General features: G+C 34.1%; 7 protein-coding genes and 1 long non-coding RNA gene across 11 annotated transcripts; 5 read left to right on the top strand and 3 right to left on the bottom strand.

Annotated features, from left to right (window-relative positions):
• Nucleotides 1–732: 732 nt before the first annotated feature.
• Nucleotides 733–8,102, bottom strand: LOC145576289 (uncharacterized). Of its 2 annotated transcripts, none has more exons than XM_081634069.1 (5): nt 7,959–8,102; nt 4,369–7,449; nt 2,359–3,304; nt 1,672–1,931; nt 733–1,516 (listed from the first exon to the last, which is right to left on the bottom strand). In XM_081634069.1, exons 2-3 carry the CDS (start codon nt 7,351–7,353, stop codon nt 3,260–3,262), a joined length of 3,030 nt encoding a protein of 1,009 aa, XP_081490195.1. In that variant the 5' UTR covers nt 7,354–7,449; nt 7,959–8,102; the 3' UTR covers nt 733–1,516; nt 1,672–1,931; nt 2,359–3,259. The 2 variants fall into 2 exon arrangements, with proteins under 2 accessions (XP_081490195.1, XP_081490194.1); XM_081634068.1 differs by having other exon boundaries at nt 4,369–7,410.
• Nucleotides 8,103–11,208: 3,106 nt separating this feature from the next.
• LOC145576288 (guanosine deaminase-like) lies at nt 11,209–13,760 on the top strand. The gene is made up of 4 exons (XM_081634067.1): nt 11,209–11,389; nt 12,047–12,237; nt 13,225–13,329; nt 13,442–13,760. Exons 1-4 carry the CDS (start codon nt 11,374–11,376, stop codon nt 13,625–13,627), a joined length of 498 nt encoding a protein of 165 aa, XP_081490193.1. The 5' UTR covers nt 11,209–11,373; the 3' UTR covers nt 13,628–13,760.
• A 961-nt stretch (nt 13,761–14,721) lies between these two features.
• On the top strand, nt 14,722–18,381 carry LOC145576287 (guanosine deaminase-like). Its single transcript, XM_081634066.1, has 4 exons — nt 14,722–14,860; nt 15,902–16,092; nt 17,795–17,899; nt 18,009–18,381. Exons 1-4 carry the CDS (start codon nt 14,845–14,847, stop codon nt 18,192–18,194), a joined length of 498 nt encoding a protein of 165 aa, XP_081490192.1. The 5' UTR covers nt 14,722–14,844; the 3' UTR covers nt 18,195–18,381.
• Nucleotides 18,382–31,281: 12,900 nt separating this feature from the next.
• On the top strand, nt 31,282–34,597 carry LOC145574580 (guanosine deaminase-like). The gene is made up of 5 exons (XM_081632406.1): nt 31,282–31,629; nt 32,584–32,643; nt 32,822–33,012; nt 34,030–34,134; nt 34,220–34,597. The coding sequence occupies exons 1-5, from the start codon at nt 31,608–31,610 to the stop codon at nt 34,406–34,408; spliced, it is 567 nt and encodes a 188-aa protein (XP_081488532.1). The 5' UTR covers nt 31,282–31,607; the 3' UTR covers nt 34,409–34,597.
• Nucleotides 34,598–44,393: 9,796 nt separating this feature from the next.
• On the bottom strand, nt 44,394–46,473 carry LOC145574578 (putative transcription factor At3g04930). 2 transcript variants are annotated; one of them, XM_081632405.1, is made up of 2 exons: nt 45,300–46,473; nt 44,394–45,002 (listed from the first exon to the last, which is right to left on the bottom strand). In XM_081632405.1, exons 1-2 carry the CDS (start codon nt 46,182–46,184, stop codon nt 44,694–44,696), a joined length of 1,194 nt encoding a protein of 397 aa, XP_081488531.1. In that variant the 5' UTR covers nt 46,185–46,473; the 3' UTR covers nt 44,394–44,693. The 2 variants fall into 2 exon arrangements, with proteins under 2 accessions (XP_081488531.1, XP_081488530.1); XM_081632404.1 differs by having other exon boundaries at nt 44,394–46,470.
• Nucleotides 46,474–51,255: 4,782 nt separating this feature from the next.
• Nucleotides 51,256–52,018, top strand: LOC145576286 (uncharacterized). Its single transcript, XR_014098349.1, has 2 exons — nt 51,256–51,355; nt 51,947–52,018. It is a non-coding gene; the product is annotated as an uncharacterized LOC145576286 (long non-coding RNA).
• Nucleotides 52,019–52,611: 593 nt separating this feature from the next.
• Nucleotides 52,612–53,457, top strand: LOC145574577 (uncharacterized). The gene has a single exon (XM_081632403.1). The coding sequence runs from the start codon at nt 52,770–52,772 to the stop codon at nt 53,355–53,357; it is 588 nt and encodes a 195-aa protein (XP_081488529.1). The 5' UTR covers nt 52,612–52,769; the 3' UTR covers nt 53,358–53,457.
• A 2,665-nt stretch (nt 53,458–56,122) lies between these two features.
• Nucleotides 56,123–71,316, bottom strand: LOC145574576 (5'-3' exoribonuclease 4-like). 2 transcript variants are annotated; one of them, XM_081632401.1, is made up of 22 exons: nt 70,872–71,316; nt 67,042–67,144; nt 66,876–66,952; nt 66,592–66,783; nt 66,311–66,430; nt 66,140–66,202; nt 65,912–66,049; nt 65,640–65,804; nt 65,344–65,421; nt 64,581–64,667; nt 63,968–64,060; nt 62,895–62,990; nt 61,488–61,558; nt 61,103–61,231; nt 60,937–61,013; nt 60,818–60,858; nt 60,611–60,685; nt 58,465–58,616; nt 58,281–58,385; nt 58,124–58,199; nt 57,818–57,900; nt 56,123–57,167 (listed from the first exon to the last, which is right to left on the bottom strand). In XM_081632401.1, exons 1-22 carry the CDS (start codon nt 71,076–71,078, stop codon nt 56,567–56,569), a joined length of 2,829 nt encoding a protein of 942 aa, XP_081488527.1. In that variant the 5' UTR covers nt 71,079–71,316; the 3' UTR covers nt 56,123–56,566. The 2 variants fall into 2 exon arrangements, with proteins under 2 accessions (XP_081488527.1, XP_081488528.1); XM_081632402.1 differs by having other exon boundaries at nt 66,164–66,202.
• Between the last annotated feature and the right edge of the window lie 222 nt (nt 71,317–71,538).

Genomic DNA, 71,538 nt, shown 5'->3' with positions numbered 1-71,538 from the left:
AATAAATTACCTCGCGAAGTAGATCCGGCGGAGTACACGGCCTGCCGCTATCACTGTCCATCATGTTGGCGGTGATGGCGACGGTGCAATGGTGGTGACGGGCGGTGGTGGTTGTGTTAGGAGAGAGAGGAAGAAAAGGGTAATGTTGGAAGTTTACATAAAAATGTGGGCGATTTCGATAAAAATGTGGGCGTTGTTTAGCAGTAGAGTTTTCGTTTAATTGGTTTTGGTGATGTCGAAATTGAAGTAGCTTGAAGATGAGTAGGAGGAAGAAGAAGATGTTGATAATGTCCAAATCGAAGTAGCTGAAGATGAGTGGGAAGAAGAAGAAGATGAAGGTGGGTGAGGAAGGAGAAAGATGATTAAGGTTAACGTCAGTTAAAAGCCCATCTAATGAAGCTTGTTGCAAATTATGCATATATTCCCGACTTACAATTTGAGAAGACTATAATACCCCAGATAAACGTAAAATGTTTATCAAGCAGATCAACTGAGTGTGGCTCAAAAATAATTTTAGCTCAACAAAAATAATGATTCGAGACCTAACAAACTATATATATTTTTTTTATGCAATTGAACTCAATAGACTTGGTCAAATACAAATCTGCTATAAAGGGTCGAGCTTTGTCTAAAAATTACCAATCCATATCACGTCCAACCATAGCATTGGTAATGGTTGGTTCTTTAAGATGCTAAACAGGGGAGAGGGAGAGGGGGAGGGGGATAATTTTATTGCAATTTTTAAAACATGATTATAGAACTACTACATAGAGGTTTTTTCTATAAATAAAAAGAAATATATACTTTGTACAAAGTAAATTAAAAATGTCTAGTTGTCAAGTATATCATATCTAATTCAATTAGGTACATCATGGATAAGCATTTCACATCCACGTACAGAAATATTAAGCGTCTTCAAGAATCATTAATGGTGATAGCAGAGTTTTCTTCATTCTCCTCCATACGTCCTGCTCCCCAAAAACGAGCAACAGTGACGTTCACAAATCTTTTATTAGACTAGAAAAACGGCCATATGATAAGCATGGATAAAATTCCAGTCAAAAGCCATCTAGATTAGCTTTCCAAATTTCAACAGAAGGATACATATTTTCAGCCAAAAAATGCTTATAATCAGAGGAAAACTCTCTCCAGTAGCTTCTACAGACTTACAAAAGAAAACGTATTGACCTTTGTGCGCTGACAAGATGGTATTCCATCTGCCTTCTTAATCAGGTAGCCCATCTTGTAGTTGGTACAAGTAATCATCTTCAAGACTGCTTCATCCTCACTTCAACTTGTGACGAAAAAGTCAAGTGTGCTAATGGTTGATGAACAATGCAGGCCTAAACCCAATAACCCATATCACCAAAACTCGAATGGCAGGATGATACCCATTCTTGCATTTTGCTTGTCAAAATAAACAAGAACTGCAGGATGTCACTAACACACTGATTCTGTACCAGTTTCATGTATAATTTAGATCTCTTGAAGGTTGATACAATATGAAGTACACATCCTGCATTAGACATGCAGAAAACAAATTGAATTGCTTAAATTGCTTACGAAACAGGAACAAGAGACTAATTAAAACAGGATGGATGGGTAAAGATCTGCAAAACTGCTGTCCAGATATTGTATTTGGAGTGAGAGAGAGAGATCTTGCTAAATTACCAGAAGGTTATAAGGAGAAGTTGCTCAAAAGTATCACATTTATGGACAGGAAGACTCCCAATGCAGCTACCCTTGCCAAGTCCGACTGTGAGAATTTATTTTTAGCTGATAATGATAATCATCTCTACATAGTAAGGGATCCCTGTCATTCTTTTCTGTGAATGCTGTCAGAAGATGTCCTGTGTTGCCTTTTGATTCTTAGTTCTTGTCCTCCATGCCAGAATAGTCTTTGGCAAGATCTGTCTAAAATTCTTTAAGCTCTGCGTGTAAACAGATCAATTTGATTATTTGAAACTTACATATTGTGACCAAGACTTACAAAAAATATTCTTTGGAAAAAAAAAAGCAGCAGCCTGAAGTAAAAGTAGGTGATCAGCGGAGATATGATAGCTATGATGTCCATTGATGTGATAACTACGGAACTATGATGTACATATAAAAACAGTAGACATAAAGGAGAATGGTTGAATCATTTAGGCTATCAGATGATTATTCTTAGCTTCACACACAAAGCAGTGAGGTAGTGGACTAACATAATAATGCAACGGTCAGGTAGAATATATTGTACAAACAATCTGTCACACAACCAGATTGACAAGTACGAGTAAAATAATTGTAACGAAAGATGATAAGAAAATTCTGCATATGGCAAGCTGTGGTTCAGTTGTAATAATATTTTATACTTACCTTGTTTGCTTCCAAGTCCTGTTTGGTGAAGAATTTCTGATCAACGTTGCTGACATCGATCAATGAATAAACTCATGAGAGCTATTTGGTCTTGTTTTTCAAACCACAGAAAGCAAAGCTAAGAGGGTTGTTCTTGCTCCTTCATTCCCAATCTTTCAATTCAGGATAACGCTCTATATTGTGCAATAGAGGATTTCACAAGTCCTTGTGAAGCAAGAAAACAGAGGAAAGAGAGTAGATCCCACTCTTACAGCAAGCAATGGATGCACTTGGGTGCGAGGCCAATAAGGACACTTGACGTCAAAGAAGTACTGCCAGCTGAAGTCAATGCTTCGTTGTTACTTAGGACAATGGTTTCCACACTAGAGACTAACAGTCGCTTGTACCCTTTTCTTAATACGTTCATAAGCTTACGGGCTTCTGGGATTTGAAGAGCATAGCTACATCTTACAATTTCCTCTGGTGAAGAAACAAGAGGTATGACAATCATACTTTCTATTGCTTCCAAGGCCTTTATTGAGCTCTAAAATTGGCACCATGTATATCAAGAAAAGGTATACCTCATTTACACTGAATCGAATTTACAAATCTTATATGCATCATCAGACAACAGTCAACTGCAGAACATGCAGCTCCATCTACATTGAGGATCAGCTTGGTGAAAGGTGTGAAGCTGCCATACAGCAATGTCAGATACATCCAATGGTTGATGGAGCAAACTAACAAGCGAAGAACTTTTAGAAGTTAGATATCCTTTGTAATAAAGCACACATCCTTCATACAGAGCCCACTTCCATAATATTGAAGACTCCAGTATATAGCAGCAGAAGACTGGAATTAACAAAATTGATCAAGCTTTCCTTTCGAGTATCATCGTGGTGTAATGAACAAGTAGCAGTAATTAGTTTCTTTGAACCATTTCCTCGGAAGGGAGCCACTTTAAACCCTGGGCAAGTCATTAGAATCAACAATAGTCACGAACTATACACCAAAAAGAAAAAGGAAAAACAAACATCTGAAAAATAAGGACCGGCGGTAAATATCATTAAGCTGCAACTCTACATGGACTAAAATTATCCACAAATACTGAATTACTAGATCTCAGACTGGCCATATTTTAGAAATTTTGCATCTTTGACCAAAGATGAAAGATCCAGATGGCCACACACATTTATTAGAGAGTTAAGTTTTTGAGTATCTGACATGGGCACTTTTGTTGATCAAAAGACTAAAGGTATGTAAGATATGCCATCAAAGGGTGCAACAGACAACTAGAGTTGTCTCTGCATTGTCAGATTTGTCACTCTAAATTGACAAGTCAGCTACTAAGCAAATTAGTAACAAGTTAAAATTCATCCTAGAAAAATGACCTTGAAAACAAATTTGTATGGTCAACTATAGAATTGTGGTACCTTGAAGTTCAAGAATATTTGGAGAAGTTGCCAAAAACCAACAATAAAGGGCTCATTTGGCAATATTATCAGTTGTGGTTTTATGATATTGAAAGTCACAAGATCTAAATAGAATTATGAAATAAAATAAGTTAACCTACAATAATCATATTGAATACAGAATCTGACAAAAAAGTTGATAAAGGACAAGCCCTAAGATTCACATTTGAAAAGAGCGACCTTAAAAAAACAGGAATATTTGTCGAAAAGACCTTTTATGTTACCCATTTTGTGAGAAAGGACCTTTAAAAAAAGGTGCAGAAAAGGACCTTTTATGTGTGTTTATACCGTGAAATGGGACCTTACATCAAAAACATATATGCCTCTGTGGTTCTGTACATAAGTGTCTTGCTTCTTAACATTAAGGTTCAGGCAATAACTTCAAAGATAAATAATTTAAAGTTGTACAAAATTTAGAAACTTAAGAAGTTTAATAAATCAAGCCACTTTAGAAATTGGAACCAGGAAAATAGCAACTTCATCAACATTCTTTAAGCACGCAACGAAAATTACAAATGCACCAAAAAAAGGTAAGAAAAGAGGGAGAGAAGAAACAAACCATCAGGCATGTGCTATGCGAAATTTGAAGAGCTTCCTCCCAGCGATTTAATTTGATGAGCCCCATGATAAGGTGGAAAAATACACTTGGCTCTGGAACTCCTCCATTCCTTGTCATGTCAGCAAACAACTTAAAACCTTCATCAACTTTGGATGCAAGACACAAATTCTCAATCAGTGAGGAATAAACATGAGCCACTGAATGAATGGGAGCAAATGACGATATCTCTTTACACAATTGTACTGCTACATCCAGTCTTCCTGCCTTACAAAAGCTATCAACTAGAATTTTGTAAACAGGAGCAATAGGCATGGGCTCATTATCACTTAAAACGTCTAGGAGACCTAGGGAGACAATAAATTCTTGGTTGAATCCCTCGATAACTTTCTGATAGCTTGCAACATGCATAGGCCAATATGTCTGCTTCATCTCCTCCAGAAGGTCGTGAGCCTTATCTAGAAGGCCAAAAGAGCAACAGTGATTTATCAAAACCCTATAGGTCACATAATTTGGAGCACATCCCTTCTCATGCATCAAGTTGAATAGCTCAAGGCATCTCTCAATTTTACCAGCTTTCCCAAATCCATCAATCATTGCAGTATAAGTCACAACATTCGGACTGCAACCCTTTACATCCATCATCTGCATAAGCTTATAAGCCTCATCAGTCTTTAGTAATTTACACAACCCATCAATCATCTCAGTGTAAATTACAACATTAGGGGCACAATCACTTTCCAGCATTTTCGATAAGATCGTTAAAGCAAGGTCCATCCTTTTATCTTTGAACAGCTTGTCAATAAAAGAGGCATAAGTGTATATGTCAGGACTGTATCCACGTTCAGACATTTTTGTTAATATCTCTTGCGCTTTATCAAGCTCCCCCACCTTGCAAAATCCATAAATCAAGGCATCATAGACAATGTTATTTGGTTCACAACCATCAGCAAACATTGCATCCACTAAGTTGTGAGCATCTTTTACCTTGTGTGCTTTGCACAACCCATCTACCAAGGCTCCATAAGTGAAAACATTAGGTGCATTAACATCAGAAGAATTTACCTTAAAATACATATCTACATCTGGTAAATTTTCTTGTCCTCTCATCCTAGCATATATTTGGCTAGCTTTGTCAATGTTTCCAGATTTGCAGTAACCATCTATTAAAGCAGTATAAGTCACAACATTTGGTACACATCCATCTGATAACATCATTACAAAAAGCTCATTGGCTTCACCTATCTTGCGTGCTTTAAGGTACGCATGAATTAATGTGGTGTAGGTCACCACATTAGGAGAACAACCATCTAAAACCATTTCGTTGAACCACTTACGTGCTTGGGCAATGAGACCAGCCTTACAGAACCCATCAATCAGAATAGTGTAAGTATATACATCAGGAGTAATACCTGATCTTTTCATTTCTTCAAATAGCAGAAAAGCCTTCTGAACCTGTGAATTATTGCAAAGGAATTCGATAACCTTTGAGTATGTACTGTTATCAGGCACAAAACCCTTACTCATCATTTCTTGAATAACATTATATGCTTTGTCAAACTTCCCAGCCTCACAAAGGCATCTGGAAAAGCTGCTTACATTAACCTTATTTAACACCAATCCCCGGTCAATCATTTCAGCATAAACTTGCTCTGCCAATTCTAAATCATATGAACTAGGTAGCTCCTTACAACAAATTCCACCAATTAATATGTTATATACCAGATAGCCGGGTTGGCAACCACAATTTGCCATATTCTCAAGCAACTTGTATGCATAAAAATAGTCACTTGAAGCGCAATGTGCATGAATAAGTGAATTAAATATTCTACGATTAGGGTAACATCCTTCAGCAATCATCATGCTTAATATTTTCTTACACCTACCCAGCTTCTTTTTCTTCAAACACCCACAAAGCAAAACCCTGTATGTTACTACATTGGGCAATGAAGAGCTGCATCTCATTTTGTTCAAAATATCCATGGCTTCATCAAAAAGAGAAGCTTCACATAAACCAGATATCATTGTTGTATAAAGTTTCGTGTCGGGGACAAAGTCTTCCTTCTCTACCAAGTCCAGGGCTTCACCGCACTTTCCAGCCTTGCACAGAGCATATGCAAAAGAATTCAACGTAGAGATATCCATTTTAAACCCAACATATGACATCTCTGAATGAAGTAGATGGGCAGTGTCTAACCTACCAGCTTCTACAAATACCTGAACAAGAGCATTATATGTTGACTTAGATGGTTTGTGACCAAAATCCTTCAGCCTCCCAAGCTCCTCCAAGGCCACATTCCACCTCCCATCACGGCAACACTTCCTGACCAGAACATTAAGCAAGTTTTCCAGAACCCCCCTATCTTCGTCCTGAATATCTTGAAGAAAATGCTTGGGTATCCTATCATTCTGATCACACCCCATTACATCCAACAATGCATCATAAACAGGAGTAGTATGACGATACCCAACTTGCTGACCAGCCCATAAGAAAAACTGAACACTCAGCTGAGGGTGATTAATAAGCTTCATCACATCAATTAATAAAGATTCGCTCAATTTGTCCCTAAACTTCCGAAGAAAGTTTTGGGTTTTGAACTCAAATACATTGCTACTCTCATTTATTGCACCTGAAATCAATAAAGCATCAGCTGAGAAATTACCCTGCTCTGCTACCAGCAATGAAGAATCCGAAGAACCCACAATGCAGTCACGCAATTGTGAGAATTCTTTGCTGGAAAGTGTATCTTCATGATAGTTGCTTGATTTAGAGAGAGCATCAGAATCAATCAATCCTCCAAGGGTATCTGTGGAAGAATGGTCACTGCTGCTCAAGAACTTGATGTGGGCGTATGAGAATCGAATGATACGAAATTGGCCGAAGATGAATGAATAAGGGTTTGAAGAAAACGTTGAAAGCAGCGGAAATGACTTGTTTAGAGTCAATCCCAACAATATTTTTCTCATTCTTCGGAGGATAAGGGGCATAGAGTCATGATCACCACAATTCTGCTCAACATTATTTGTTGGGTGTTTTGACTACACCTTAAAAATTCACACAACTGATAAATCAATGGGAAAGAACTGAAAAAATCAAAAAGAAATTAAATAATAAAATTCCAAAGCATATAGTAGGTTGCATCACTAAAGTAATGAACTTAGATTCTTCCTTGACGACCCGGCACCGGCATCGGCATCGGCATCGCCATCGGAACCCCATTAACAATGAATTAACCCTATATGCAAAACTCCAATCCAAGCCTACTTACATGTAAATTAGAATATCACCAACAATATTTCAAAGCATATAGTATTTCATAACTTTGAACTTGTTACATACTATTACATGTGTTCTTTTGATTACCAAACTTGTTATATCCTATATTCTCCATAATCACGAAGCTATGTTAATGTCAAGCAAATTATTCCCTTAAATGTACAAGAAACCATAAAAATGTGGCAAATTTGTGGGCATTTTGAAATTTGCAAGTTACCCAAATACAAACTATAAGCTTAAACTCAAAATCAAAACCCCAGTACACCCATTATTCCCAAAAATAAGCAAAGTTATTAAGAATTGAAGGGAATCTAACCTTGATTTGAAGGTCACTGGTTGAGATATACTGCAAGGTGGTGGTGGAGATGGTGGTGCCGCTAAGAAGTCGGAGGAACTGAGCGTGATGTTGGTGTTGGAGGAAGAAACGATGGCGGCGTTGGTGGGGAGAAACCGGGAGGGGTTTAGAGCATATTTTGAATTACTGTATGCTCACTCTTCTATCGAGTATTCCCCGTGTTTTAATAAGTGTTTGACCAATCGTCCACGTCGAGACACGATTTTAACTAAAATTTAATATATGTTAGCGAAATTATATGAAAATTGACATGCTATGAAAATATACATTGGCCCTGTTTGGGAGAAAGGTGAAAGCTGAAGCTGATTGAGTTAGCTGATTTTGACTAGCTGATTTTATTAACTGATTTGACTAACTTATTGTATTAACTGATTATATAAAAGTGTTTGGTAAATAGCTGATAGCTTAAAGGTGTTAGAGTATATGAAATGACCAATAAGCTAATTGTAGGGTAGGTAGTTTAGATAGGATTTTAAATTAAATGAGGTTATAAGTGTCATTTCACAATAATTAATGAATAAGCTAATTGAAAAAGCTCCTAAAATGAGCTTTTTCAAAAAGAGCTTATTTAGTGGAATAAGCTCTTTCAATAAGCTTACTACCAAACACTTGTATTAGCTTGTTTGACTAGTCAATCAGCTAAAGTTAGTCAAATAAGCTAATATACCCCCAATAAGCTTTCTTCCAAACATGGCCAATTATAATAAATCCAATAATATACGGAGTATTATACAATCTATATATATATATATTTATATAGGGGACTTTTTTCCCGAGTTTTAGAGAGTCACGTAAGATTTAATTTTTTTCAGCGCGTCATGTGTGATACTAAATTTTAGTGGTGGCCAATTAAATACGAGATTATTAATTTCTTTTAGAATAAAATAATTTAAATGACACGTATGCAAAATTGGCGAATGAGATTTTCCAGTTTAAATTAATTACGTAGTAAATATAAAATATTATCTTTTGATATCAGGAATTTTATCTAAATATATAACAAAATTTAACACATAAATATATGTATATAAAAAATTATTTTAAAAAATTCAAACAAACCGTGCATCACACGGGCTTCATCTAGTAACATTTATTTTTTATATATTAGTAAATTAATCAAGTCAAAATCACTATGTAAATAGTAAAAAAAGTAAAAATGTAACATTTATTAAAATACGGGGAGCAGTATGATTTTCAATGAGAAGGCATTGTATGACTTTTTGGTAAATTCTATCAATCTTTTTTTTTTTTGGTAAATACTCGTAAATCAACTATTTTATGTCGTAAGGGTGTTCGTTATTTGAATTAAAATAGAAATTCAATCCAATTCAAATTGAATTATTAATTCTAATAAGATCTGAACTTTAGATTGTATTGAATCGGATTGATCTTTTTGATCAAAAAACTGAAATATGAAAAATATATAAATAAGAATTTTTATTATTAATTATGTTAAACTATGTTTATAATTACATTAATTGTGTAAAACTATGTTTTCAATACTCATATTAATCATGTACAATTATATTTTCAAGAATTGAATTTATATAATTGTATATTTATTTTATAATTGCATTTAAGCTCGAAAAATTAGCAACTTATTTTAATTTAGATTTTCAGATCAAATCCAAATAACTGAATTTTAATTCGAATTGGATTTAATAATTGAAAATTAAAATTTATTTTGGATCGGATTAGATTTTGGCTAAATCCAAGCCGAAAACCAAACGCCATTATATGTAGTCATGATAACAATGGGGCTTGATTTTAATGAAAAAGTTGTTGATTCATGTGATAAATAAAGTTATTTATCTTAGTGATAAACTTGTTTAATTGCCTATCAAAAAAAAAAAAAAAAAAAAAAAAAAAACCTTGTATAATTGTATTTCTCGATTTTCAATTACGGTAAAAAGGTCAACATGAAATAATTCACACCATAAAATGGGTTGGGTTAGTCATTAGTGCTAAGACCTACTTTTTTTTTTTTTTTTTTTTTTTTTTTTTTTTTTTTTTTAAGAAGAAGAAGAATAGTGCTAAGACTTTTGAACTTCTTTTTTCTTTCCCTTTATACTAAAAGGTAGGAAAAATAAGTTTAGTGAAATAATGGAATAACATAAGTTTGATTGATTAAAAATAACAATCTGTCCAAAAAGGAAAAATATACTTTAATAATCCCAACTTTCGAATATTATGTAAGAATCCCAACTTTTACCTGTGTTTTATTTCTTCAATTCAGATTACCGGTTACCTATAATAAGGCTTTTTTTTTTTTTTTTTTTTGGAAACAAATTATGTGACACATGTCGCACTCTAATTGCTTCAATAATATAAAAATAAATTAATTTAAATTAAAAAACAAAAAAAAAAGGAAAAAAGAAAAAAACCAAAGACCACCAGCCACCCAACGCTGGTGGCCGCACTTCCTCAACCGACAAGACCCACACGAAAACCACCCACTTTCCGACCTACCGAAAACCCTCCTTGCACCGGAAAACCTCCTGTCACTCCTTTTAATTGCGTTTTCCGGCAATTAGAGGAGAGAGAAAGGGAGTGAGCAGCGTTTTTTAGGTGTTTTCGGGGGTGGGGGAGGTGATTTCGAGGGTTTACAGGTGGTTTCGGGGGTAAGGGGGAGGGGATGGGGACGGTTTTAGGGACGTGGGCTTTGGTTATTGGTGGTTTCGGGTTTTATGGGTAACGATTTCGGCGCAAGGGTTTGGCTATGGCTGGTTTAGGGGGTGGGGGGGAGGTAGAGAGAGCCAGTTTCGCGGGTTTATGGCGGTTTCTGGGGAGGTTTTGGGGGTTGGGGCTAGGGAGGCGGTGGTTCGGGGTTGGCTGTGAATGGAAGGGGCCACCGCCAGTGGTTGTGGGCTGCTGGTGGCTGGTTTTGATTTTTTTTTTTTTCTTTTATTTTTCAAATTTATTTTGTCTTTATTTTTTTCATTTTTTGAACCATTTACAACTTGATATGTCTCAAGTGACCTAGAATTTTAGGTCATTCATTTTTATTGACCGGTTTGGAATTGTAGAAAGAAAACAGAGGTGAAAGTTAGGGTTATTACAGAATAATTAAAAGTTGAAATTATTTAAAATAAATTAAACAAAGTTGGAAATATTAAAATGAATTTTTCCAAAAAAAAATAAAAAAAAATAGAGGTAACAAACATTGAAACATGTGTCAAGTATTTTTTTAATGCAAACATAAACACCAGGTTACAACACAAGTATTTTTAATCAATTATTATTCCCGCAAAAAAACAGGCTGTAAAAGATGTTTGGGACATATTTATCATTGCATTCAACACTTTCTCTATGTTTATGTTCCAATTTCTGAATACTCATTTGGGAATTCTGTTCATTGTTGATCTGCATTCAAATCATGGAGTATCCTAATGGTATGTCTCTAAATTTTTGCCCTTTTTATTTTCCTTTGTTTTCTTTCTTATTCTACTTATTTAAAATCCTGTTTTCCTGAAATTCAATGGGACCTAATTATTGATCAACTTTTTATTGAATTTTAGTGGGTACTGAATTATTTGTTCTGATGTTTTATGTTAATCATATTTAATTTGAATGATTTAGTAGTCATTTGCTTTTACCCGCTTTAATCAGTGATTGAGATAGCTGATTGCTTGCTTGTCCACTCAATCTAGAAATTATCCTGAGGTTCTCCCAACCTATGTGACATCTCTATTACCCGTGTTGGATCCTCGACACTCTAACATGACATTTTGACTTTTATTATAAAGCCAAAATCATGAAATATTTTCACAATATAGCCATTAGCCAAGTCAAATACTTAGGCACTTACCAGTCCAGCACGAGTACTTAACAATGGATTCAACCTAATGGTATCTTAATAAAAGTATGACATGTTTAATAATAGTCGGGCTAATCTAAATCTTGATAGTATTCACTATATGATTCTTGTGATCTTGTCAGTATGAATGTCAAAATTGAGTTGGAAATTTGTATGATGATATTTACCAAGTATAGTGCTAAATGTAAATTTTTTTTTTTTTTATTAAATCCAATTTGGACTGTCTATGCAGCTGTACAGGATAGAGATGAGAAATTCTTGACAAAAGCAATAGAGGAAGCTTACAAGGGGGTGGAATGTGGACATGGGCGCCCCTTTGGTGCTGTTATTGTTTGTAATGACGAAGTAGTGGTCAGCTGTCACAACATGGTGTCGAAATACAAAGACCCAACTGCACACGCAGAGACCACGGCTATAAGAGAGGTTAGATTACCAGCTCTGCTACACAATGGACCTCATTGCTTAGGACATTGACTAAAGCAAATTAGTGATATTTGTTTCTGACAGGTTTTATGGATTTGTATGATCAATGTGTGTCTATCTTCTGTGAATTCGTTCAACTGCATATCTTGTGCTACAATATATCCACTCAGTGTTTAAATAGAGTGGATAATTTAAAGGTTGTTGATTGCTACCATTTATCTTGAGTGTCATGACTGATGACTGAGGTTCATTTCAATAGGGCTAAGAAAATACAGCAGAGTACACGATTTGATGTTTGTGTTTACTGAATTCTGCTATGTGTTTTGTCCTCGTGAACTGTCCTGTGCTCCAACAAGCAAACATGCCTTTCAAATTGACTTCTAAACAAGTTTTGGCTTTATCACGTTTACTTGTTGCTCTTGTGCCATTTTTATCATTAGAAACTTCGTGAATTTAGTTAGTAATACAAGGGTTGATGTGCTGTATAATTCTGAAGCAGTAATCCTGTAATTGTATGCTAATTTATTGAAATTTGATCATGAATATATTATCGTTCATTAGATTTTCTACACATCTTAAGTTTCATGACGCGTGTGTTAGTAGAAGTTATACAGCATTTTGAACAACACTTTCAATCACTCAAGGCCTATTTTGAGGATTATAGTATATATATATGCATGTAACATTGTAACCTTACCAATTGTACAAATGAGAAAAAAGGGGAGACTAGATGTCCATTATATACCAGAACTTTGTTGAGTAATGCTCCAGAGACTGTACTGGAGTTAGTTTGAAATTCTGAGCCAAAAGTTTTGTTCAGTTCAAGCTTTCCGTGATACATGGACTTCGCGATCTTTAAGGATTATTGTGGTACTCTTCTCTGTGATAAGATTTGCAAGTTACAAACTTTGCAGTTTAAACTATAACATGTCAATAAATCATGATCATCAGATACTTCATTTTTTTTAATTGGATTGATTATTTCAGGCATGTAATAAGCTCGATCGAATTGAGCTGTCAGATTGTGAAATGTATGCATCTTGTGAGCCATGTTCAATGTGCTTTGGCGCTATACAGCTTTCGAGAATTAAGGTTTGTTTTAATGTCTATGAACATTACTTAATTCTGATGACTATGTCCATATTGCTGATCTTTATAGCCTGTCATATTCCAACAAACTTATTAAGTTATTATACTACAACAGAGGTTAATGTATGGTGCTAAAGCTGAAGCTGCCATAGCAATGGGCTATAAAGCTTCCATTTCTAATGCATTGAGGGGCACTGGAGTTTATCAAATGACGACTGACCTCGAGATCAAACAAGCTGATGGCAATCTAGCCATTATTGCTGAACAAGTATTTGAAAAATTTCCTAAATCCAGTGCTTAATAATTACAGCAGTCAGTCCATTTTCGAATTTGTAAAATGACTCCATTTCTCCACCAATGTGGGGATTAAGAACTTTTATTATCTTCAATGGAGATGTTCAAGAATTATACAAAAGGAGTCTTTAATGGCTTTATCTGAACTAATATAATCAACATCTTTATGTAAGCTTAGGCCTTTGTTTAGTTTACCACCACCACCACTTCCTCGTCCTATTACTACTACAACTACTAGTCTAATAGAGATGAACATAATTGAAATGGACAAAACTGAAAGGAGTTGAACTAAACTTGACTTAATTGAATAGAATTTAATAATGGAGCTAAATTGAACTTGATTGAGCTTAACAAAGTTGAATTGAAATGAAATTTTGAAATATACCATCCAAAAAACAAGGACTGATTGTTTTGAGAGTCTTGTTAATGACTCCCTCCGTCCCAAAATAACTGTTACATTCGACTTTTTATTACTGTATTTTTCTTGGTATGATTTTGACCATTAATATGTTCAATTGCTTACTAATAAAAACTACTCCCTTCGCATTATTAAAATCCAACTTTTATAACTTTTGTTAGTGTGATATTAAAGATAAATACTGTCTAAGATTTGCATCAATATACGTAAATGAAAATTTATAGAAGAAGTCTAAACAAACCTAATAATATCACATCTAACGATATTTTATTTCACTAAGTTAATTGTTACCAATAATTGAACATTTTCCCTCAATAATGCTAGAAATTGCTCAAATTTCACAAATATCATCCTTTTTTTTTTTTTTTTTTTTTTTTTTTTTTTTTTTTTACATTTTACCTTAGTAGAAGGAATTATTTTTTTTCAGTACATGAAAATTGAAGTAGCATTTTTTCATACTTGAAAACCTTTACTTGAAGTAACAGTTATCTAGTTTATATACTGCTTCTTCAAGTAGCGGTTATTGCTGTAATTTTTTTTTTAAAAAAAGTCTCCTTGAACCCATGAATAATTGAATTAATAGATTGGAAAAAAAAAAAAAAAAAAGAGATTGTATTTGTGGGATAGGGTCATTTATCAGCATTATTGAATATTGAGGATAACATTCCCAATAATTTAAGGTCCAACTACATGTTTGACAAATACTCCATTCTTGAAATATTTGTGTCAATTCCATTCCACACTTTCTCCAATATATCTGGACACTCATCTTGGAATTTTACTCATTCTTAAGCTCAATTAAATTCATGGAGGATGCTAATGGTATGTCTCTAACTTTTAGCCCTTTTTATTATTCTTCTCTAATTAATGGTATGTCTCTAACTTTTACCTATTTTGCCTGAATTAATTTTAATTTGACCTATTTGACTAGATTTTAATTGATTAAGTTATTTGTGTTCACTTTATTACTTGCACTAGTATTTTATTTTATTTCATGATCCAAAGTAAGTCGTTACTCAAACTCTATACTTTGTCTCAAGTACGTGCATCGGTGCGTATACAATTAGTATTGAACATATTACGGAGTATTGGTTAAGATCATGCTTAGTACAAATTACATAATTCATTTACTAATTAATGTCAAAATAATCTTGATTTGAATATTTATTTATTGTGATTTAACTATTTAAGCCAGTCTAATGGCAGTGGTCTTTTTTCCCTCTTATTATTTGCTCAACTTTAGGAATTTCCCCCGTCATCACCGATTTTAGCTTCTACGCATCACTTAGGCCCGTTTGGTTTGATGTAAAATGTTTTCATGCAAAATGATTTTCCCATTGTGTTCCATTTCCCTATGTTTGGTTTGTGAAGGGGCGTAAAATAATTTTTCCAATGGTGGAAAACATTTTCCTTTCCAAAACAAGAGAAGCCAAGTTTTCCTCCCTTCTCCTTATTTCCATTTTATTTTCCTCTCATCCATTCCCACATTTTTTCACTCCTATTTAATTTCTCTTTAACTTTTCTTGTAAAAACCAAACAAAAGAAAACTATCTTGCAAGTGTGGTTTTCCTTGAAAATATGTTTTTCATTAACCCCATTTGGTTTGATGTAAAACATTTTCATTATAAGGTTCCTTTCTAGTATTTGGACTGTACTCGCTCACAGCAGTTCTGTTTTCATCTTTTAGCATCACTTACTTAAATAGTAACATAAGAAGAAATCAAATCATAAACCGTTACTATAATATAGTTGTATTGTTGGACAAAGGGAATTAAGTTATTCCACCTTTTGTGTAATAGTATCCACTATATGACTTACTGCTAATTATATTGTTTCCTTCTCATATTTGGACTGTCTAAACAGCTATACAAGATAGAGATGACAAACTGTTGACAAAAGCAATTGAAGAAGCTTATAAGGGAGTTCAATGTGGACATGGGGCTCCTTTTGGTGCTGTTATTGTTTGTAATGATCAACTAATTGTCAGCTGTCACAACATGTCGCGGAAGTACAATGACCCAACTGCACACGCAGAGGTCATAGCCATAAGAGAGGTTAGATTACTAGATTCGTAGTTATTTGTGTTTGCATTAATTTGCTACATACAGAATGGAACTCATTGCTTAGGACATTGAATTATATATGTTTAGGAGAAGTTTTGATATAAAACATTATCTTTTTAGCTTTGCTATACGGTCTCTCAATATTTGTTTAGGAAAAGTTTCGATTTATTTCTTTGTGAATAAGATCGATCAACTGCATCTCTTGTACTTCAATTCTTATATTTCTTCCAGGGTTGTTGAATAGAATTGACAGTTTTGAGGTTGCTATGCATGAAGTTGTTACTGTATCTTGAATGACAAGCTAGGGCATCTTTAGGTTCCTTTTGCCTTAGAATTTGATATTATTTGAGCTTAATTTATCTCTTTTTGTTTTGTCGAAGATGCTTTAGTTAGGGAATAGGGATGGAAATTTTGATGAGATGTTTGTGCTAATTAGAATCTTCTTTGCTCCAACAAACCCAATATGCCTATAAAATAAGTTTTTGGCTTTCACATTTGCCTGTTGCACTAGTGCTGTTTCTACACCTGACACTTCTCGAATTTAGTTGCTGATTCTGTGATTAATATGCTATTTCATTCAGCATCTGTTAGCCTAATTGCTATCTTATTGCAATTTGATCAAGAAATTATAGTTTCCTCTGCACTTTCTACTTCTCTTTAAGATGTACTTGTATAAGTCTAAAACGGCCTTATGGTTATGTTATAATTCGTATCATTCTTCCATCTTGGTTGGATAATGCTGTAATAATTTAAAACTGAATTTGTGTGACAAGGGAATTCATAAACCATATTGGGCAATCCCTCTTGGTTGGCTAATGCTGTAATACTCAGGGTTCTTTTTCTGAGTATTTTGGAAATGTGTAACCATATGGTTGTACAAATTAGTGAAACGGAGACTACTAGTTGATTATGATCCAGAGCTCAGATGATTCTTTGAGGCCTCGTTTGGTACAGTTTTGATTATCAGTTCCTGGTTTAAGTTTCTGTCATCTATATCAGGCCTTGTTTCAGTTTTTTTTTTTTTCTTAAATCATTTTCGGTTGACAGTACATCTAATTAGGAGGCAATCTGTAAATTTTTTTAGTCTGCTTCAAATAAGTGTAGCCAAGTGATCCTCTGCTAGTTGTATTTGTTTTCAGTTGTGACCTCCTTTTTTGGCATCTCTCTTTGTCCCTTCTGACAAACCTGTAAAAAATATCAGTGAGCTGTTCTGACTAAAATAAGCCACAGTCGAAAAGTTCTTTGGTGTTCTATTATTCAGTCTGTAGCAGGGAGCTGAGTGCCTGAGTCCATTTTAAGAAATCACACACTTAGAAAAAAGCATGTGTGGTGAAGCACCTACATCCATTAAGGCAGTCGTCTCAACTACTTTACGTCGAGTATATAGTTATATACCTTTCAATTAGGACAAGACAGACAATGTAAAGGTAGGACACTGGATAATGATTGAGATTTGGGGCCAATTAAAAATCAAGTTTGCTTCAATTTTTCCAGCTGTATAAGTGTGCTTAATGGTCTTTGAGGCTGATACTTTTTATTATTGATTATACCAAATTTTGCACATCAAAAGTGGTGTCACGTAAAGTATATATCAGACTATGTGGATATATTAGTCACATCCAACTATTATATCCCTTGATCATCATCAAATGCTTTATACGTTTTTTATTTTTCACAACATTGGTGTTTTCAGGCATGTAATAAACTCAATCGAATTGAGTTGTCAGATTGTGAAATGTATGCGTCTTGTGAGCCATGTTCAATGTGCTTTAGCGCGATACAGATTTCAGGAATTAAGGTTTGTAGTAATGTTTATGAATACCACTTATTTCTGATGATTATCCCCAGGTTCTTGCTGATCTTTGTTCTTAATAATAATGTTTTAAACGCTTGCATTTTATTAACAGAGAGTAATGTATGGAGCAAAAGCTGACACTGCTAGAGCAATGGGTTATAAATCTCCCATTTCTGATGCATTGAGGGGCACCGGAGTTTATCAAACAGCAGCTGACCTCGAGATCAAACAAGCTGAGCATAATTTGGTTATCATCGCCGAAGAAATATTTGAGAAATTTCCTAAATCTAGTGCTTAAGAAAATAAAAATGCAGCAATAATCAATCAGTATGCTTGGATTTGCTCACATTATTCCAGGAAAACCATCTATCTGAATCTGATCCCATGAAAACACATTTTTGTAAGAAGGCATAATTAATATGGAATGATTTGTAATACTCCGTATTATTTTAGATTAAAGGTGTTATATTTATAGGACGAATTCAGTTTTTGATATCTTATTTTTCTTAATAATTACCTAAATCTTAAGTGCTAAAATGGTCAATCATCACAATTTCACAACTAGCTTAGTCTAAATCAGTAAATGACACCATAAATGGCATTGTTGGTGTTAATTTATCTTCTTTCCTACATTTACCTCCTCTTAAAATCTTAACTAGCGAGTAGCCCAGGCGTTGCCGCGGGTTGCTAGTGGGAGTATTATTTTTTTTTTTATGGATTTTGTATTGCAATTGTCTTTGTGTAGGCAATTTTATTATTTTTTTTTTTTAGTGAATAAAGAGTCAAGTTGTCAAAGTAATTTAGTACCCGCCTTAAATCATTAATACGGACAATGTCTGCCTACTTGTCTTTTTTTTTTTTTTCATTGAATGAATGTGTGTGTTATATATGTATATATTCATATTTGTAACATGCTTGATAATTGGCTTAGATGGTTTTAAAGTCAATTTTGTTATAAGTGGTTCTCGTGACATGGCATCATAAAATGTTTGTGAAGTGACATAGCGTAATTTGGAGGAGTTTACGTGGCATTGTGATGTTTTTATAAACGCCTTTTAATATATTAGTATAGATATGCGTATAGACAACACCATTTTGAGGATTACTTAACAATAAGAAAATACAAGTTTATCACCTTGATAAACAAATGATAAAAGTGTAAAATATTAACAACTTTTTGTTAAAATTGGGTGCAATAATTGTTGATATAATTACAAAAATGTCATTGTGGGTAGACTTTTTTTGTTGAGTTATTTACCATTTTGCTATTTGATAAATAAATTTTGTTTATCAAGATGATAATGAGCCCTTCCTCCACAATTTGATTATCTATAAAGCACTGGCGGAGGGAGAGGGGGATAAGGGGGAACAACTGTCACCCCACTTAAAAAAAATTATATTAGCGAAATTAGATTTTTAATCTATAAGTTTAATTGTTTAAATAATTAAATCCCAATTTCTAACTGTTTGAGTGATACTATTTTATATGTATAGTTTGTATCACTTGAGTTGTTTTGTTAACATTTAAATTTCTCACACTTGTTTTAAATAGAATTATTGAAATTTGTTATTTTGCTAGAATGTTACGGTTGTTCAAATGTTAACTTGTTGATTGTGTTAAGTTGTTTGATAATTTAATTGAATTATTGATTCAAAATTTTCAATTTAATTAAGACAAAATGTCAAGTGTTCCTTTAATTCAAACAAGTCCAATGCAACTACAAAACTACACAAGCAATCTTTGACAATTCACATTTAAATGAATGAAATCCCAAGGAAATTAAATGATCTTCTTAACTCAAGAAAATGATTTGAAAATAAGTACTGATGAAGAATTGATATGTGATGTTGAGTTTCTTCCTCATGATCTGAGAGAAATAATAATGAACATAATGGATTATCTCCTAAATTAAAGAAATACGGTGATGAGAGCTTATATTTTTTAATAAAAAACTTTCCAATCAAAAAGCTAGCCATAACTTTCTTTGAACAAAAGTGCTTGATTTATGTAATTTTTATTATTTTGGATTATATGACTAAGTATTTTGGATAATAATTATTTAACTATTTTTGGGTCAAGTAATTTTTTTAAACTTTTTTTGTCAAATGATGTGATACCTTTTTGTCCGTCTGATTTAAAAATTCTAATTCCGCCATTATTTAAAGTTACATTGACTTAGGGCATGGCGGCATGGATGCCTAACATCCTTCGTACTCAAAATGTCCTTGACCAAAGCATAGCCAGTGGATTTCCTATCATTAGAATTTCTTACTATCAATCAATCAAACACTTGATTCCAAACATAAAACCTTTAGCATAAGAGAAGGTGTTGGTGCAGCTTGCCGCACCCAATATTTCGTGCGGCAACAAACATCCCAGCAACAACAAACTCAACAATCATCCCAACAACAACAATCACAAGCTATGCGAGATACAATATAGCGGTCAGAAACTCGTCAAGATCAAATACGTCACCCATGGCGAAAGAGAGAGACAGTTTAATAGAATTGAAGAGGATGGAGAGGAGAGAGAAAATAAGGATTGTTAGTTATATATGTCCATATTTTATGCTTGATAATTGCTTGAGATTCTCGGATTTTTTAAAAATACCCAAAAAATCGAATTGGGGCTTTTTTGTATGATTTATAATTGTTGATAATGATTGTCCCATGGGATTGTGTGATGAATTGTGAGTGTTTTGATAACAAATGCATGCATTTTGGTTGAGAAATGAGCAAGTTATATTATACCCATGAACTTAGTACGGAACCTTCAATGGAGGTTCCTCCATGTTGACCTATTAATTTTTAATTTTTTTTTAAAAAATAATTTTTTTTAAAAAAAAATTTAATTTTTGGGAAATTGTTCCATGTACCCCTGAGGTTTTAAAAAATGCACCGTATACCCTTGAAAACTTTTAAATGCACCGTGTGTCCTTGAGGTTTGTATAAAATTGCATCAAATACCCTTAGACTCACAATAAATGTTAATTTTGTTAAATTGAGACTCTCTAAGCACCAAATTATTACAATTTAATGTTACTTTAATGTTAAATCATTTAAGTATAAGTAAACTTAATTAATAAAGCAAATTCTAACACCCAAAAATTTAGGATTTAGAATGATCAACAGAGCTTAAATTTTGATTTAATTTATGCTTTTAGGCAGTTTTACTACATAAATATAAAGTACTAAAAGTGAGTCAGTGTGTGGGCATGATTTTAGTTTGATAAGTCAATGATATGTGCATTTGTTAGAGGATTAGGGTTATTTGGTGCATTTATTTACAAACGTTAGGGGTACATGGTGCATTTGAAAGTTTTCAAGGGTACATGGTGCATTTTTTAAAAACTTAGGGGTACACGGAACAATTTCCCTTAATTTTTTTTATTTTTTTATTTTAGAGGATACATACAATTTGATTGAGGATATGTACTATGTTACAGAACCTGTATAGTTCGTTAGAGGATATGTACAGTTTGGTAGAGGATACGTATAATTTGTTGGAAGATATATATTATTCGATAGAGGATATGTAATATGTTAGAAAATATGTACATTTAATTAGTGGATATATAGTTTTTGATATAGGATATGTAAATTTTATTGGAGGATATGAATTATTTTATGGAGGATATGTACAGTTTGTTAGAGGATATGAATTATTTGATGTAAGATATATACAATTTCTTAGAGGATATATTTTTTTAAATAGAGGATTAGATATGTATAATTTATTAGATGATGTAAGAATATATATTATTTGATAGAGGATATGTACTGTGTTAGAAAATATGTATATTTCATTAGAGGATATATATAATTTGATATAAAATATGTAAAGTTTATTGGAGGATATGAATTATTTGATGGAGGATAAGTACAGTTTGTTAGAGGATATGAATTATTTGATGAAGGATACGTACAATTTGTTAGAGAATATGTTTTATTTAATAGAGGATATGTATAATTTATTGGAGGATATAAATTATTTGATGGAGGATATGTATAATTTGTTGAAGGATATGTATTATTTAATAGAGGATATGTACAATTTGTTGGATGATATGTATTATTTGATGGAGGATATGTATAGTTTGTTAGATGATATGTACGTAGTAATTGATGGAGGATATGTACAGTCTATTAGAGGATATGTATTACTTGATAGAGAATAGGTACAATTTGTTGATAATATGTGGTATTTGATAGAGAATACGTATAACTTGTTGGAGGATATGTGTTATTTGATAGAGGATACATACAATTTGTTGAAGGTTATATATTATTTGAGGGAGGATATGCACAATTTATATATGATATGTATTGTTTAATAGATGGTATGTACGATTTGTTGAAGGATATGTATAATTTGATAGAGGATATGAACAGTTTGTAACAGAATATGTAGCATATGATAGAGGATATGTGCAATTTATTAAATGATATATTTTATTTGACAGAGGACATGTACAACTTGTTAGAGAATATGTGCAACTTTTTGAAGGATATGTATTATTAAATGGATGATATGTACAATTTATTAGAGGATATATATTATTTGATGGAGGATATGTATGTATAATTTGTTAGATGTTATATATTATTTGATAGAGGATATGTAAATTTTGTTGGATGATATGTATTAATTGATGCAAACCAAAAATACAAAGTTAATTAATTAAAATAATATTGAAAAAATTGGAAAAAAAAAAAAGAAGAAGAGGATTTTATTTTGAAGGAGAATTGATATAGTATTTTTTTTAATTAATAAAAAAAAATAAAAAAAAAGGTTGCTTGATCCCTTGACAGGGACATGTCGTTGGGCACATACACTCTTCACCTTGACAAAGGTATGTATGTGTGGCATAGCTTGTTGGGTTCCTCCCCCTTACCTCTCCCTTGCAATTCACTAAAGTTGCAACGTTTCCCTTTAATTTATCGCCGAGGTAATAGAGGAGATATCATCCATCGTATAGATAATATTATAGACACAATACATGATATCATTTAACTTATGGAGGATATCATCCAACTTATTGATGATATCATCCAATTTATAGATGATATAATCTACATAATAGAATTTATTTTATAAAAATAATTAAAAGGTCAACAATGGCGGAACCACCATTGAAGGTCCCGTGCTAAGCTCATGGGTATAACATAACATGCTCATTTTTCAACCAAAATACATGCATTTGTTATCAAAACACTCACAATTCAACATATAATCACATAGGACAATCAATTTCAACAATTCTATATCACACATGAAAGCCCCAAATCGATTTTTTTGGGCATTTTTCGAAAAATCTGAGAATCTCAATCAATTATCAAGCCAATTCAAGCATAAATCATGGATAAATATAATCAACAATCTTTATTTTCTATGTCCTCTCCATCCTCTTCAATTCAAGCATAAATTATGGACAAATAAAATAGAGGAATTTAGCAGAAAGTTAAGGAGATAGAAAATAGGGGTGGGTTAAAAGTGAAGAAGGAGAGAGAAAGTGAAGTAAGATTGAGTGGGAGTATTGTTGGTAATGGTGAGTGGAAATGAGGGTGTGAGAAGTTTGTATTGCGGTATTGTCGTACAAATAATAGTTGGACTGACGAAATGTTTGGTCAGATTTGACTGACCCAATAGTTTGTGTTAGTATAAATCCATTTTCAAATTAAAAACTAAGATTAAATTAACTACCACAACACTGCCATTCATAATATAGTGCAAAAATAACACAATTAACCAGAAAAATCCTTCATCTCCACTATTATTGCTTTCCTAATATATAAAAACTAATTATTGGCCCGCGCGATGCCCCGGTACATCGTAAATTAATAAGTTTGATCAAAATTAGTGAAAAAGGTTAATGTTGAACAATATTAATAAGTGTGTGAAAATATAAAAATCTATATTATCTTCCATCAACATATAAAATATGTCAAATTTAAATATAGAGGTTATATTAATAAAGAGTTTTAATTTTAAAATAAATTATATATTATTATAGAGGATTAAAGTTACACCAAAAAAGAATTTTTTAAATTAATTACACATTTTTACAATTTAGTACGGTGAGCGAAGGGTGATACTCATAAGATGACACATGACAGACATGACGCACATGTGGAACCAAATACTTCCTCCGTTCTATTAATATTGCAACAAGGATGAAATCACGCATCCCAAAGCACATTTTATATGCTAAATATCTATTATTGTGTAAGAGTAAAAATTATAAAAAGTTGATATTGTGAAAGTATTTTATGAGACGAATCCAACTAGATCCCACATGACTATATTTTGCTTAACGTATAAATCGTATTATATGGTCAAACAAGAGTGATGAATAATGCAAAAAGTCCATTGTTACAATATTAATAGAACGGAGGAAGTAATAAATAAAGGTGACACATGGCGTTAGCATGTTGTCCCTGTGAATTTTAATAATAATATAAATACATCAAGCTTTAATGCACATAAATGTATTCACAAACACAATAAGTACCAAAAGTCGTGATGATAAATAAAGTATGACCAAAAAAAATTTGTTATTATGCAAAATAAGATTATTGCAAGTCGATTATTACAAAACACATCTTAGGTAAAACTAAAGATATAGAGAGAGAAAGATCACTTTCTCTTTTATGTATCTAAATTTCTCAAATGCAACAAATTGGAATTATATTGTAGAAACCAAAATTGAAATTTGTAACCTATGGTAGTCCACCATCAAAACTTGTGCCAACGATACCAAGATTTGCATTGGCAATATTGCCATCTTCTTTTCCAAATTTACCACCTCTAGATTGTTCCTTTTTCCTTAACTTCCAACACGTATATTTGATATGTCCTTTGGCGTGACAATAGTTAAAAACATTATGCATATTAACATTCTTGCCACTATCAGGTGTTTCATTTTCCAAAAATTTATCTTTAACAACCAAAACATCATTTTGAGGAGTACCTGACTTAAGAATTTGACTATCTTTTATGTCTCTTTGGATAAGGGCATTAATAACATCATTCACGCTCAAAATGTTCTTACTACGTATCATGGTATCACGAAATTGTTTGTATGATGGTGGCAAAGAGCACAACAACTTAATAGCCAAATCTTCATCATCCATCGATACATTGATTTTTTGTAAATCCGTTAATATAGAAAAAAAACTCATCTAAATGAGGCTTAAGGGAGTTACCTTCTTCCAAACGTAGATCATGAAGTCTACTTTTGAGGATTAGACGGTTGGTAATGCTCTTTGTCATGTATAAGGACTCTAACTTCATCCACAAACCTAGTGTAGAAGTTTCATCGGCAACTTCTCTCAGAATTTCATTAGAGAGACAAAGTTGTATAGTTGAAAGAGCCTTCAAATCAATCTCCTCCCACTCCTCCATGGTCATAGTCTTCGGCTTCTTAGAAACACCATCAAGAGCCTTGTAATAACCGTCATGAACCAAGATAGCCTTCATCTTCAATTTCCATATAGCAAAATTGACTGATCTATCATACTTTTCGATATCAAATTTTGTTGTTGACACGATGACAACTCAAGATTTGTGAAAATGAAACCACAATTTATTAACTTGAACTTCTCTTTGATATCAATTTTTATTTTGAAAGATAGTTTTAGTGTTTGAAACTAACAAAACAAAGACAACAAGAAAACTTATATTGATAAGAGTAGGAGGGCGAGGGTAAAAATACAAGGATTTACATGGTTTAGTCAATTTGACTCATTCCATGAGTAAAGAGATCAAGGCCAGGGCTTCCCCTAAATTTAATTTCGGCTTTTCTCTTCTTTGCTAGATTAAAGTCATAATTATAATTTTGACAATCCATTTTTTTTCTCATAAACCAGAAATAAAAAATCTTTGCCTTTTCTTTATAAGAAAAAATAGTATATTTCCTTTTTACCATGATTTATGGCCATATAGGGAGAACAAATAAAATCAATTTCTTAAGGTAAGCTTGGGACTTAATTGGGCTTTGCGAAACTGAATTAAAACAATATGGAGTATTTTTGAAATGTACCTCTAAAAAAACAAGGACTAATTTAATTAAAGTCCTATTGATTACTCTCTCCACCCCATAATAAATTCTACATTTGACTTTTTATTGTTTTTGTAGTATGATTTGGACTATTAATAATTTTTTTGAGGGAAATTAATATCTTTAACTACTTATTAATAAAAATTAATGAAAAGTAAATATTTTATAAACCATATCGAAAAAAGCTAATAATATCACATTGAATGATATTTCATTTTATAAACCATATTTCATTTTTATTTCACTTCAACATGTTAAACATTGCCAATAATTGGATGCTTTCCCTCAATAATATTGCTAGACAATGCTCCAATTTCACGCATACGGTCCTTTTTTTTAAAAGCATTTTTCCAATCCACCATCTACATCAACACTTAGGGAATTTTTTTTCCCAAATTGACAATAGATTAAAGTAGCGATTATCAATCTTGAAAACCACTATTTAAATAGTTTCCAGGTAAAGTTTTTTTTTTTTTTTTTTTTTTTTTTTTTTTTTTTTTGTGACAATAGCAAAAGAACAACAAACTAAGAACAGGTAGACAAAGTAAGACGACATTTTCTAGCCATGTCGTTAGCCCGTTGTACCTGTTCTCTTGGCACCTTTAAAATCGCACACCTCAGAAAGGTGGCCCCTACTTCCCTGATTTCCTTAATCAGCCAAGTTATCGAAACATCCTTACCAAGGTTATCTTGCAGATTGTTAAGGAGGGAAATAGAGTCAGAAAGCAGAAGGATACCTTGCTTCCCTTGTGCTTTTGCCTATTTCATTCTTCAAGGCATGCCCACGCTTCACACTGGACCACAGATGAGGCCGCTCCACATTTTCCCCCTTCGTCCGACGAAGTATTCCCAACGACTGCCCACCCAACCCCTGCCCTCGAAGTCCTCTTATCCCAAGAACCATCTGCTTCCACAATGAAGTTGTCATAATCAGTCTTTTCTCTTCCCAGCTGCACATGATTAAAACCTGGGGGAATGACTGGGTCAATGCTTCTCATCACCCTGTTAGAATTGTCTTGATAACTATTATGGGTGAAGACCTCGTGGTCTTGCATTGCTTGGTTTATGAGTTCCGCAACCAAACTAGCATTCCCATTCGCATTCTTGAAACATGTAGCATTTCTTGATTTCCACATACCCCATAAAGTTGCTATGAACAAAGCACTACGAGTACCATACTTACCATCCTCGCTATGAAAGAGCAGGATATAGCTCTGGATCCACTTCCTCAGAGAACTGGAACCAGTAGAATCATGGCTAATGGAAAGAGGGGAATTTCCCCACACTTCCCTTGCCAGAGAGCAAAAACGGAAGAGATGTTGGCTGTCTTCCGGATCAGAGCCACAAAAGTCACAAATTTCATCGACTTGTAATCCTCTTCTTGCTAGGTTGACCTTAACAGCAATACTATCATGGAAGAGTCTCCATAGGAAGAGTTTCCATTTTGATTGGATGTCTATTCTCCAAATCAGCTTTACGAACTCTTGGTCTCTGATAGAAAAAGAAGATCGATTTAACCCCGCATCCTTCAAGAGATAGTAGTAACCTGTTTTTACCGTGTATCTCCCTGACGGGTGAAATTTCCAATAGACGAATTCGTCATCTCCTTTATGCGGGAGTTCCATAGACAAGATAGACTTTGCACTATTCCAATCAAAATAGCTCCTCACCTTTCCTGCATCCCAAGACCCTGTGTTTCGATCAATAAAGTCCTCCACCTTCCAACCTTAAGCCGCTCCCAAGGTTTGATTAGAATTTACCACTGGTACTTCTCCTTCCACCCAAGGCATACTAATGGCCTTAACCTCTTTCCCATTACCAATTTTCCATGCAAACCCATCCTTAAAAACCCGAGAAACTCTTTGAAGACTTGATCTTCCCAAGGATGGGTTTCCCATCCTTACAAAAGGCCTAGCCATGCTACATACCCACAAGATTTTAACCCTCCATGTACACTTGAGAGCAGAAGTTGAGGTAAGTTAGAGATGAAAGAAGACAAACTTTTTTTAAAAAAAAAAAATAATAATAATAAGGATTGTTTTAACTTAAAACACCAAAAAAAAAAATAAAAAAAAAAATTGTCTTTTACCACGCAATTCAAACAAATAAAGTTTTTATTTTACTACCAAAAAGAAAAATTAAAAGTTGGAATTGCCATCACTTATCAATATAGATTGAATTCTTTAGCGGGGCCTAGACTTTAAAGTTTCCCTCTAATTCCATCTTCAAATCCAATATTTTCTCCCCTTACATCAATTCACAAACCAAATCAATCTCGGTTACTCTCTTCTTAGGTCTTAATCCCATAAATTGAAGCTTAATAATTTGATCATTTATCATGTTTAAATTGATGTATTAGTTAACCAACAATTTTCAAAAAAATAAATAAATAAATGCAAATGTTTAGTTGGCTGTAAAGATTTTTAGTGTTGAACTATTTTGATTAGATTAAGCTTACCACGTGCTAACTAACATATAACTGAGCTATTACCTCATAATTAATTATTTTAAAAAGTTTAAATAATAATTAATTAGCTTGTGAGGGAGAATTTGTTTTTTTTTGCTTGGCGGATTGCGGATAAACTCGTTTCATGGATAAAGATTTGTGTGGAATCGAAAAAGAGGTTAATCCTTTTATTACAATCAGATTAATTAGACGGAAAATGTTGTTCACAGCTACAATAGATTGATACACCCCTTTGTCAAAAAAGGCCGTAAATCACAGCGATATGAAAGAGAGTATTAAAAATATGCAATAACTACTAGAAAACATTCAATTTTTGGCGTATAGGTTTCGATGGACACAAAAATTCGTGGATTTAATTTCCATCGAACATCCCTTAGAAATTTCCGACGGAATTTAAATCCATCAAAAAATATAATTTTTTAGTCGGAAAATTGCAACAGATTTTAAGTCCCTTGTCGGGAGAATTATCGTCAAAATAAAAATAAAAAACAAACCCAAAATAAAGTTTAGTACACCAACCTTAATTAAGAATTTGTGAAAGATTAAAAAAAAAAAAAAGTAATGTAAGTGCATTTAGTGTTTAATAAATTTTGAATAAATTTTTTTTTTTTTTACTTCGTAGTACTAATGAGGTTAGTGTGGAAGATAAATAATAAAATGTATCGAATCCTAATAAAAAAAATTATTTAATTAATAACCAATGAAAAATACATGTGTTGGGATTAATCGCCAAGGGAGCACCTAGTCTTGAAAATACAAGGTCATTGTAGTGATAAACAAATTCGGTTTATCAGATGACATTTTCATAAATAAATGGAGATTTTAGATTTTAACATCACATAAAAACCCGAAAATGGTTTTTAACACCCCCATAAAAAAATAAAAAATAAAAAAATTATTTTAACACCAGACTAATTTCCAAAAAAAATGGGTATTACCACCACTTAACGGTTTCCGTCCAAAAATTCCGTTAACTGTGGTCCACATTGACACGTGTCACCATTTTATTTGTTTTTTTAAAAAATTAAAAATAAAAAACCTAAAACTACCCCAGCCACCACCACCGCCCTCCCCCAACCCACCATTGCCCCACCACTGGCGATGCACTCTCACCCCCAACCCACCTGAATCCCCCCTATCCCGCAACCGTTTCGCCCCCAAAAACCACCAAACCCAAAACCCTCCTTCCCCAAAACAACGACGAATCTGGCTACAAATGGCCGAAATCGGCCGGTTAAGGCCACTTAGCCCCAAAACCGATCGATTTCGTCCATTTGTGGCCGGATTCATGGCCGTTTTGGGGAAGGAGGGTTTTGGGTTTGGTGGTTTTTGGGGACGAAACGGTTGCGGGAAAAGGAGGGGGAGGGTTCAGGTGGGTTGGGGGTGCGGGTGTGTTGCCGGTGGTGGGTTCGGGGAGGGCAGTGGTGAGTTGGGGGAGGGCGGTGGTGGCGCGGTGATAGGGCTGGGGTGGCTGGGGTAGTTTTAGGTTTGTTATTTATTTATTATTTTTTTTTTAGGCAATAATAAAGCGACACGTGGTTTTATGGCCCTACTTAACGGATCTCTTAACGGAATCAATTAAGTGGTGGTAAAATCCATTTTTTGGAATTTTGTCTGGTGTTAAAATAATTTTTTTTATGGGGGGTGTTAAAAACCATTTCCGGGTTTTTTGTGTGGTGTTAAAATCTAAAATTTCCTTAATAAATCAACAACTTTGTCATTAATTCTTGTTCGATTTTATTAAACCTATTTTATTTGGCGTTAATTGTCAATTGTAGATGTCGTGTGACTTTAATTAATGAAATAGAGTGTCCTTTGGGACTACTTTCAAAACAACCAAAAAAAATAGCCTTAAACTAATAAAGAGAGAAATAAAACCCGATTTGTAGTTATATCCCAAAAATTGAATAGAAAAATTCTCTAATAGAGAGAATGAACATTTAATATTTAAAAAAAGAAAATGAAAAAGAAAAGGAGGAAAACAAGAGATTAGGGGCTTACCATCAACGAAAAGGATAAAATCATCACAAAGTCTTATATGTAACTGGCCACACGGCGTAGCCATCCAATATATGAGTTACTTCGTTAGTATAATAGGGGTTACTTAGTTAGTGTTAAAGGGGTTACTTCGTCAGTGTTATATGAGGTTACTCGGTCAGTGTAACAGGGGTTACTTAGTCAGTGTTATAGGGGTTACTTTAATATTTTATAAGCGACCACACGGTGTGGCCAACCACACACAAGACGGGCCGTAAAATCATAAAATACAAGTTAATCTTTATAATTATCAAATTTTATCAATCTAGTGACAATATTGTAAATAAGTGTATTTTTTTTAAACAGTTTAGGCCCTGTTCTCTTCACCTTAAAAAAATAATATTAAGTAAAAATAATTTCAGTTCAGTAAAAATAATTTCAGTTCAGTAAAATTAATTTCAGTTCAGTAAAAATAAGTTCAGTTCAGTAAAATTCAGTTTTCTTAAAGAAGAATTATAACGAAAATCAGTAAAAATAATTTCAATTCAGCAAAAATAATTTCATTTCAGTAAAATTAATTTAAGTTCAGTAAAAATAATTTAAGTTCAGCAAATATAATTTTATTTCAGTAAAAATAATTTCAGTTCAGTAAAAATAAGGTGAAGAGAACGGGGCCTTATAGGCAAAGCCGCTACTTATTGTCGCATTTAACCTTTGTGGTTGCGGCTAAGCATTGTTCAGCAATAATGGGTTATTTGTAGGATTTTTTTTTTTAAAATAAAAACATAGCAATAATGGGTTATTTGTAGAATTTTTTTTTTTTTTTTTAAAAAGAATTAAAAAAAAAAAACGTAAAAAAAGTGAAGCAACCCACCTCTCCTTTCTCCTTGCCATCTCCACCACCACCAATCCTCCATTATTATATAAAGAGTACACTCTCTCTCTCTTTCTCTCTCAATCTCGTTCTCATTCTCTCTCTTCCTTTTAGTTTTCTGTGATCGGTAGTTCAACACATTCACACTTTCTTGGAGTCTTCTTCCTCTTTTTTTTAATACCATAAAAATTTGACTCCTCTTTTTCTTTCTCTATTAAATTCAATATCTTTCTAATTCTTGGTCTACCCTTTTCCGTCATTATCTGTTATTTTCATTCCAATTATTGAATACCCATCTGGGAATTTCCCTCATTGTTCATCTTAATTTTAATCATGGGTGATGCTAATGGTAATGGTATGTATCAATTTTGAGCCCTTAATCTTGTTTTTGCTTAATTTAATTGTTGCTGATTGATCAAGTTTTTGATGAATTTTTGTGGGTGTTTAATTATTTGTTTCTTTGATGATGCTTAATGTTTGAATTTTTCCGGTGATTTTGTTTTTAATGTTTGATTGATTGTTTCTGGATTTTGCATTAATTAATTCTCAACTTACATCGTTGATTTATACTGTTGTGGGGTTGACCTGTGCGAGGTTCTGGTTCGGTAATGTAATTCTTGATAAGAATAATCAATAAAAAATTATTTATTTACATACCCACTTTGAAATTTAAAAAAAAAAAAAAAAATTACCCTTTTTGAATTATGTGCAATTGAAACAAAATCGAGATGATAATTTAGATTTTATCATATGATTGGCAAAATTTGGCCTGAAATCGGTCTCAGATCAGTAGTTATTTGCTTCTGAAGAGTTTGTTCTTGGTATAAATCTATGAGCTAGGATTATATTGTGATCTGAATAGCTTTCGAGTTTAAAATTTTGTATGATTAGAATCTTAATTTCTGTTATTATTACTAATATTGGGTGTAATTGCTTAGGGTTTGATGATTTTTGAAGAGGCTATGAATTGCCTTGATTATTTGGAATCTACCATTGGTATATTTGATTTGGGTTCAACTATTTGCCTTGACTTTAGCACTTCTGTATCAACATCACAAATCCACTTCTTTAAAAGAGCACGTGTATTGTATACAATAAGTTTAGTCGTCTCTTTGCGAAAATGACTTTTATGTAATTTGGGATGACTAAATTATTGTATACAATACACCCGTTGTATACAAGTTTTTGCCTTGAGCTTAACTTTTATGGATATGTTATCCTATACACCGTGTTTATAGCTTTCCTTTTGATGATTATCAATTATCGTATTTGTCTGACTTAGTTGTTTGCATTTACCTTCTTTCATCAGTGGTTGAAGCCATAGATGGAACCATCTCTCTGGCTTCTGCATTTGCTGGTCATCAAGAAGGTAATCACACAATTCTAAATCTGTTTATGTGATGTCTGAAATCTATGTTGTATAATGAGCTAGGTAAGTTACTGTCGGTTTTCTGCTTATTATAGTAATTCACTTTTGAAGCACCGCCTATATGATGTCTTACCGGTGATCATAATGTTTCCGTCACCTGTTTGTACTATCTAAACAGCTGTACAGGATAGAGACCACAAATTCTTGACAAAAGCAGTCGAGGAAGCTTATAAGGGGGTTGATTGTGGACATGGGGGTCCATTTGGTGCTGTTGTTGTTTGTAATGACGAAGTAGTTGTCAGCTGTCACAACATGGTGTTGGAGTACACAGACCCAACTGCACACGCAGAGGTCACAGCCGTAAGAGAGGTTAGATGATTAGCTTTATGGCTGTTTGTGGCTATTTATGGATGCATTTCTTTGCTATCCTATGTACATTCTTGCTTAGAACATTGACTAAGCAACCCAGTGTTATACGTTTTGTAAAGATTTGGAAAATTTAATTGTTTGGCTTTGTAATATTGTATATGTAATATTTAACGCGTTGCTTTCTTGAATTCGTGAACATAGCTTGTATTTCAATGTGTCCACTTCTTCCAGGGGGTTGAAACGAGAGGAAATTGATTAGGTTACTAACAAAGTTTGTCAATAGTGTCTTGAATGTCGAGTTTGAGCATTAGAAAGCTAAGGAATTCAATATATTAAAACTGAATTGCTCAAGTCAATTGAATTCAGCTACGTGTTTGCCCTCACAAATTGTTATGTCTGAAATACAGGAAGGAGTATTTAAATTCTCCTATAAACACAATATGCCTCTTGCAGTCTAGCTATTTACTACTGCAAATTCACAGCATTATCTAATGTTATTAGTTTTTTACGTCTGTCATTTTTTTAATAGCCCTTTTTTTTTTTTGGCTGATTGTTGCCTTTTTAGTTTGGCTGTAGTATCGGTTCAAGTGACTAGAGAAATTAAGCTAGGGGGCATGTGATATGTTGTTTAGTTTCCTGAGAACCATTACAGTATTTCTTAAAGGTAAGAAATCTGTTCATACAGAGGGCTTTATACAAGTCAGTTGCTTCGTTCTGTTCCCAGCTTGCTTCATGTAGAGTAATGATGGATTAATCTACTAGTTATATTTTTTTGAGCATAATGGTCCGACCTATCTTTTTTTAAAATATAGACTAGATTAAGCTTGAAATTACTCTGTATTTTCCCTAGTATAACTGGATTTCCTATCTTTAAGGATCATGGGTGCTTTCTTCAGTTTATAATCCAAATTCTGCACTTTTAAAGTAGTGTCCCATTATATAATCACCCTGTTCTGTCTCATTAAACTATGCATCATCAAATACTTAAATTATTTCTAATGAGGTCAGTTATTTCAGGCATGTAAAAAGCTCAATCGACTCGAGCTGGCAGATTGTGAAATATATGCATCTTGTGAACCATGTCCAATGTGCTTTGGTGCTATTCATCTTTCAAGAATCAAGGTTTGTTTATCATTTCCTGCACACTTCTTTTGCTTGATGATTATCCCCAGATTTTTGCTGATCTATATAATTTTTGTTAAAACAGAGGTTAGTGTATGGGGCTAAAGCTGAAGCTGCCATAGCAATCGGTTTTGATGATTTCATTGCTGATGCATTAAGAGGCACTGGAGTCTATCAAAAGGCTAACCTTGAAATCAAACAAGCTGACGGGAACCAAGCAGTACTCGCTGAGCAAGTATTTGAGAAGACCAAGGCCAAATTCTCCATGTATTGAAATTTCCCTTTTCCAGTTCTTAAGAATAAATCCATTATTCATAGAACTTCTGATTTTCTGTACAAATTAATCCAGGAAATCTTCCCTACCGATTTAAAACACCATTTCCTTTCTCGAAAATCATCAGATTTTCATGGTGTATAGCTGCACTCTACACAATTGATCAATGCATACCATGCTTATATTCAATCGAACTTGTCTACTTCAGATACCTTTGTATGCTTTTCATTGCCTGGCTTTCGGCATTCAAGTAGGCACATGATATGTCTGTCCTTAAGTTCCTGAACTAATCAGGTATGTTGAGAATCACGTTGCACATTGCTATCATTTCAACATTTAGTGGGGTAGTGAACTAGTACTAAGTTTACTTGGAATCAAACATATAGAGATTAGAGACCCTATTGCTCAAGGAGGCAAATGGGTTGTTTGTATCGAACAACACAATCTAAAGCCAAATCTGTTCCTAGTCGGTTTGAGTTGGGTCAATTTCAGTTGGCTGCCTTCTTCAATCGTTACTGTCTAAGGTTATCTTCTCCAATCGTTAGCGTCTAGGTAAATACTTACGTGGCGAACCCACTTTGGATAGGGATTCATGAGTTACATGTGGAATGATTTCTTTTCTAAACAACCAAATGGAAGCAAAATAGAAAATGATAAAAAGAGGTGATATATACAAACATCTTTGTTTTGGTGTGATTGAAGAGACACTAAAGATGACGTGCATCTTATGATGCAAAATTGCAAAATGGTGGTTGTTAGTTGGTTAGTTAGATACAGTGCTTACATGTGTTTTTAGTGATAAGTGAGAATCGATCCTTTTCTTAATCAAGCTAGTGTTAAAAGAAATGAAAAATCGACTTCTTTAAGCACTACTAGAAGATTCGAATAATTAATAGCATTGTAATATAATAGGAGTAAAGATTAACACTTTTATTCCTCGTGAAAAATGAAAAGCATTTCAACCTTATCGAAAAGATGGACAAAACTTTGAATAACTTCAACAATGGATTCCTATAATGTGAAGAATTTCAAATTGCATGAGCCATCATTGCCTTAACTACATGTTTTCTAGGTTTTTAAATTGCAAGGTTTTATCTTTTGCATTATGTACATTATACAAAAAAGTTCTTTTTATTGTCAAGTCATATACCGCATAATGTATACCATGATTTTCCGCAGCAATAACTGCCACATGCATGCAGGAAATGCAGAAAACTCTTGTTGAAAGACTCACCCACCATAAGCCAGGTGTGCAACTCGGGTCGGATTTGGATGTAGTTGGAGCTAAGCTCCGATGAACCGAATGGGGCAAATAAAAAAAAAATTAAAAAAAAATTATAAAGAGTTGTTTTTCTAACTTCTCACCAAATTCCTCTAAAACTCCAATCCTGCGATTTTGTGCACTATTTTTTTTTTTCCTTTTTTTTGCCAATAACCTCCAAATAACTTCCTTTCTAAAAAAAAAAAAAAAAAAAAAACTATTATGACCTCCACTCTTAATATATTCTTCTTTCTAACTATACATACTATATATATCCTGTACGTTAGCACGGATGCACTCTAGTACCATAAAAATATAAAGTACATGAGTAACTTTATTCAAATTATCTTTAAATGGAGCGAAAAGGAACATTATATACATATACAAAGAATACGACTTATTTATTCAAAATCTTAATTTAGGAAAAGATAAACATTAAATATTAACAATATGTTCTTTCATATAATGTTTTCTTATTAATATTTTGATAAACTATATTGAATATTCATTATCTTCCGTTGTAATCATAATATGAAATGTTATTTGAATTTTGTCTTTTGATCATGCTGGTTAATTTCACTCATTGTTCTTTAAATAAATAAATAAATAAATAAAAATATCTGCAATTATTTAATGATATACAAAATTAATATATGAAAAATTATAGATTGAATGAGTGATATTCAAAATTGATAAATCAAATAACTATAAAGTTCATAATAATTAAAAATGACAGTAAAAAGTAATTTAAAAATGACATTTTGTTAATACAAAAATATTATGTGTCACTCATATACTCCTTCTGTATTTTATTATTTGCACCACTTTTCTTTTGCGGTCGTATTTTATTATTTGCTCAATTTCCTTTTTTGGAAACATTTCACAATATTTTACTAATTTCTTCTCATTTAGTGAACCCTAACTACTCCCTCCGTTTTTTTAAATGCATCACTTTGATTTTTGCACTATTCACATACCATGGTTAACTTGATTTTTTCACCTCTATAAAATAAATGAATGTTATTATATAATATATCATTAGATTATTCATAATGTCTAGTTTCTTAATATAATTTTGTTATAATTTTTACTAATTAACAATTAAAGATATTAATGGTCAAAGTTGCGTCTCGTCAAATATGCCGGTCAAACTGATGCAAATAAAAGAAAATAGAGGGAGTATCATACTTCACTATTTCTGTATTCTCTCTCATCCCAAGTATCATACTTTATTTTTCCACCAACCTTACTTCCTTAATATTTTTATACATTCTACTATTTCTCCTAGAACCCCGTGCATAGAGAAATAGAGTAAGTAATAGAATATGGAGAGATTAATTCAAAGAACATTTTGACCTTAAAAAATATACCCCCTCCATTTCTTATTTCTTGCAACAAAGGGAGGTTGTACATTTCCCAAGTCCAAAATTTTAAGGGGCTAAAGCCGCTAAAGCTTTTTTTTTAATTGCATGTGATTAAGTTTTAAAATGGAGGGAAGTTTGTTGAGTCCACCACTTTTTTTTTACACTTTTCACATTTTTTGATTTTGGGAGGGTGTACTTTTCCCTCCTAGATTTTCACCACATTTTAAAAACCAGCTTTTCATTCTAAACTAGTTTTTGGGCTCGGGCAATGCCCCAGATTATTACATGAAACTAACTGATCATTAATATACATTGTAATTTATGATTTAATTTTCTTTGAATGAATATGTGTTTTTTTTTTTAAAAAAAAAAATAATTAAACCATGTGGTTTATATATATATATATATATATATATTTCTTTTTCATATTTATAACATGTTTGATAATTAGCTTAGATGGCTAAATAGTCAATTTTGCTTAGATGATGTGGCATATTGTGATCAATGTTGGGTAGGTGACGTGGCATCATCAAGTGTTTGTGAACTGACGTGACGTCATGAATTGTTAGTGAAGTGAAGTGGAGTAATTTGGAAGAGTCTACGTGGCGCATGGACATTTTTATAAACGCCTTTTAATATATTAGTATAGATTTTTTCCGTTCTTTTACTTTTCAGTTGTAAAAGAGTTTCAAAAGACATCCATTGTTCTCTAATTTTTACATACCTTTCTCTACCTCCTAATGAATACATATCATCTTCAACATCAAGAGTTAACACTAATTACCTTCTAATTCTACCATAAATACCTACAAACTACGTTCCTAAACCTAATTAGTGCTAAATTAGGGGCAGCATCATCATCTTCACACCTTCAAAAGGCTGGTTCAGTTCGAGTTGTCCAAAAAGTTGCGTCTTCCACTTCATCACCATCTTCAGACTTGGGTAAACAAGTTAGCATATGTCAATGGATATTGATGTGGATGATTTTTTTGAAATTGAACAGTTACTAGGGGAAGAACATCAAGGATGGAGTGATGCTACAGAGACATGCACTGATTCAGATGAGGAATATGATGCATTTTAAACAACCAGCAAGTCGCCCAAGAAGGAGAGAAAAGGAGATAGCAAATTTATTTATTTATGTACCTTATAGTTTGTAATGTAAATAACATATTGTTCAGACCTAAAGAACATATTGATCAGACTCAAAGAATATATATATCATTTCAATTAGAAAAGATGAATATGGATTGAAGAAATGAGAATGAACATTTTATCATAATTCAACGAACATCATCTTCAACCTCAAAAAAAAAAAAAAAGTTAATAATAATAATAATAATACAAAAAAATAGAAATTGATTGAAAAATATACTATTTCTTTCAATAATGAATTTATCAATTACATCTCCTTATCATTATTAGATTCATATGAACGATGAAATCAACTCTATGATTACACATTAAATCACTCTAAAATTAATTTTCCTTTAGATCTCTTTATATAAATAAATCAATTTCTATTTTTATAAAAAAAAAATGAAATTCTATTTTACTCCAAAAATATCTTGTTAATATATATATATATATATATATATATATATATATATATATATATATATATATATATATATATATAACAAAGCAATCCTTGGAATTCATTTTGGAATGTTCTTTTTTCGTTTTTTATGCGCGTTTTTAAAACTAGGTGTACCATGCGCATGGTACACTTAGGCGAAGAATCGGAGCATACACTACAGCACGTCTGTGCCCGCTAGAGGCACCTTTGTGTCAGAGCTACAACACGTCCATGCGCGCATGAGGCACATCTGTGTCAAGGCGACCCGTCCGTGCTAGATTGAGGTTTTGCTACTATTTTCTTTTTGGACTAGTGGCACGGAGCAACACGACGTATTAAGACAATTTAAGTCGACTTGCATGTGGTGCCTTATTTCCTTATTTAAAGAATTCTTTTGATACTTTCCTACTCTACGAGGTTATTATAAATACCCTTAAGTTATTTCTAAGCCGATATGATCATCAATTGAGGGATATTCTGAAATTTGAGTGTCTTCTATTTATTTCTCATCTGTAAGTTCTAATAAAGATAACATTAGAAACCCGAGAGAAAACCAATAAGTTTTATGTGATTGGTCTCAAATCTATTCTGATTCTTTATTCCCCAAAATCAATAATTAAAACCATTACTCTCGACTGCCTGTGGACATAGCCAACGTGTAGTTGGTGAACGATGTAAATCTATCTGCCTTTTCTTGTTAATTTTACATTTAATATTTATTCTTTCTTGCATCCGTTATAACAAGTTTGTTTAACTTTTTTTCTTTCTGGATGTTAATTTTTATTATAATACAAATACCTTACTTTTTTTTAATAGTTCAAATACCTTATATAATGAGAGATATTAATGGTCAAAACTTTAAGCTGCGAACATGAAAATGTATAATGTTAGGAATTTTAAGATCAAAGTTGTAGGTATTGTGTTTTTCCTTGCATTCTTTTCCCTTCAGAAAAACATAAGAAATTGAGAGATGTTGTAACTTGAAAGGTGTATTTTTTTTTTTTTTGAAATAAAATTGATTTATAAATAAAAGTTATACGACATCTACAAAGAGATTTAGATCTAACAAATACATCATAATTGAATCAAATAAAAACATTATGTAAACAAAGCTACGATCGTTGTTGCAAATCGCACGTTCTCCATACCATCTTTCATATCACTGTGATTTATAGCCTTCTTCGGCGAGGGGGTCTATCGATTTGTTGTAGCCGTGCAGAAAATTTCCGTCTAATTCGTTAGATTGTAATCGAAATATTAAACTCTTTTTTGATCCCGCACAAAATTTTATCCATGAAACAATACTATAGCAATCCATGAAATAAAAAAGCAAATCCTCCCTCAAAAGAGAGAAGAAAAACCCGGTCGTTCGAAGAAGCCAAAACCTCCTAAAGAAGAAGAAAAACTCTGTCTTTCGAGGAAGAATTGTTCCTCCTAAAAGAGGAAGAGTTATTATAAACCTAAAACTAGAGAAAAAGCACATAATTGGGGCTTTCCACCGGTAAAAACCGATGGATTGAAAGCCCCTCCAATTCAACAATGGATGCTAGGGTTTTGGAGAGAGGAGAGAGAGGCTAAATTAAATATTAACCCTGCATGGTACATGGATTATAAATCTGTGCACAAGGTAAAGCGACTACCAATGTTAACAGTTTTATATTTATATTCCATGTAATGTACTGGGTCTAGCCAACCTCTTAGGATTAGAATTTGACAAGACCAAGTAATGTGAACTCTTTTATTGATTTATGGTTTGAGAAGTCCCTTTACATGATTTGATAATCAAGATATATCTACTAAACAGCTAAAGTCTAATATGTATGCATAGAGTGAACCTCACGTTTAAAGTTCTCGACAACCTCATGCGTGTATTGGCCAGAATTTTGACTACTTATTACACCAGCTGGCCTTTCAAATTGAAACTACGAAGCTACAAGTCTACAACAAAAGGTCCATATCATTAAACTATCACCAAATTGAGCATGTCTATTATACATCTTGATGTATCTTAAATATACTAAAATGATTTATAAGTTTGTAAAAGTCGCGAGACTCTTAAAAGTCTAACTTTAGCATATGTATAATGTATTCTTAAGTACACTCGAATGTATGAAAGAAACTGTAGACCAACGCGGATGATACGAGGTTGGAACAATTAGCCAAAAAGCGTGAGCAGCACTATGTAGGAACTAGGAAGTAAGACCAAGTTAAAGGGCAGGTAATACATACCGGCCAAATGAATATAGAAGAAGAGCCAAAATAAAAATAGGGTGAGATTGATGAGTCATATATGAGAAGGATGATCACAACCATTAGATTAGAAGAAATTGAGCCAACTTGGTGGAGACGGCTATAGACAAAGACAGGCTCACCCAAACCAACCAAACTCTTACTTTAATTTGGATTATTGGACCACTTCTTTACTACAAGGCCAGGACTAGGCTATTCATCAATGGACTTATTACTCGTACTATATATCTAGCCGTTTGCTTTGTTTTTATCATATGTTTGTGCAGTGATATATAAATGCTCTTTCCTTACCTTGTACGCCCTTTGTGATATACTTCCTCTATTCTTTATCACGGAGTAATTGGAAAGTTGGGTTTTTTATAGGCTAGGTGGTAAGAAATTGACCTTGTGAATTGTACGTGACTACGATGTCACAAGTTCGAGCCCCATCACCTACATCTGCTTGGGAGTAGAGGATTCCCTTATCCTCCACCTCTATTCTTAAGCGTTAACATGCTAGAGTTGGTTAACCTGTGAGAGGTAATGGTGTAGTAGGGTCCCATTTCCTTACCAATCAAAAACAAAAGAAAATAATCTTTGGATTTTCATATTTGTTAATGTACATTTTATAACATTAATACCTTTATTAATTGTAGGTTAGGAAAAATAATAAAAATTTAATATTTTAAAAGTATATATTGATATGATTCAAATAAGAGCTTACATAATTATGTTTTAGTTTTACCTCATGTATAAAGACAATCAAAGAATTTGTGTGAATACGAATAGTGTGAAATTCTCAATGTTGCAATAATAAGAATAGAGAAAGTATATGTTCATTTATACTTACGTGTTCCTTTTTTGTTATCGTATTTGTAAGTTCACAATACACTTCATTTGTTCTTCGATATTAGGCCACGGTTTTTTTTAGGTCGTTGTCATATTATAGATGTTATTTTTAATCAGTTTCCTTGTTTCTTCGACTCCATATATTATTGAGAATTTTATGCACAAGTTTCATAATATTTAAATAAATTTTTTTTTTTCTTGAGCTAGTCTATTTCTCTCTTAGTCCCTCACATACTTAAGTAAACGTAGCATATAGAGGTTAAGATTTTGCCGAGCCAAGTTACTTTGCTGCTAAGGTATGTTCAAAGGAGTGATGAGTTATCAAGAATAACAATTGTCTGGGATATGTTGTTAAATATTGTCTTGGAACAATCTTTACCATAAATTAAATCTCACATCAAAAGTAAAAATAAACCTTATTCATATTAAAATGCTAGCCTAGCAGAATTGATTCAATCTAAAAATAGTTCAATCAAAACTCGAACAACATCCAAAATTAGAAATCAGTATAACTCTGATCCAACAAAATCAAGAATAAAGTTCACATGATTAAATTCGATAATATGTCTTTAATATACTAAAAACCATAATTAATTCAAAAATAACCGGATTGATCCCAATTTAATCGGAATGAAATGGACACCAAATCGAATGACTCATCCCCTAAATCGTAACCAAACATTTTTCCGATTGATGCTCAATAAGCACACATGCCACATGATCTCCCCTAATATACAGCACTTGATACAACGTGCTTACCGGCAGTATTTCGGTTTAAGTGGTCCATCATAAACTTAGAATTAGTCTTTTTATACAGGCTAGTTGGTCAAAGTTATATGGTTAAGGGATCAAATTGTTCTTTATTACATTTCCAACAACTCAAAAACATGGGTTAGATAGATAACCATAGGTCTTGGTCACCCGTAACAAGTTTCTATGACATCAACTTCTAATGCACTTCTCTTGCTATTCGCTAGGAGTAAATTGTTAGGTAACAATGGACAACTTGCCAACGTAATAGCTACTTAACCAAAACAAGGGGCGACATTGAAGAAAATTTTGACACCCTTAAACGATGATGTAACGCGTTATGTTGAAAAACTTGACCCCGATCTGTTTCTTGTTTTGCCAATGTGTCTGCAACTGTACGTAGTCATTAGGGTCGTGCTGACCCAACCACGTAACAGCGTTATGCTTTTCAAAACGCCAAACAAAGAAGTCCAGCATTTGCCTAGGGAACAATTTGTGCATATTCTTTTAACACACGTTATTGGAAAGTGTAGAATCTGGGACTTGGGAGGGTTATTTGAGGTTGTTTGAGGTCCATTGTCTGCCATTGTTTGGTTTAAAAAGAGAAGGGCATCTCCCATACGTTCTTCTTTGCCTCTTCACCAAATTGAATAGGTGTTAACCCATTGAGAACTTATTCCTTTCACACTTCGCGAATTTTAGGACTATACTAAAAATGCCGCATAACATGAAAGTGATCAGTAACAGCACGTCATTTTTACCAGTTGTTACGCGATTATATAGCAATCGGTGAAGGGTATACTCGTATTTACTTCTTATGGCCGGAAATACTTATCATATTGTCCTACCTTTATAGTTAAGGATATGACATACTCCGTGCTCGACAAATCAACTTGATAATTGTATCATTTTTGTCAAATCCCAATCAAAGTAGTATGTTTAGAAATTCAATAATACATATTTCTGACTCTCCATAATTGAGGATGTAAAATAATATTCACTAGACAACCCTTATTATTGTGAGACAGTCTCATCCAAAACTTTAATATTAGGAAATCGTCAAATCGGGAACTTGCCGGCCCAGCCGGGCAAGAAGGATCAAGACACATAAGGGATAAGATTAAATGGGGAGCTTCCCATGTGCCTTGATTGAGAAAACTGAACCATGGTGGACGCCCAAAGCTCATAAAGATGCTCCCTTAGAGGCTGTACCTCCCCATGATCACCATATCCTTTATTTTATTCCAGCAACAATGATTGAGACAAGCAAGCTAAACATCTAGCACTAGTCACCAAGTACACAGCTATATGGGCTGCTACAAGTTAATCATAGAACTCAGTATGTTCTTATATAAACTTTCCTAACTTCGAACATCAGAAATCACATCCATTCAGGACAATGAAATGATAAGTACTAAGTAGAACTTCTAAAGAGTAAAATACTCCTGCTTTGACATAATAGGGAAATGTTGCATGACTTCAAAGCAGAGTAACACAAGCTCAACTAACATAGACTCCATCACTAATAATCACAAATTAACAATACTTTTGCCGAGAAAAGGATCTTGTTCTCTGGGAACAAAGAGTAATGTAATATGAGACACCTTCCAAACAAACAATACCACCATCTAACAATGATCAAACAAAATCTATAAAGAGTTCTAGGAGCACCTTCAAACTACACGAGCAATGACCAATTAGTTGGCCAAATTCATCAACAAGAAGTCACACCCACAAAAACATGAATTGGCACAAACACAATTATACTTCGTAATGCTTGAAGTTACTTAACCAAATAATTATTAGCAATGCATAAATAAAACATCATGAAAAAAGGGCAAAATCCAGAATTCAGATAATCATCATTATTGACTAATTGAAGTATTATGTATGAAATTGTGCAATAAATAACTATACAGAAAGCTTAAAACAAACCCTCAAGCAAACCAGCACTTGCAGAATACGTCAATAAGAATCCCGCCTTCTCTATTCAAATCATTGCTATACATAAAATTGAGTTGAGCAAAGAGCTACACACATTGAATTAACATTATTCAACAGCTCTCTTTTATGTCAAACTAAAAGAAGGGGATAAAAAAAAAACAGAAAAAAATCTATGATCTCGAAGTTGCTACCTACACATATATAATCAGCCAAATCGATATTCGACCATTGATCAAACAGGAAAAATAAATTAGAGAAACTCACAAATCCACATCAACTAACCTACTCCGATCAACCTGATACAGAATTTTAACTCCCCATTGATCTGAGCTCATCCAATGACAACTTAATTTGATCTTGAACCAATTCCAAACGCTTTGAATACACCTCAAGCTCCAATATTTGCTGTTTTCTCCACTTGTCATCCATTACATCCCCACCACTACCCCCAACCGAATTCACCCCTGAAAAATTCAGGGGAACCGCATTCAATGCCAATGCCCCGACTCCCTTAATCCCACCACTACTGCCTCCAAACACCGTTCCATTCACCGTATTATTCACCATATCCTTAACCATCGGCGACAAACAACTCCTCACAGCCTCCTCTATCAACCCCTGCATTGTTGAACCAAGATTGACATTACTACTACTAGTAATATTATTATTATTGTTATTGCTATTATTATTACTATTTTCAATCAAATTACCACCCTCACCACCAATCATTCCCCCCAAATTGACATTTCTCACATACTTATCCTCAACCTTCCCCACCCTAGGCCTCTTCCTCGACGACAATTTCGCAGCAGGACTATGCAAATTCGACATCATAATATCAAAACCAGCAACATTACTATTATTATTAGCATTAGTATGACTAAGACTGTTATTATAACTACCACTGCTACCTGCCTTATGATCAACCATCATCGGTGTCGAAACCGTGCCTCCTCCTCCTCCACCACCACCAGCGCTATTGTTGAGATTGATATGGCTGATAACAAAGCTGCTATTCGGAGGCCGAGGCGGAGTCGCCGATGCGAAATTGGTACCAAGGTTAGGGTTAGGGTTTTGATCGTCATCATCAAATTCAGCAACACCACGAAAATTGGGAGAAATATTACTCCAAATCTTCCTAGAAAGCTCAAAAGTAGCCTGATCATGAGGACTCTTGAACACAAATTCCTTCCCAGAACTCATCTTACTGATAACATTCCGATACTTCTTCTTCAGCCTCCTCAATTTCTCCACCAATTGATTCTTATTAAACTCCAATTGCAGCTTCGACTTGATCTGATCATAAAACGCCGCCGTATCATGGTGATGACCAGACGACGTCGTACCACGGCTCGAGGTATAATCGAGAAACCCTTGCAAAAGCTCGATCTCATCCTCATCAGTCCATAACCTCTGAAACAGCCTTCTAGAATCATCGATCGGCTTCTTCTCAGGGTTCACAACCGGCGAAACGACCAACGAAGACGACGAAGAGAGATGATCAACACGGTGTCGTTTTGGATCAGGCAAAGCGATTGTAACAGCATTAGCAGAGTTGTTGTTGTTGTTGTTGTTGGGGGGAGGAGCAGGAACAGCAGCAGAAACGGAGGAAGGAATAGCGACGGTAACAGCGGTGGAATCAACGGCGGCGACGGTGGAATCTTCTTCGCCGGAGGAAGATTCGGAATCAACGACGACATCATCGTCGGGAACACCGGGGTCGTTGAGGGGTTCGCTGTCGTCGTCATCGTCGTCGAAGTCGTCGTCGTTGTAGATAGGGTGGTCTTCTTCGGAAGCCATGGAAGAGGGAGGAGAGAGAAAATGGGGGAAGAAGGTGAGGTGGGTATGTGGGTTAGGGTTAAGGAGAAAGGGGAGGAGAGAGAGAAAAAAGAGGGGGGGGACCGGGTGGTTAGGAGAAGGGAGAGGGAGGGAGGTGTTCACGAGTAGTTTGTTGAGAGGATGTGTTGTTGTGTGTATTGCGTGTTGGGGTTGAGTTTGTTTGGTTAGAGAAAGAGAGAGAATGAAGGGGGAGCCACTTGTTTGTTTGTGTTGTTTATTGTGGGTTTAAAAAACAAGGGTTAAGTGTGTGGGTTGATTTGGTATTGGTTTAGGAGAATGAAGACTAAATTAGGATTCAGGATTTGGATATTAATCAATTGTGGTGGGTTCGCTGGGTGTATTGACAAGTCTTAATTCAAATATGTTGTGGATGGATCATGGATGGACGGACGGACGGACGGACGGACTTGGTGTGGTGGTTGCTTTTTGTAAGATAAAATGGTTGTTTGATCGGGTTTTATGGTTTGTATTAGATTCAATTTGGGTAATAAAGATATTGGCTCGTTATTTATGAGGGGTTGAAACAAAAAAAAAATGGTGGTGAGTTGTATCTCGCGACTTGATTTTATGTTATAGTTAGGGTTGTATCGGTTTAAGAGCAGATCAGACCAGAACGGAATGAATATTAGAAGTTTAAAATTCAAGATCGGGAGTCTGAACCGGTTTAACGTGGATCGAACTTGGATTAAGTTTTTGTTTCTTTCAATATTTTTTTTATTAAATTATGAAAAAAAATATAAGGGAAAATATTGTGTAATTTGGAACGTTTAAAATAAAATTGCCCATAATAATAATAATAATAATAATAATAAATTATAACATGTTGAAATTAAAACTTAAACATTATAGAAGTGTTTTTAATCATAATTTAAAATCAAAAGCCAGTCCGCTATAAAGTAATCGGGTTTCAAAGGGATTTTTTACCAAATTGGACCAACGACCATTTTTTAATTTCTCAACCCACAAATCGGATTATTTTCTTTTGATCTTGCTTTGGTCAGGTCCATTTTTAAGTCCATACCGATTTTTGAACGCCCACAATATCATGTGAATAAGGTGAAACAAATGGAAAAGTTATCTTTTTAAGCTGATAAACCTTCATTTATTAAAGGAAATTTTGTATTTTATTACACACAAATAACCCTTTTCCCAAACTATCCAAAAAAAATCTTTTAAAATAGCACCAATAAAGGCAAAAAAATTGAATTTACCACCGAAACGATTAAATCTAACATTTTTAAAATATTCTTCAACATTCTTTTTTTTTTAAAAAAAAAAATGCTTACTAGAGGTTTTGAGGGTCATTTTTGTCAAAGGTCCTAAATTATGGTCAAAATTGACAAATAATTATCGAAAATGCCTCATTTTGCATGTGTTACGCTAATCAAGGTATTTTTAGTACGTAAAACGAGACAATTTCAATCATTATTTGTAAATTTTGACTTCAAATTGGACCTGCATGACAAAAATAACCCCCAAAACATCTAGGAGCATGTTTTTGTCATGAAAATCGAAGAATTTTTTTTAAAGGTTAAATTTAACGGGGTTTTTAACGGAAAATGTTAAATGGTGGTGAAATATATATATAGGAGAGGGATCCGGTAAGAACCCTCCTTATATAAGAACCCTTTCTTATGTAAGAACGCTTTATGTTTTAAACTTTTTCCTATGTTCTAAATTTTTTTCTGCTTATGTTCTAAAGTTTTTCCCATATTCTAAATTTTTCCTACTTATATTCCAAATTATTTCCTATGTTCCAATTTTTTTTAGCTTATGTTCTAAATTTGTTCCTATGTTCTAAATTTTTTTTCTATATTCTAAATTATTTCTACTTATGTTCCAAATTATTTTCTATAATCTAAATTTTTTTTAGCTAATGTTCTAAATTTGTTCCTATATGTTCCAAATTATTTTTTCAGATTATGTTCTAAGTTTTTTCCTATATTCTAAATAATTTTTTCAGCTTATGTTATAAATTTATTTTCTATGCTATAAATTAATTTTTCAACTATAAATTACCTTTCAACTTATGTTCTAAATTTTTGTCTACAGCTTATGTTCTAAATTTTTTCTGACTATGTTCTAAATTTTTTTCCTATATTCTAAATATGAACTCCTCAAAATTACAGAAATGCCATTATTAAAGATTCATTTTAGATGGTTAGATTAAAACTAATAAAGGGTTGTGATTGGATTTTATATAAGATTGAGTTCTTATATAGAGGAGGGTTCTTATATGAGCCTCTCTCTCTCTCTCTCTCTCTCTCTCTCTCTCTCTCTCTCTCTCTCTCTCTCTCTATATATATATATATATATATATATATATATATATATATATATATATATATAAATTAAAACAGCAAGTTACCGTAATCAAAGATTTATTGCGTTTAAAAATGAAAACATTACTTAAGCAATTGTGGATGAAATTGTGGATTTTTGTTGAGTTATTTACTTAGGGTCCGTTCACATTTACTTAATTTCAGTTCAATTTAGCTCCAATCAGTTCACTTCAGCTCCTAATTTTCCTCTCTCATAAAATATTCAGTTCAGTTCAGCTCCAATCGGTTCACTTCAGTTCAGTTCAGCTCCGATCAGTTCAGTTCAATAAATATGAACAGACCCTTAATCAAGTATAATACGGTCTGCATGAATTTGCATCTAAGTAATAAAGACATTAGCTAGCATGTTATTTTAATTTTGAAATGCCATACCAGTAGAATACATTAGGTATTAAATACTTACGCAAAATTCAGAAGGAAACCATTTTGTGTTCTATCCCTAAGAAAGAAAGAACGTAAATAGGAATTGTTTCTCGTTATTACTTACTCCCTCCGTTTCAGTTTGTTAGTCCCATATACTATTTTGGACGTTTTAAAAAGATTTACCAATATTGAATGTATTCCACTTTTAACTTAGTTTTTATTTCCTATTTTATACATATTAAATTCTGATTGGTTAAATTAATTGATTGTGAATTGATTATATGACTCTAAGTAAAGAAATTATTCCCTTGAATTAATGTAATTATGGTTGATGGTTTCCTAAAAAAAATCAAAAAAATTTAAAGAATGCAAAACTATTTATGAATTGTTTTTAACTTTAATGTTAGATTCCAAATATTCTTATTTTCTTATTTTCTGTGATTGATTCCATATGGGACTATCATATTGTAACGGAGGGAGTATTTCTTATTATTGTATGTATCGCTTGATTTATGTTAAGAGAATGAAAAGTTACTTCTGAGTTGATAATTAAGAATCCATTTATTAAGATATAAAACTTTTGACATGTTTTTTCGACTAGCGTTTTAATTTTTTGGAGTTCCAAACGGTTTCACTCTTTGGATTAATCCGGATTTGGGAATCAGTCTTGGATGGTTAGGTTCCAGTCCCCTCCCAATTATTGTTGCGGGGAATCGAACATAGGTGCTCCCTACCAAGTATAGTCCCAATCACCACTACACCAACAGCCAATTGGTACTAGCGTTTTAACGGGAAAGCAATTATGATCCCTAACTAGAAGGAGCTAATTTACCATCATATATCTTTCCTTAAGTACTTCGTAGTTTATAATTTTAATCATAGTTTATAATTTTAATTTCAAAGATCTATTGCTTAAAATATGCAACAACTCTTATTAGAACATTAATATTTACTATTAGAATTTGACATAATTTTATGAATAGCGACTAATATTGAAGAAGTAGAAAGAGATGCAAAGGAACCTGTCCAAAAGGATGTAAAGAACAAACCTCAATGTGTATAACATGATTTGTTGCTATGCCAAGAAAGTAGGACGATATGAATTGTTGCTCTATAATGCCATGGATATTATCTAAATCCACATGTTTAAATATTTATTAAAAGTATCCTAGAAGAAGTTTAGGTATTACTTAGTAGTCTCTATCATTTACTATTTTCTCACTAAAATTGTACGAGTAATATTGTGTATACAAGATTTGAACATGCAAGCTATGTTTTTATTTACCGTTTTTTCATATAATTTGAACATTACGTGGTAGTCTCTATATGCAACATTATAACGGTAATCCTTAAAAATGTCGTCTCAAATTTCATTTACTCAATTGTCTCAACCTCAAAGAGATCCATTTTGGGATAAAAATTAAATTCTAGTATTCCTAATAATGTAGTGAAATTTGGTCAATATGTTCATGCTCGAACTAATCAACTTTGCAAAGTATTGTTCGCATCTAAATTCTAAGCAGGATGTGATATTCACAGTCGCTATAAAAATTATCCAACATAAGCTTAATTCGAATCCTACTTATCTTAATAAAGCTAATTTGATACAAATTCTTTATCTTTTACAAGGATCAAGAGTAGATTGGACATTCAAGTTTAGATCGACTACGGGCCTGTTCTCATTGACTTGACTGAACTGAGCTGAACTGATTGGAGCTGAACTGAAGTACTGAACTAAAATATTTTATGAGAGAAGGAAATAAGGAACTGAACTGAACTGATTGGAGATGAAGTGAACTAAACTGAAAATAAGCCGAAGAGAACAGGCCCTACATGGACACTTTTTAATTATGTCTCTACATCGACGTATTTCCTACTATAAGCTGATATCATTTGGCCTCAAGAATGTTATTAGGGCAATTAATAAGAGGTTTGTCAGTACAAAAATATAAATGTAAAAGGCCGTCACCGATTCTCTGCATAGAGTTAAGCATAGATCAGACTGACAAGAGCCAGTCAAGCACGACATAAAAATACCCTAACCTAGTAGGAGTTTGCCACATTTTCAAAAGAGGCACGCTAATGAGTTATGTACTCATCAACACTACATAAGAGGCACTTACTAATTCTAACTTCATGAGTTGAGAGAGGTTAGGTCATTAGGCTTAAAGCAAACAATTCATATACAAATATATAATCTTCATTTCTCACTTAATATGTACAATTAAGTACTAGGCAAAAACCTCTAAAGTTCATTTCTTATATCTATAATAAAGAAAGTTGAAACAAAAGTTATAAGTGGAATATTCTTTTCTAAATTAGAGGCCCTGAGAAAACCGAATTCGCCCCAACCTCGAATTCGGATTTTCGAAGGACGCGACCCCCACCCACGGGGGGAGCACAACCGAGTAGCGAAGCTACGACTTTGTGGAGGGCAACATACATCTAAAGAATCCTTTCACGTGTAGCCTTCGAATTACCCCAATCTCTAAGCTAAAGCCCCCGCTTTGCAATAGGTAGCGGTTCTCGGAGAGGCTTTTAGTGGATTCGTGAGTTGGTTCTGAAAGGGCCGGTAAATCATCGGCTACACAACCATTTGTATATGCCATCTAAAACGAGCGACGCGACGGGGGTAACAAAATATAGCAGCACGGCGGTCCCTTATTTTCCTTAAAAAACAGGAAAAAAGGGACAAATCGGCAAGAAAACCGCAAGAACGGTTTCTGAATTTCCTCATGCAACCATAGCCTTCTTCCTCCACGTACATGCATGATACCGGTCGAACTGACGAAACAGTTAAGTTTCGCCACTATTTTACTAGAGGCCCCGGCGATTCCACAGCCTAGCCTGTCCTCCACCAACCCGAGGCTAAAGAATCCTTTCACGTGTAGCCTTCGAATTACCCCAATCCCTAAGCTAAATCCCCCGCTTTGCAATAGGTAGCGGTTCTCGGGACGCGACCCCCAACCCACGGGGGGAGCACAAACACAGCGGAGGAGCGAAGCTACGACTTGTGAGTGAGAAACTTGTTTCGAACGACAGCTGCTATACCCTTAGAGCAGAGTGAAGCAGAAATGCCCTCGCCCGGGAGGCTGCGGTCCAGATCAGAACTTCGATAGGCGAGAGGTGTAAGCACCGCGAGGTGTGAAGCGATCTCGTACTAAACGAAACTACTTTTCATTTTCCTTATGCTGCAGGTGTCCTGCTGGTTCGTCCCGGTGTGGTGATCGATAAAGGTCGAATTTATACCTACTACAGCGAGGATTACACTTCTAAAGTCTTCAAAAGCTTTGAAGAAAGGATAAGTTACTTACGCACTTTAGGTGTTCTAATCTGAAGATGGAAATTAGAAGAAAAGAACGGGAGCTGGTTCTTAGTCAACCAAATTACCAAATTGATTGATTGTACTAGGATTTAAGATTTTTCACTTCACTAAATAATATACTTCAGTATTCTTTTTTTATCAAAGTTTAATACGGAGTAATTTCTGATCCTAACTAGTATAATTTAAACCGATCTTATTAAGCTATAACCTATTCAATTTTCTCATGTGAAAGTATAACACCCACAAACCATTCAAAAAATGGTTGAAGCTCATACAAGTGGAGCTCACCCACAGGATACAAGCAAAATGCTTAGCCCCACACCTTATCCAACCAACACCCTCCCAAAAACAAAAGGTCTAAAATTTGGCATATGCCTTTTCCATGGATCCTCATTCTTCCCTCCACAATCTTCCAACCTTTGAACCAAAACCAACAAACTTAAGCTCACCACACTCTCAAATTCTTCCCAATTTTTGAGCCATTAAACTCTGAAACCACCATTAAAATCAATAACAATGGCTTCCTCCATTACAAGACCAACAACCTTCTCATTCCACCATACTTCACCTTCACCACTAAAACCCAAAACCCAATTCATTTCATCTACCATATTCTCAATGAATTACAAAGGAGTTACACTCGAGGCGAACCACTCGAACCGAGCCGGTTTCGCCTCGAAATCAATTGATGTGTCAAAGGAAGATAAACCCATTTCAGAACAAACAAATTCAGAGGAACCCAGTTCATTAGATACAGAAAATCTTGATAAACGAAGATTGGAGGAGAAATTTGCAGTGTTAAATACTGGGATTTATGAGTGTAGATCATGTGGTTATAGATATGATGAATCTGCAGGTGATCCTAGTTACCCTGTTCCTCCTGGATTGCCCTTTGGGCAGCTGCCCGAAGATTGGAGATGCCCGACTTGTGGGGCAGCAAAAGGGTTTTTTGAGAGTAAAAGTGTTGAAATTGCTGGGTTTGCTGAAAATCAACAGTTTGGACTTGGGGGTAATTCTCTTACTTCTGGTCAGAAGGCTTTGATTATTTATGGTAGCTTGTTTTTGTTCTTTTGTTTGTTTTTATCTGGTTATTTCTTGCAATAGTATGATTTTGTAATGTAGATTAATTTTTGGGGTGGAGATATTATAATGTAATGTAATTGTTATACTATATTATGTGAGTAAAAAGGAAAAGGTTCAAGAATGGATGATTTGGTATTTGGTAGTGGATTTTTTGTGTGCATGATGATGAATTGTGTTTCTTTTTTCGTGTTTTCGATATTGTTTTTGAACAAGATTGACATGCTAATGGTATGGATTGGATTGAATTGAATTGAAATGGAATGTGGGGTTTGTCATTGTTTGTTGTAAAGTATAGAATGTTAGACGTAAGTTTTGTAGCTGTGATCAAGGGAAGGAATTAGCTTCTCTTTGACATGAGGTTAAGGTAGCATACATCTGAACCCCTTGTGTTTCGAAATGAATAGGATCTATGTAAGAGGTGCTTATTAGCAATGTATGATCAAGGGAAGGAATTAGCTTCTCTTTGACATGAGGTTAAGGTTGCATACATCTGAACCCCTTGTGTTTCAAAATGAGTAGGAGCTATGTAAGAGGTGCTTATTAGCAATGTATGGTATGGTAAGGAGGCTTTTATCACTTCATACACCCGAACTTCTAAGAAACCTCAATGGGCAAGTCTCTTAGTAACAGGTGAGAACCATTTAAATCATGATTTAAATGGTTCTCACAAACATCAGAAATGCCTGATTCGAATTCCAATTTTGTCTTGCTTCTTCTTATGTAAATAATACTGCTTTTTTCATTTCATTAAATGAAAGGATCTATCTATAAAAATAATTGGATAAAATAGCTTCTACTTTTTCAACTGATAGTGAGAGAACGAAATCCGGGTAAATACCAGTACCTATTACTGGTAAAAAGATAGCAGCTGAAACAAACAACTCTCACGGCCCAGAATCGAAAAAAAAAAAAAAAAAAAAAGAGTTAGAAATGTTAAATAATTTATATCCATAGAACATTTGACATCTTTGGGGAAGCATTTTAGTTAACAATTACTTGGTATTATGCAGCATGACACGATTCATTGCTTTTGAGCATATTTCAACTATATTTGAGGTTTATTTGTTGGTAAGATCGAAGATGCTCAAATATTAGTTGATTGCAGTACGGATGAATATTTTGTTTGATGATGAATTTTGTCATCAGCTCTATTCCTATAATCAACTGGGATTTGGGATTTCTGTTTCACAGTTTTAATGTTATTGCGGTTGCAAATATATGTCAGCAAACATATATACATTCTTATTCTTGTTTGATCTTATTTCCGTTTAACAAGTTCCCTGCTCAAGAGCTATTTAACTGGTAACTTCCTGATGTTTTGAACTATGTAACTCGAACACTTCATTCCACCTGAAGTTCTTCTGGCAATTCCCCTTGACACTCCAATATAGGTAGAGACACTTTACACTTTACTTCAGACCAAAAGCACCAGATTACTTCATAAAGTACTCGATTTTGACACTTACGCATACGACGTACCCATGTAGCCATGTCTGACAGGATACTGATATTACTGATCATGATCAATATGATCCACCTTGATTGATCATAATCAGCTCATAAGTTATCAGCCAGCTCAGCATTTAGCTATAACTAACTCCCTTATTTCTCATTTGTTTCCTTAACAAACTTCCTACCTTTAGTTTTGTTATTACATGTGTAAGAACTGTATTAGGTTCATTTCCTTGATTATGTAATTCTCTCTCTGTCAATGAAGATTCTCTCTCATTTTCTTTCTAATTCTCTTTAAATAATGTGTAAGATTTATTCTTTGTTGAAGCGATGGACTATTATTAGTTTTTCAGTAAACCTGTAAGGCTGTGATGTCAACCAAGGCGATTATGTCATCACTGGTAGCTGCTAATCAGTCACAGGGCATGACCATGAGTTCATATGAGAATCTATCCAATGTTTCTTGTACGTCGTTATAAGTAGAATAACCCCTCTACAAATGCTGGTGAACTTTGAGAAGTTGTATAGGATATGCTTCATAAGCAAAAAGACGTTCTGTTCTTGAGATTCATGACAGAAACGAGAAACCCACCCCACCTTTGGAGTAAGCTTGCTTCGTACAAAACTAAATCTCTATGTGCAATTTATATAATAATAGCTGCCCCTTTCCTCCTACCCTTGACAGCTGATCAGAGTAACTAGAACCCCCGTACCCTATCTCATTCTCCCACTGTAATCTAGGCTCTCTCTCTCTCGGCTTTGACAGCTGATCAGAATAAGTAGAACACCCCCCCCCCCCTCCCCTACCCAATCTCATTCTCTGACTGTGATCCAGGCTCTCTTTCTCTCTCGGCTTTGACAACCTTCATCTACACCCCTTTTCAGCTCTATTTAAATAATCTACCACCTTCAGCCTAGTTATTGCAAGCGACTACTGATAATCTTTCCCATCTATCACGTGTTTTGTGAAGTAATTGATCACAGTGACATGACCTTAAGGTGTAAGCCCTGAGTGCAGTATCTTGTTCACTACAACAATATTTTAACCTCAAATTATTGAAGGGAATTTGTCCAATCTTTTATCTATGATGAAGTAGAATCAAAGAAGAAGTTCCCCCCTCCAAAGGGAACCTTCACCAAAACAACCACTGCAGTGTATATGTGGCTAAGAATACGCCTAATCAACGCAAGAAAAGGATAATTTGTGGCTAAGAATACGCCTGATCAACTATTTGACAAATTTACTGCAACAGTGTATTCCCGATATCCACCAACAATGAACAATACTAAAAGTTTTATACAAGTACTGATATTAAAGATGGTGAGAAGCTTGATGAACACAAAAGAAAAACATATAGCCGTATATTGAGGAAAGAAAGTTGGCTTATCAGCCAATGTGTAACTATGCCATTGTTCATTTCTTACTGTGACTACCCTGATTTTTGTAACTTGAATACAACTGATCTAGATCTTCGATGTCAAATTGTCAAGTGTCTACCAATGACCGTACTACTAACTGTAAAGTAATGAATTTACAGATGCACGGCCACCAAAATGACCTAGATAACATGTCGATACACTATAACAGAACATGAGCAAGCATGCGAAATTATGCATCTGACAACAATTACCACGTCGCTTCTGCACGTCCTGAAATAATCAGGTGGCTCCTCTTTGCAATGAGATGTCACAACAATTGTGTCGTTGATCTAAAACATACATGTACTATACAGATCAACAATATTTTGGAACAAATGTCCACAGTTTCAGCAATCAAATCATTCTTGTTGTGTTGGTCGTTGTGTCTTCATTTGGTAAACTTGTTTTTGCGGCTTCTGGGGTGATGTCTCCTGTTGTCTGAATTGCATGTTATTTCCAGCTACTGGTCTGTTAATCCAGTTGATAGGGGGTGATGGAATAGGACCCATATTTTGGACAAAATTGTTTTGTTGACTGTGCATGGGCCCAGTATTTTGCATCCTTGGCCTCATCAAAGCTGGTGGTCTATTACAAATCCCTCCTAGTGTCATATTCGACATAGCAGCTCCTAAATCACGGTCATCCTCTCTGTGTGGTAATCTGTCATTGTGTCTACTTCCACGGGGCTCATAGGGCATTCTGTGGCCATTTGCCATAGGCCGGGGCGTATGATGATGCCCATAATTGTAACTGTTATCATCATAGTAGCCTCTTTCATACCCTGCAGGTCCAGCTGGCCTTGGCCTATTAATCATATGGCTTCCTGGATGATTCCGATGGGGCATATAATCCAATAATCCAGGAGATGAATCAGTATGTTTAATATTTAATGTGTTCTTAAGAAGACGATGAGCAGCTTCACCCAACTGAGGCCCCCGTATTGCTCCTGGTACTTGAGGCCTGAGATACAAGAGTAAGCAGTATTAGAAAAAATCAAAACAAGAAGAAAAAAGTGTACAACAATGACCCTGACATTTTCTATTTCCAAGCCGTTGTAATTTTCCACGATAATAAGGAATGTGCAGAAAGGTCATTGAATCATTTGTCTCTCATACATGGTAGTCTAATGATAGGCAGGGGACCTTGGTAGCAAGTAAGCATAGTGTGAGGTCTACTGTTAATGTAATAGGATTGCTGAGTAGACCGCGATTTAAGATTCTACTACATATTAGATTTTAGGTTTTTTTTTTTTTTTTTGAATAAAAACTGAGTATTAGATATTATAACTAATTGTCAATATACTTCTAGATAAGGCAGATATAGTCACAAAAGTTCATTGGATCAACTGTACACCAAGTCCAATCTGACTGACTCAAATGGAAACTCTGTTAGACATCCAAATAGTAAGCCGTGAAAGGAACATAATTAGGGATACGTATGTCCAACTCAAAACAAACCCATTATATAAAAACTCCTGAGTAGGGAAAGTTGTCTACTAAAGTATAATTGAAAAATTAATACTCCGTTTATTTTCATGTGCAAATATGATGCATTATTTCTGTCGGTAGCCAAAAGAACCATGTAAAATCGAAGATGGATTAAAGCTATACCTTTCACGTCCAAATTGACGCCTATTGCCATTGTCTTCATGCCATAATGGGGGGAAAGGTTTCACGTCAGTAGATTTTATCACCTGCAATGAAAAAAATGCAAGAAAAGTTCAGGCTAGCATACCAAAAGATGGACTGAATTCCAAAAGATAGTCGACACTTCAAGCTATCAATCATCTGTAGAATTCACTAGTTTCCATACATTATTAGTACGTAAATATCATAAATCCACTGGCAAGTCACAAAGTAATCCACGCCTTAGAGTATATATATGAGTGTTGTCTCAGATACTAAGAAACTACATACCTTAGCTGGTATAATTGCACCCTTTGGAGGCTCCGGGATGTGTTTACGAGGCAGAGGATTCAAATATGTCACATTTCTGCAAAATAGATGTTTCTCTTGGTGGTAAGCACTAATACATTCAAATCTCATAAACATGACAGCAGCAGACGATACTTACAAAGTTTGGTTATTCGTAATATTGGGTAGCCCAGCAACTGGTGAAGCGACCACTTGCCTCCACCCATTTCTTTCAGATAACCACAAATAACCATTCATTCCACCACTGCATAAATATTACATGACCATCGAAGTTAAACCTTTATCAGCTTCGAAAGTCAAAAGGTTAAAAGTCAAAAATCTACCTGGCATAGCTGTCAATTGGCCAAGCATATCTTTGGTCAGGAGGCATCTGATAGTAGAAATGGTAATATGACAAAACTTGAGCAGCTAAAGGATGTGCGGGATGGATATATAGCATATCAAACATCACACAGTTCCGGCGCTGCTCATCTACCTGCCAAAGTGATATGAATCAGAGTAAGTTCTACAGAATCAACTTAACTGTGAGCAAGTATCAAGATCCTAGAGTCAGATATGATAAAACCAAAGGCATAATATTGAACTCAGACATGAAGGCAAAAAAATTGCATGAGATGATGGTGCTTCTAGACTCTACATGATCGAAAGCTGTGTGCATTGAATTTTAGTGTAAAAGGATATCTATGACACAGCATAAGGAAACTCAAAAATGGATTTTCAATCAAACAGAGATTTTTAAAACCCCTCCCATTAGAAATCCCTATTTGGGTAAAATTAGAATGCTTGGCAAAAGCAGGCAACCCTGTTTGGGTTAAATAAGGGTGCACAAAAGCAGGCATTTAAGAGTACATTTTACACCTCAAAAAATCAGATTCCATTTTGAAAATAAGTGTACTTAAAAATCTTGCTTTGCCTTCCCCCAAACCTCACACTTGGAGCTTTTAAAAGAATGCCCTGCAAAACCTTCATTTCAACAGACTTTGCTTTTCATAAATCCCTGAACGAATGCGCTGAGCATAGAGAAATTTACACCAATAACAATCAAACGATGAATTAATCCCACAACAAGAGGATATCTAAACCGACTAAGCTAACTGAAATGATAAAGTAAAAAATTAACAAACAATAATGAGCAAGAAAAGCACTTTTAAGTTACTCAAGTAGCTGATTAAGAGCATATTCTTCAAGAATTTAATCTATCTCTACAAAGAATTCATCACAGAAAAGTAGTTTGAAAAGTTTCTGAACACAGACAAACTATGCTTCTGATTAGTGGCGAAAGAGGCTCACGGAATATGGAAACAGAAACAAATATAAAACCTAAATCCTTGTAATAAACACCTTCACTACAAATCCCCAGTTCCAATTCCACCAGCTTCTTGTATAAGACTGACTGGCAGACTTTCATTTATAATAACCATTGTCCCAAAGTCTAAATGAGGCTCCTGGCCTCCATACCACTAATCTCTAGTAGGCTGTGCAAGCAACCAAAAAAAAAAAAACTGGGAATATGAAACTTGGTGAAAGCTTGTTCACGCCCGATTATAACTTGGTGAAAGCTCGTTCAGGCTCGAAATTTTTTTCTACTATACTAAACCTACTTTACTGTATTTGAATATCTTTTACTCGTACGTCTTTGTAACTATTTCATCATATATGGGCATGAAAACTCCGCCATAACTTTTTTCTGTTGGAAAGAATGAAAATATCTTATACGAAGTATAAAATTAAGTGGATGCAATAAAACTTGAAAGGAATCATTTCTAATTATAGATTAGAGCTCGTTTATTTAATCAAGCCCGATTTAAGCTCATTCAAGCTCGAGCTTAAACTCGAAATAAACGAGCACGTTCGTGAACAAAGCTCAAACAAGTCAAACTCTTAATGAGCCAAGCTTAAACAAGATTTTAAATAGCTCATTCAAGCTTGAACTCTAATAATTTTTATCAAGCTTAGCTCGTTTAGACTAAAATTCGGCTTGACTCGGATTGATTGCAGCCATACTCAAGCTCCAGCCCTAATGAGTTTAAAGCCAAAGATATCATATCCTCAAGCTATCGTTATAGCTAATCTAGTCAATATCCACAAATTCAAGCAGTGTCCAGCGCTACTCAGAGCACTTTGCTTCAGAGCCGCCAGATTCCTATAGATAGCCTCAAAAAAAGGAGGAAGAATTCAAACCCTTGACATGAGCAGGCTCCACCTCCATCCCGCTTTTATATACCCTTGCCAATGGAGGGTAGCAAACCCCAACTCTGAATGGCAATCAATTGTGCAACAAATATAATACTGGCCAGACCCTAAGACTGTTCAATCTGATTTCCTAAAACACATAAAATGCGCAAGTGTCGAAACTCAATAGAACTGACTAAATAGTACTTAAGACTTTAGCAATGTGATGACATACAACTTAAAGGACAATGCTATAGCACAGAAAACAAGAGAAATGAGGATCCCATAAAAACTAACCGTCAAAGTTTCCTCCAGTTTCTTGGTTTCAGCCAGCAATTTCTTTTCATCAATGAATGGCAACTTTGCAACACCCTGGTGTCCAAAATTTTGGCAAGTAGGAGAGGGGGGAAAATTAGATTAAGAAGAAAAAATAATTATTGAGTTCATCAGTTTAGCAAGAGGGAAAAGGAGAAGAAAACATGTTCTAATGGACCTAAATAATACCTGCCAAGCGAAACGTTTACCATTCATATCAATATCAAAATCTGGGAAAATGAAGCTGACGTGAGATTGTGACAGAACATGTAACTAACTTCTACCTAAAAACAGCAGAGTAACATTACCAGAAGGATAAAACTCAAGCAGAGGTGAAGATGGGTCTGTCATCAATTTCCTGTACATCTCCGGCAAAGCGTTGGAACTGTACCATTAGAAGAAAAAAAATATACATATTGGTCAAACATATATCACAGAGACAAGCTGGTAACTGAAAACATGAGCAAACAAAACCTTGCAGCTGGTAGAGTTCCCAAGAGTTGATCAAATGGCTTGAAAGGCTCTCCCAAGAAAAATGTAATTTCTAGATCAGCTAGATCTTTTAGATCAGAAGCAAATGGAGCATAATGGTATGGATAGAACCTTCACAAAAGCATCAGACACATTAAAAACATAAAAACAAAAAAAACAAAACAAAAACAAATCTGGAAGACCCAGAACAACATGCCATATGCCACCAATTAGAAATGCCTTAAAACATTTAAGAAATCATACAGACATAATCTATCCCAAGTAAAATTAGTGGTGAAGTAAATTAGAGAAGTTATACAGACATGATTTATTTCAAGTAAGAGATTACAGTAGACAGTAAACATGTTTTGACAAACAAACCAATTACCATTGCCATGAGCAAACACCTTGGTAGTAGTAACGGCAAACCCAACATAAACCTTCCACATATTTCAAAACCTGCAAGAAAGTAAGATCACAAGTCAAGGAAACAAGATTTTGCCAAGAAATAATTTAATAGTAATAAATCTGATCATAAAAGACGAAAAGTCTCCGTCTCGACACTTGATTAAGTCAAGAGTCAGTAACCTGGTTATATATATGCTCCATAACCAATACAAGATGCAGCAAAAACATATCAGGTTGTTCAATCGATCTATGTCCATCTCCTTAAAAACAAGAAGCAGAGGAAAATAAAACCTACCGCAGCACCATCAAGTGCTGGATTTCAGACCAATTATAAAAGGCATATAAAACTCTTTTGCTGGAGGGGGGAGAGAAGGGAGACCACCTATGAGGTCCAGAAATGAAAACTTCTCTTCTGGAAAGATACCTAGGATGGCAAAGTTGAAGATGTCTAACAAGTTATCCATAAACAATTAAAAGTGAAAGCTGTCATATATTCTAAGAGAAGAGTTTCAACCCAAAACCACACAGCACCATAACCAACCCCCCAAGAAATGAGTTTAAGGGAAAAGAAAAGACATTAGTATATACAAGGGACAGACTACGTGATCTCACTACATGCTGCATCAGGTTCAGTTCTGATAACAACAAAACCGACACACCCACTGGCCACCAGTGAAAATGAAAACTCAATAATATATTTAAACAAGGCAAGAAATAAAATCCCAAAAAATGGCTGCCCATTGGTGAAAAGAAAAAACAGATTTTGCTTTTAGAATCAAGGGTGCAAAAAGGATCTATAAACTAGTAGCTTATTATAGACTAGCAATCTGATTTGTATAATTAAATAAATAAGCAGAAATTTTAAGAAGAAAGATTGAGGCTTTAATTACTTAAACAACGGTTTACACAATCAATAGGTTTAGCCTATCAAGCTCTATAGTGACTTGAGGTCACAACTCTCCGAAGAATTCACTCCAAAATTCTGCCTAGCTTCTCCTTTTTTCCCCTCTCTCTATTTATACTAAAGCTAAAGACTATTAACCTAATTATATTAGACTTCCCAAATTGCCCTTGCTAAAGTTAGTCTATTACACCTATCTCATAATATTACAGATGCCCAGTTCTAGTAAGAAACTATACCTAAACTTAACTTCAAGGACATTGAAGAAACAACATGTCTCTCACCAAACAAAATTCACAACAATGTACAACACTTCTGCCACAAGGTAAAAAATTATATGAACTTGAGCAGACAAAGTATTCTCTAAAAACTGCAATTCTGAACCAAAAACATAAAAAACATTGCAACATGCAGAAGAAAAAAATGCAGGATGCATAATGTCTTATACGTATTCAATTGCTTGAGTGTGGAAACTGAATCACTGACCACATCTTTCCTGATTTTGTCAATTTCCTCTGGATTGGATGCACCAAATTTATCGGCGTAATATCTCTCCTTATATCCAGGCTCCCCAAGCTTGACCTGCAGAAACAATACTAATTGATTACTCCCTTCTTATATTATCTGACCACCTAACATAGCTTATTAGATACTGTCTTTCATTTAAAGTATCAAAGAAATGTATAATTAATTCATTTTGAGTACCAGTGTTCAAATACTAGTCAATTTCAAATATCAATTCAACAGCTGATACCTCTTAAAAATGTGTGCCAAACCTTAAGCAACAGATATAAGGGAGCAGAGGAAGAGATATACTTAAGAAATTAAGAATGCCCAAAAAGAAAGATTTAACTACCCCAGCAATTAGTGCATAAACAGCAATGTACTTTAAATGTTCACATCACACACAATCTGGTTCAATATAACTAATCTGGTTCAATATATACTAGATATGTTGCAAACATCTTTTAAAAAAATATTGCAAAACATAATTAATTACAAAAATTAGTGATGATATCAAACAAGCAGAAAACATCTTTTAGAGAGTAAAAAAGAAAAGAAAATATGCAAATAGATTCCTTTACATTTCACCTTCCTCCAAGCAATCATATAGTAAAACAACAATGATGCCTAGACTCCTGGAAGGTTGGAGCGATATTTTGTTCAACCAAGAACATTATCACGGCATCCTAAGCATCAAGCTTCAATTAGTTTTAAGGGAATCAAAGTAGTTTAACAGATTCACTAAATGTACATGAAACTAGAGCCAAATCCAAAAGTTTTCCAAGTAGATATAAAAAATAAAAATAAATAAAAGGAAGTACCACCACAAAGCGACTAAACTAAATAATGATAAGGGGTCTGTTCTCTGGAATTTGATGAATTGGCCAGTACAACATCCATATCAAGCAAATTATTTAGAAAAAAGAGAGATAATAAAATCAGCCACCAAAGATCGGCCAATTGTTTCCCAGTTCCTTAAAGTCATGCCACTGGTCAAGACCCAATAGCAGTGGGGTCTTCGAAGATGGTCAAATGATTAAGCCAATAGTTCTCACCTTATCTTCCGCTGGAGGCGGTGGCTCTTCAAAGGAGGGATCTCCTGATTCTCTTCTAGCCTTGTTTTTCATCTCCTCATTGTTCTCATAATACTGTAAATCAAAGAAGGATTATTAATAACCCGCAACCCAAAAAAAAAAAATATATATATATATATATATATATATATATATATATATATATATATAGAGAGAGAGAGAGAGAGAGAGAGAGAGAGAGAGAGAGAGAAATGAATAGCTACATGAACAGCTAACTACAATTGTCATGGAAACAATATAGAACTAAATTAACCTACTGCAACACAATTTCGACTTTCAAACAAACAAAAAAAGAGGATATGCAAATTTATATAAGATATATTGAAATAATAAATCATAAAAATGTAACAATATTTAGCAAAAAGTAACAAGCTCTCAGAAATGCATAAATCAAAATTAATAAGATAGTACAAAAGAAGTTAGCAACTTAGGACATAAAGCATATGCATAGAAATTGACACACTGCATGTCTGCATGTAAGCAGAACCCAATGCATAAGACCCACATTGTCAATACATTGTCAACTGAAGTACATCAAATAAATTATAAGAATAAAAACCAAGGTAATGGGCACCTGCTGTAAGCGAACCCGTTTCTGGAAGATTTGCTCTTCATGAACTGCAACTGACTGAACAAAATGTTCCACTTTATCTAGAAAGACCTGTATACCCAAAAATACTACCGTTAGCTCCATTCAAGAACTACAAATCAATCAATTACAGCCTTATAAATCTCCATTTTTGGGCTTTACTTTTGTGAAAATTTCCTAATTCTTGGGCTTTACTTTTGTAGACAGTGCAGTTTCTGAATTCAAGACTATTGACTAGAAGAATAACCATCTATGTTCGCATTCAGCACTATTACCAAGGTTTGCTAAACCAAATGTAATGACTAGCATCCTATCAGTGACTTATAGACAAATCACATAGCATGTGTAAGTGCAGCACAATCACCTTCCAAGCCTCCAAGGAGAATTCTAATCAAAACTACAAATTATTTCCTAGTTATTAAACATCTTCGATAGAATAAATGCCAAATTCCTCAAACAAACACCTCAGTGTTTTTAGGAACTATGACATTTTCTGGCAAAGATAAAGAACCTTCATCCCAATTTGTTTCCCCATTCATCGATTGCCTTTTCTAAGCAAAGCTAATTCTATCTAAAAAACAGACATTCAAATTACCATAGAACATTGAAAGGCAATAATCAATTTATTTGCTACTATTTTCATTCGTATTATACCATTTCCCCAACTCACTCCATACTACATTAAAAAAAACCCATTTCCATTGACATATAACTTAAACCGTCAAATCTGAATTGGGAACCAACTTACTTCACCAGCCTCAGTAAGATAACCACCCATAGCCGCAAATTCGCTTCTGTATACATTCATCAGCAGGTTTATAGCACCCTGAATCAGAAAAGAAACAGGTCATACAGGTGTAAAGGATGATCAATAGCAACAAGAAAGGTTGGGAGAGAGAATTTCCACATTGATGGTGCAAACATCTAAATACTATGAGTTTTGTAATCTAAGAGGGAAGATAAATTATAAGCTAAATAAATTCTTAACATGGCAAGAAAAGTGAAAGCACGAAGCGTGGATGCATAAACTTTCATAAATCATACCTCTCGAATTTCTAGTGTAGGCATATGCGGAAGGAAGTCATTGCCAACGAAGAAACACAGGAACACAAAATCATCAATTAAACGTTCAAAATTCATAGTAAAGGGAGGATTAGGAATTTCCAGGTCAAATTGCAGATATTCTCTTAATACCCAAATTTGGAGGAACTGCAAAAATTCATAGACAAAACAATTCAATAATTACAGAGTAAATAAATATGGCTGCAAACAAATCAATCAAGAATTACAAGAGCCAAGGATGCCAAGCAAGCAACCTGATATTTTTTCTTGTATATAGGAGTGTCATCTACCAAGTTTCCATTTTTATCAGGCTTAGCACGACAATCTGCTGCCAAATGACCACCTTGACCACAAAGAAAACATTTCTCCTGTTGTGAAGGCATAGTGATGACCTACATTGGAAGCAAATTGGTTATAAAATGACAAAGATAAACAAGTTCTATAAACCATTTCACTAAAGCACAATGTAGAATGTAACAAACCTCTCTCAGAATTGAAAAGTGTACCTCATGCGTGGCCAGCGCCAACATAATCAAATCAGCATCCTGTCAATTGAAATCAAACAGATTGTCAATAATATACAAGCAACGGGATGAAATCAATCACAGTATATCAATGTATGGGGATACGTAGAAGGATCACAATGAACTCACCAAACCATACAAGCAGTGTCGAGTATTGGGATCAAAACCAGGGAGATCTCTTTGCAACCGAATATACGACATAATTTTATGTTCTCCTTCGCCGGGCACATTAGCATCGGATAGAATAACCTTCAAACAAGCACCCAATGCAGTCGCATAAATACATATAGAGAGAAATTATCCTGAAATCAAGAAGTATATGGGGAAGAGATAAAGAAGGGATTACTCCAGTATAAAGGAATCATCCGATCTTCAAGGGAGTAAGATAATGGGAACTATTTGACACTAACCTTTACCCTCCGCCAGCCAGCCTGGTTGTTCAATCTCTTCTGTACATAATACTGAAGTGCCACCGAGAGCACAAACATAAATTCTGTACCTGGAGTGATGACATTTGAGTCACTGGTTTCTCGCCTCTCCTTAGAAGCCAAAGTCCTTCCTTCAGCCTCAAACTCTTTTTTCAGTCTTTCCTCCTCTGCTTCCTAGGAGATACAATATGCACAACATCAGGATTTTCAATTGCCGATAAGAAGTAAGAAAAAGATCAGCCAAATAATGAGAAAGAAAAACTAACAGCCTCTGCAGCATCTTTTGCAGCTCTGAAGCGCCGCGAACGTTGCTGATTCATTTTAGCCCTTGGAGCAACTCCATCTATCATATCCAGGATGAAAAAAGAATTATTCCACAATATAAATAAGTAATAATAAAAGATAAAGAGGGAATATGGTAAGGAAATTTACCAATTGCCATGTAGAGAATCTTCCTTGGACGAACCAATGAAAATAAATGATCAATGTATGCAAAAATCGATTGGAACACCTCATCATATGTTGTAGGTGCAGGCTGCATCATAAAAATAAATAAATAAATAAAAAAAAATCAAAAATTGGCAAGTTCCCCTTTTTCAACTTTCATAACATTTTTCTGATTAACTTCCTAACGGCAAAAAAAGAAAACCTTCCAGATATTCTTACACATTATTCACTCTGCTCATTTAGTCTTTCTCTAAAAAGGAAGTGAATCAAAGATAAATTTTACAATGAAGAAATCAATTTGCTACTTCATAAGCACTGGTGACAAGCAAGCGTTCACTGCCATTATTTCATTATCATGATATTGACTAAGAATATTACAGATTTACAGGATACTGAATTATGAACCCAAAGACCCTAAAGCCAGGTCACTCCTCCAGTAAAAATCTGATGATTCACAAAATCAATTTCTGGTTCAAATTTGAAAAAAGTAATTTCTTCCTCCTGCTTCTTAGAATAAAATAATAAAACATCAACTTCGTGACAAAATACAATACTACCTCTGTCCAAAATAATGGCCCATTCCAAAACTTGCCCATCCACACGAAGCTTTGTTCTCACTCTTCCTAGCCTCTCTCTCTCTCTCTTCTTTTTTTTTTTTTTTTCCTTTTCTTCATTTTAGATCTGATTGAAGTTTGCTTCCTCTTTTTTTTTTTTTTTTATGAACAATTAAGCTTAGGGGTTTTTTTTTCGTTTAAGTTTATGGTTTTTCTTTTTTGTTTCGATTCGTGGTAGCCACAGGTTAGTAGGTGGTTTTGGTTTTTATTTTTCCTCGTATATCTTGATTCCCAGCTCTTATTTTATTTGGAGTTTGCGACCTAAGCCAGATTTGAAAAAAAGTTTGATCGTTGAAAATTGAATCGACCTCTCTTATTTGTGTACCCTGTAGTTTTTCTTTTAATTTGTGTTGTATGGATTTTTTTTGAAACATCTTAAGGATTCATAATTTGCTTTTTTTTTTTTTTTTTTTTTTGCCGTATCCATGCCATACTCATTTTTTGAATTTTGATTTTGCCGCATCCCGTCCCCGTATCCGTTTTTGTGCAACCTAGCTTGCCCAAACCTATACATATCACTTCCATTTGTAGCCTTCCCAACACACTTCAACATTTCTTACTTCGTCCCTTTCTTTAAATTCCCAACCAAACATCTTTCTCTAGCTCTCAAGCCCTCCCTCAACCATCCAATCCAAAGACGAAACTAAGAGCTTACTCTAATTTTTCCTCAATGCTTCCCTTCCATACACAATATATACAAATTTATTCTCTACCATGGCTATCTCAATTAAGACACGCTCATAAAAACTTCCTACAACTTTGCTATTTCTCTCTTCATTACTCACACTCTTCATTTTACCTCAAGTACGTGTATCGGATCCTCCACTCGGACATAGGAATGAACCTTCATTTTGGACCAAAATCATGAATTGCTCGAAATAACCTAGTTGGACACTTGGACACGTAACCGTATTGGAAATGGGTACCCAAGTTCAAATAACAGATCGTTCTCTCATAAATTCCTGGCTTCCATTTTTGCTTCACTGTTATCAAATTGCAAAATCTGTTGGAAAGCACTGCTATCGGTGATTTGAGATCTTGGTAAAATTTATTTTTATGTTAGGTCAAACTCTAATAAAGATACCTTTCAATATAAATTTAGAATCTTTACCTGTTGTGATAAGTTTGCGCTGACTGTTAGGTCTCTCGTATTTGTTAACATGACAGTAATGCACCAAGAAGATTTCAACTATATCTGTTATATTTCTTGAATTTCATGATGCTTAAGATAATTTTAGTTTTTCTCTCCCCATACCCATTATTTTCTTTTGCTGATAGATCATTTTATGTTTTGTCCTTTTGATGCTAGGTCATCCTTTACTGTTGACCATTTTTTGCGATACAAACCTTTAATGTTACTTTTTCTGTCTTTGAATGGATTAAAAGTATTCAGTTGAAGCAGGTTATGCAGACAGGTAAAGCAGGCAATGGATATCTATGTGAGCATGAGTTACAAGGTTTTGCCAGCCAGATCAGAGTGAAGGACAATATTAAGCATGGTGGCATGGGGTAGATAAGGGCGGAGAAAATCCTACGCAGGTACATATATGGGGACCCCTTCCCTAAACCTGTCTCTTTGTCCCATAACCATCCCTAGATGTGAGAGCTAAGCTGTTGAAATGAGCAACAGGTAATAACATAATAGAGATTCTTTGAAACCTATCATTGTTCCTGTACAGCTGTACTGGCAAGGAGTTCTGCATAAGCCCCCAGCTGCAAAACAGGAATAAAGGGAGCTGGCATGCAAAGTGGAACTTACAAAGCTTAGGTAAACATTCCAAGTGCACCTAATTAGTCTCTTATCAACATAAAAGTATAAGCTTATGAAAAATATATTTAATCAAAAAATTGACAGTATATACTAGTAATGCAATTACAAAATCATCTGCATTTACCAAACATCAAAATTACAACCATTCATCGATAAACACTAACCATATTTTAGATAAAAACTATACTAGCATCCTCCCAAATCACCACTTGCTCTCCTACTAATCTCCTCCTATACCTCGATGAACTTCTTCACTCTCTCTCCCTCCCCTCACTCTCTCTCCCTCCCTCCCATGCGTCTCTTTATCTCATCCCCACAACCAAGGGATGCCTGCCACCCATAAACTCCTCCTGCCAAAGGATACCAAGCAATCCCCTTGTGTTTCAATCCCCCGTTATGCATGTACCGATGTACCAGCACTAGTAACAAACACCAGTAAAATATTTTCTTAACAGTTTATAAAACAGAAAACTAATTTTGTGCAGTTTTATTGACAAATTTTCTTAACAGTTTATAAAGCAGAAAACTAATATTGTGCAGTTTTATTGACAATGTATGAATAACCACCAGAATTGACAAGCTATCTCCAAGTGACTAGTTAACCAATTATAGAAAAGAGAGCTAGATTGCTTAATACAGTGTTCAGGCCCAAAGTGTATAAAACCTCAATTTGAAAGTGTTATCCAGTTCAATGTGGTCATCTGGCATTATCAAAGAGAGTATCTTAACGTATTTTCCATGCAGATATCACATTTGCACTCACTCTCTCAACAACGAACAACAGTTCTACTTAGCAACTCATCAATAACAGCAGCATATCCCATATTTACTTGATTTTGGTAATGAATCAAACCACAAATTTATCACAAGTGTCTAGCCATCAAATACCAATTGAAACCCTCAAACATTAAAAAGAGTTCAAACTTAAATTTCCCAAATTCTCATTTGGTGGTAAACAGTACAAACAACACATTTAAAAAACCTCATTCTTCATCTCACATGTGAAAAACGAGCATTCAACATCTTATCTAAGCCAAAAAGTAACCTCATAGCTGATCGCTACAGGTTTCTTAGCCAATTCAAGTTTCTTAGCCAATCAATGACCTCATAGCTCTTGTTTACACAATAACCAAAAGTTCATACTTGAATTTACGAAATTCTCACATACCAAACAACCCAAAAGTTCTTACTCAAAACCCCAATTCACATAACACAGTGCCCAACTCAAAACCTCAAAAAACAATACAATTTACAGTTTAAGCATTACTTACACTACTCTCCACCAAATTAAAAATCCGAAATGTCCCACATACCCAATAATCCAAAAGTCCAAAACTTTAACCAAACATGCTCAAAAAAAAAAAAAAAAAAAAAAAAAAAAAAAAAAAAAAAATTCAAATTAAAATTGCTTGAAAAGAAAAGAATATTACCCTTTTATCCGGGTGAAAACAAGGATGAATAATTCCATTCATATCCAAGTACAAATTATCAAACTCCATGCCATTAGGATTAGGTCTTGAAACATCTACAGGGTAAACGACGCCGTTTTCATCCTCTTTTGGTTCTTCTTCAACAACGTTGGAAATCGCCAATGGGTAGCGATCAGCTAACCACCTATAGAATGCGGGAACCCCCATTAAATTAACTAATCAGATAATTGAGATCTGGGTTTGTTGTGAATCTTCAAGAAATACACAGCTGATTGAAGAAGGAAGGAGAGAGAATTGAAGATGATAAATTGGGGTTTTTTTTTTTTTAATGATTTTGACCTTTTTATTATGATGAAGAAGAAGAATTCTAAGGAGGGAAATCAAATTTAGGTGGAAAGGTATGAATGCTGGGTTTTTTGGTTGATGGTTCTTAACTTTTTAGTCTTTGTTAGCCCCTGTTCTTTTGAGCTTCTAGGCAGAGCAGAGTAGATTTCAGCAGAGCAGAGCAGATTTCAGCAAAGCAGAGCAGAGCAGATTGAAGCAGAGCAGAGCAGAATAGATTTCATTATTATTATTATTATTATTATTTTTATTATTATCATTATTATTATTATTATTATTAATATTGTTATTATTACTATTATTATTATTATTACAATTATTATTA

This window comes from Chenopodium album, chromosome 13, assembly GCF_948465745.1.
Source record: "Chenopodium album chromosome 13, dcCheAlbu1.1, whole genome shotgun sequence".
Classification (NCBI taxonomy): domain Eukaryota; kingdom Viridiplantae; phylum Streptophyta; class Magnoliopsida; order Caryophyllales; family Amaranthaceae; genus Chenopodium; species Chenopodium album.
Note: the sequence above shows the minus strand (reverse complement) of the source record. Positions and strands in the feature narration are given on the sequence as shown.

Bases quoted from the DNA above. Each gene is read 5' to 3' on its own strand.
- LOC145576289 (XM_081634069.1), bottom strand. From the start codon at position 7,353: ATGCCCCTTATCCTCCGAAGAATGAGAAAAATATTGTTGGGATTGACT. The intron at 3,305-4,368 runs GTTTGTTTCTTC...TGACTTGCCCAG, and splicing joins CGCATAGCACATGCCTGATG to GGTTTAAAGTGGCTCCCTTC.
- LOC145576288 (XM_081634067.1), top strand. The intron at 12,238-13,224 runs GTTAGATTACCA...TGATTATTTCAG, and splicing joins AGACCACGGCTATAAGAGAG to GCATGTAATAAGCTCGATCG. The intron at 13,330-13,441 runs GTTTGTTTTAAT...ATACTACAACAG, and splicing joins TACAGCTTTCGAGAATTAAG to AGGTTAATGTATGGTGCTAA.
- LOC145576287 (XM_081634066.1), top strand. The intron at 16,093-17,794 runs GTTAGATTACTA...TGGTGTTTTCAG, and splicing joins AGGTCATAGCCATAAGAGAG to GCATGTAATAAACTCAATCG. The intron at 17,900-18,008 runs GTTTGTAGTAAT...TTTTATTAACAG, and splicing joins TACAGATTTCAGGAATTAAG to AGAGTAATGTATGGAGCAAA.
- LOC145574580 (XM_081632406.1), top strand. From the start codon at position 31,608: ATGGGTGATGCTAATGGTAATG. The intron at 32,644-32,821 runs GTAATCACACAA...CTATCTAAACAG, and splicing joins ATTTGCTGGTCATCAAGAAG to CTGTACAGGATAGAGACCAC. The intron at 33,013-34,029 runs GTTAGATGATTA...CAGTTATTTCAG, and splicing joins AGGTCACAGCCGTAAGAGAG to GCATGTAAAAAGCTCAATCG.
- LOC145574578 (XM_081632404.1), bottom strand. From the start codon at position 46,184: ATGGCTTCCGAAGAAGACCACCCTATCTACAACGACGACGACTTCGAC.
- LOC145574577 (XM_081632403.1), top strand. From the start codon at position 52,770: ATGGCTTCCTCCATTACAAGACCAACAACCTTCTCATTCCACCATACT.
- LOC145574576 (XM_081632401.1), bottom strand. From the start codon at position 71,078: ATGGGGGTTCCCGCATTCTATAGGTGGTTAGCTGATCGCTACCCATTG. The intron at 66,050-66,139 runs GTTTGTTACATT...CTTCCAATGTAG, and splicing joins ACTTTTCAATTCTGAGAGAG to GTCATCACTATGCCTTCACA. The intron at 57,168-57,817 runs GTATAGCTTTAA...CTTGTATCTCAG, and splicing joins CGTCAATTTGGACGTGAAAG to GCCTCAAGTACCAGGAGCAA.